Below are 67,951 nucleotides of genomic sequence, written 5' to 3'. Positions count from 1 at the left end.
AAAAGCGTTTGATAAAGTTTGGCATGCTGGTCTTCTCCATAAGCTTTCTTCTTATGGTGTATCCGGCAACATCTTTAAGATCATTGAATCTTTCCTTTCCAATCGTAGCATAAAAGTTGTCCTCGATGGACAACACTCTTCTTCTTATTCTGTAACTTCAGGGGTTCCTCAAGGTTCTATCCTTGGCCCTATACTCTTTTTAATTTACATTAACGATCTTCCAGATATTCTCACATCTAAGGTGGCATTGTTTGCTGATGATACTACCATTTATTCTTGTCGTGATAAGAAACCAACACCTTCTGATTGCTTGGAGGGGGCATTTGAGCTTGAAAAGGAACTCACTTCTGCTACAGCATGGGGCTCACAGTGGCTGGTGAACTTTAATTCAGATAAACTCAATTTTTTTCAGCCAATCGTTATCGCAATAATTTAGATCTTCCTATATTTATGAACGGTGATGTACTCGATGAGTCACCTACTCTTCATCTTCTTGGATTAACTCTTACTTCGAATCTTTCTTGGAAACCATATATCGAATCGGTTGCAAAATTAGCATCTGCTAAGGTTGCATCTCTTTATCGAGCTCGCCACTTTTTTACTCTGGATTCTATTCTCTATCTCTATAAATCCCAAATCCGGCCTTGTATGGAATACTGTTGCCATATCTGGGGCGGATCTTCTAATGATGCCCTTTTTCTTTTAGACAAGGTGCAAAAATGCATTGTAAACATAGTTGGACCTGCTCTTGCAGCCAACCTCCAACCATTATCACATCGTCGTAATGTTGCTTCTCTTTCTCTTTTCTACAAATGCTATAATGGGCACTGCTCTAAAGAGCTAGCGTCTCTTGTGCCATCTACTAAAATTCATTCTCGTGTTACTCGTCATTCAATTAAGTGTCATCCTTTTTCTGTGACTGTTCCTAATTGCTCCAAAAACGCTTATTCGTCTAGTTTTTTTCCTCGAACATCAGTTCTTTGGAATTCGCTTCCTTCATCTTGCTTTCCTGATTCATATAATTTGCAATCTTTTAAATCGTCCGTCAATCGTTATCTTGCTCTACAATCTTCATCTTTTCTCTTACAGCAACTTCCAACTTTAATTAGTGGCTGCTTGCAGCCTTGTTGGAAGCGAAGATGTTTAAAAAAAAAAAAAAAAAAAACATTGTGATACCATATGTTAAAACAGTTTGCAAAGAAACATTTAACATTTCTACATACTCTAGCTGATTAATTTGGAATTGGATATAGTTGTAGTTTTATTTAATAATGCACAAACTATTTATTTAAATACAAACTATTTATTTAAATACAATAGTTACATTACATAATTTGTTTACTACTAATACAATACCTATATTACTAATATACTACATTTTTTAATATTTAAAATATATATCTTGTGGCAATTAGTTCAAATAGAAAGTAATATTGTTACAATTTTTTGTTACAGCTTTAGTCTCTTCATTCAGCCAGTTCCATTTTACGTTGCTGGAATGTTTTCATCCTTCTCTGACATAAATACACAAACATTGGTATCCAATTTTTTGTTGGCACATATGGTTCCTCGTCTAGATTGCTACTATTTTATTGAAGGGCATTGCGTGGTAATGAATTTTAAGTACCTCACAAACCTTCTGGTCGAACTTTTTAGTATCAATTTTGGAGTTCTGCAACTGTCCCAGTCAATTCGTAATGTGTAATGTCTTTAGTATGTGACTACTGCAGACTGTTCTGTTCTATTTCTCTTGTACTGTGTTTGAGTTGCTATTTTTTGCCAAAATCACACTATTAGGTCAGAATTGTTGAATGCCTTATTTTATGGGCAGCTGTATATTAACTTATTATTAAAAACTCAATTTCAAACAGCTGTCTATTCCCATAGAATTATATATTAATATTTCTTGACAACTTTAGTGGTTTTCAAATCTATAATATATGTATTAATTTAGGGCTTGGTAACAACAACTTGTTTTCATGGGAAGTTGATCAACTTGCTATCATTATTATATGGATATGTTTTGATACATTGAAAATTTTAATATTTGTCCTGGCATGACTTTATGTTATGTCATGGCAGATGAATTTTCATGAATTCATGTGTTAACGACTTAATGTGAAGTTAATTTTATTAATTAACGACTTAATGTGAAGTTAATTTTACAGCAAAAAATGATGAAGAAAAAGTTTCTTAAAAAAGCAAAAAGGTTAGTTTTTTATCAATACTTTATAAATAGCAGTTCAAATTTGCTTGTTATACTTTACTTGTTAAAATTTACTTGTAATAAATTACTTGTTACTTTAAAAGAAAAATTTCTTCACAGATCTAATCAAATACAATTACAACATCCCACACAAAACCTGCACTTATGTAACCAAAGTTTTATTGTGAAGATTTTTATCTTGTTTTTAAACCAAAAGTATAACTTTTAAGTTAACTTGTAAGCTGGTATTTAATGGCATTTAATATATAAAAGATATTTAATTATATTTAATTAATTGTATAAAATACGGTTTATATAATCATGTTTTCAATTTTGCATTGCATGGTCAGTGGCATATTCAGAACGATTTTGACAACAATACAGCAGTTTGGATGCCTTAATTCCAGTACTTATTAATTCATAACATTTTCAAATAAGTGTTTTATTATATAAAAAAAGATAAATCGTAAAGATAATCCTATATTTAATATACTCCCTTGTTGATAAATTAGCTTAAAATTGTAGTTATTAATTGTGGCAGCCATATGAAGGTAAGCAAAAGATAGTATGGCTCAAATTGAGGTTTTGAGAGAAAAAAAGCGCAGAGCCGACATCATACTGATTTCCAAAAAACATGCAAGAGCTGCTATATTGATTGATTTAGAAATAACATGCAAGAGAGTGCTGTTACACAGGGTTTGGGTTGGGGCATAGATAAATCAGTAGATGTATCATCACTCCATCGCATGTTTTTCCTAAATCAGTATCATATCTGGTCTTTTTTTTTTTTGAAAACTCAGAACCCTATTCATTTATATCTGAACAGCTTTTATTAATTAAATTTTGTGGCAAGTAATTGGATAAAAATTTTTTTTTTCTTAAAACTAGTTTCAGTTTAAAATTTAAAAAATTAAGTATAAAAATAATGTTAATGTAATCATTATGTATTTAGTTTGTATTTAATTTATTTATAATGTATATTAATATATAGTGTATGTATAATTAATTTAATTTGTATAATGTATTTAATTTTAATTTATTAAAAGACAACACAAATTATATAATTCAAAATTAAAAAAGCTTAAGATATTTCGAAATCAACAACAGATCATATAATGATAATGGTAGCAAAAAGATAATAAAAATTGGGTATCATACTTGTTTCCATTTCGATTACAATCATTTCATTACAAGCATTAAAAAGGCTATTTCATTACAAGCATTAAAAAGGCTATTTCGTTACAAGCATTAAAAAGGCCATTTCATTACAAGCATTAAAAAGGCTTCTTAAAGAGTAATCCTTATTCATTATTGTTTTGGTTTAAATTTAAAGCCAATATTAAAAAAAAAACATTTCACTAAAGGATTATTATTAAAACAAGTAATTAAAGAATCATTATTCAACCTTAGTTGAAGATTACCGGCTGACAGTTTTAATGAAGTTATGCATCATCATTCAACATGTAACTTCATTTGCAAAGATAAGCTCATTACATTATGTTTATATAATTAACAAAAAGGAGCAGCAATTCACTTCTTATTTCTAAAGAAAGCATGGAGATTGTCATGCTTTGCATAGCTTCCAAACCATGGGAATCCCCATGCTTTGCATACTTTGCAAAACAAAGTTTCAGCCAAAACACTCAGTCAATGTTTAATGTGTGTATACTAAATATACAACATAAATGCAATTATATATCGCTTTTATATACTTATTCAAACCAAAAAAATATTTTTCTATTTGTGGGGAACTTTACGAAGACTATTTAGTTCTAGAAGTTATATAATAATAAAATAAGAAGTAGCAAGAAGATTTATATACAATATATATATATATATATATATATATATATATATATATATATATATATATATATATATATATATTATCAACAAATTTAAAATTCTAAATTAATTAATCCTTGGAATTATGGTCAGTATTCAGCTATTTAATATTTTCAAATGACAATATTAAATGAATACATAAATATAACGTCAATGTAACATTTGAATATTAAATAAAAATATATAATAAAAATTATCTTTTAATGTTTGCAATCTTTTACTTTTCACAATGCTGAAAAAGTTTTGCATTATATATTTTAACTGAAATTAGACTAAAATGGCTTTTTACAAGATAGTAAACCCAATTAATTTAAAGTTTTCCTAGTTAATACCACACTATTTTCTATAGAAACGATTAAAGAAAAAAAATAACCAACCTTTTTTTATAGAATAAACATTTCAGAAGTAATCTTTTTTTTTTATCAGCTCATGTTGATATAGCAGGTTGCGAGCATTTCATGAATTCAAGAAAATTTATCTATCATGGCATATCATAAAGGCATGCCATGACAAATTAACAAAAATTTTCAAAGTATCATGATATTATCAGTATAATAATTGTTGACAAGTTGACAAGCTTCCAACGAAAACACCATGCAGCTTGCACAATCTAAATTAAGACATAATAGATAACAAGCGGTCAAATATAATTAATTCACTAATACAAAGAGCTAATGACAGGTAGTAAACATGTGTAGCTAATATTTGCCTGGGGTTGGCTTTGATAAAACATACCTGACATAATGACAAGGTCTTTAAAATTATTGATATTATTTTAGACAGCGCCGTTTAAATTTAAAATCAAGAAACTTTTTTTTTCTAATGGAAAACATTTCAGAATTTCTCAGGAAAACATCATAACAGTCCAGGAGGAACTACCGCCCAAACTGTTTAGACTGCTGAAACTTAAAAAGTTGAACTTTGCAATCTGTATGTATATATATATATATATATATATATATATATATATATATATATATATATATATATATATATATATATATCAGGCAACCAAAAAAGTTTGTGTGGTTTTGCAGATCCATAAATAAATACACATAAAAACAGTTTTAATAAAGTTTATTCTGAAAAATAGCCTCCTTCAGCAAGAATAACTTTCTCCCATCGTGAAACAAGCTGGTATATTCCATTTTTAAGTCTTGAGTTTGGTAGCTAAAAAATTGAATTAACTCATTTTCGAGATCTTCTCTATTTCCAAACTGTCGATTCCTCATGATTATCCAGGGCCAAAAACAGGTGATAGTCGCTTGGCGCAAGGTCTGGTGAATACGGAGGGTGAGGTAGAATCTCCCATTGTAAAGAATATGAGTGCTAGAGTTTCCCGTGTGATTTTTGCAGTGTGCGGTCTGGTGTTGTCCTGGTGGAATACAACACCTTTTCTGTTTGCCAAAGCTGCTTATTTTTGGTGAAGAGCAACCAAAACTCTGTCCAAATGGGCTGAGTATATCTCAGCAGTAATGGTTTGTCCACTTGGTAGCAACTCATAGTGAACGATACCTGCTGTAGTCCACCATACACACAGTAAAACCTTTTGTTGGTGAATGCTTGGTTTAGGAGTCATTGGTACTAGATCGTTACTGGCTAGCCAATAATATGTTCGTTTTTTGTTGCAGTACATAATCCATTTTTTGTCGCACGTGAACATCCGGTCAAAAAATGGCACTAAATTGTGGCGGGAAAACAACAAAGAACAAATGGTTAAGCGCTGTAGCTTGTTTGTTTCACTCAACTCATAAGGTACCCATTTGCTCAACTTCCAATGTTTTCCAAGTTGGTGCAAATGTAAACGAATAGTTTCATCACTCACATTAAATCTTAAGGCAAGGTCCTGACATGTTTGACTGGAGTCCTGCTCGATTGCCAGCTTGATATCCTCGTTGTTTACGATGGATAATCTTCCAGATCTTGGTTCATCTTCAAGGTTTTCATTTCCAGAAGAAAACTTTTTAAACCACTTTTGACCCGTCCGTTCTGCTATGGTACCTTCCCCAAAAGCAGCGCATATCTTACAACAAGCTTCTGCAGCTTTGGTTGAAGTTTGAACTCATAAAGTAAACAGGCGCGAATTATCGCATCTGACACAGCCATACTCCACTTAAGACTTTTAAATTTAAAATGCACTAATAAAACTTATGAAACACACTGATTGATTCTCCTTAAAACAAGCTTTAATTTATAGGGTTTGACTACGAAAGTACCATATATCTCAGCATTATGTGGGCAACAATTTAAAAATTACACTAAAGTTTTCTTGTTTTTCTTTAATGAAAAATCTTTTTATTACATGTTATTTTGTAAGGTTTTAGAAATTTTTTTTTGTAGTTTTTAGGTAGAACGTCACCCTTTCTAAAAATGATCAAATAATTATTTGATCAAGAATAAATTCCACACTAACCCTTTTATTCCCACGCAGTCTTCTCTGTTTAGCCTGCGCTTTCACACACAAGTCTTTTGCGCTCGCCTAAACGCCCGCAAAAACATTGGCAAGCGCATAAAAAAGTGCTTGCCAAAAAATAAAAGCATTTCATTTTAAATCGGAACAAAATTTTTTTTTGTTCATTTGTTCAACTTTTATGAAAAATAGCTTTTTTTAACCTTTTTTTAAATTATTTTATATATGTATTTATTTAAGTGTTCTTTTTTTTTATTTTTATTTAAATTTAAATAGCAAAAAAACAAAGAATTTTTTAAATGGCGCAGGCTAACTTAAAAATGACCATCCTGTCAGCGCTTATTCAGGCGCTGGCATTAAATTTCAAATGGAAAAGACTGCCCACCCCTCTTTGTATGAAGCACCAAAGAGTACATGTTTAATGTCAAATCAAATTCACTCCTATTACTATAAAATCACATCATTCTTTCTGTTAATTTGCAAATAATAAATTTTTGTACATATAATCTTGTAATATAACGATTAGAAATATAAAAACAAAAAATATCAAAATCAACAAAAACAGCAACTTCATTAATTATATTAAAAACGCTGTTAAAAACATAGAAAGCTTAAGTATGACTATTTTTTAAATCTTTCTTAATATATATATATATATATATATATATATATATATATATATATATATATATATATATATATATATATATATATATATATATATATATATATATATATATATATATATATACATACTTTGTTCTTGTATCTTTTTAATCATTTTTTTGTGTTTTTTTAAATTTTATATCTTTAATTTTCTTTTTTTTTAACTATATATACAGATTTTTTTAATTTCCTTTATTATTACTATCATTTAATATATTATAACATTTGTCACAAAACCATTCCTTTTTTAATTTTTTTTAAAATGCAAACACATTTGAAATGATACCACTCTAAACAGCTTTCACATTCAATGCTTTCACTGGAAGCTGTATTTAAATTACAAAATGGACAATTCCATATCGCCAGTTGCTTTTGTTGCAGAATTGCTTTCTTTAGGCTATTCCAGGCCAAACTGGTTAAATATGGTTTTAAAATATGTATTGATGCAGCCTCATTTAGAAATGCAGAAGGAAGATTGCCAGGCTTTAATTCTAAATCACCAACATCTGCTTGCATTGCATGAGTAACATCTTCAACTTTTCCCTTTATGAGAATACCACCCAGAAGAACTAGATAGCAACAGATTGCAAATATATACAAAATAATGTATCATTTAATTGTGGATAAATTTTTTCGAATTTTCATTATTTAATTCATAAAAACTAACCATTTATTTTTCCTGCCACACTTCTATCAATATAAGATAAACACTTTTTTTTCCATCTACATGCACCCATTGCAGTTTTTTTCTCTGTAACTTTAGGCCTTCCTCGCGACTTTATCTTTGGAGGAAACTTAAGATCTTTTATATTGATAGAGTGAATATTCAAAGAATCATTTTTGCTTGCCTAAAAAATTTATTTATGTTTTAAATTTTCATGCTTTGAATTTTTTAAAGCTAAGTTTAATTATTCTTTATAATGATATAAAAATACATATTCAAATGAAATGGAACGGTGTGCATCAGATTGGTACAAATTTTTATAAGAATCAAGAATCGTTCAAGCTCATTTAAAAAGTAAATAATAGTAATTTTTCTGATTCCTTTAGAATTGATGGTATTGGAATCATACCACATCTAACTTTAACCTTTTCTTTTTTTAAATCTCAAGACTAAAATAAAAGGATTTCAAAACTAAATGAAAAATAATTCAATACCTCTACTGCATCACAAGTTTTCAGATTTTCTCTAACTATTGTATTAGAATTTTCAAGAGTGGGGCTTTCATGAAGAGACAAGCTTTGATCAATAGTTAACTCATTTCTATCATTGTTCAAATGAAGATCAGGTGAAGAGTAAATCATTTGTTCTTGCAAGTGTAATTTATACTCAAATTCAGTGGAACTATTTGATAAATAATCTGTTTTCGTAACAGACTGGGGTATTGAAATCTTTGAAAAACAGCTATTAACAAGTTGATTTGACAAGTCAGTTGATTTTGAGTCATTTAAAATAAGGGAATTGCAAACACCCATATGGTTTATTTTTATTGGATTAAAGATTTCATTAGATTTGAAGTCCACATCAATACTATTTGGTGAGTTTTGAGGATAGAAAGTTTTTATACCATCACATAACATCTCTTTACCAATATCATCATATAATATCTCCTTACCTATTTCAGCAGGGTGATTCAAATTAGTTTCTATTAAAAAATCCACAAGTGATTCCAAGATTGACACATCTATGTTTTTATTTTCCTCCCAAACTTTAGCTAAATTTTGGAGGACATTTAACCTGATTTCAAATTCATTATTGCTACTTTCTGAGACTAGCTGGGCTAAACGCTGCGAAAGACGATATGCTTTTTTAAATTTTTTAGATTGTGTCAATGATCTTTCCTTAACAACACCTAATCCCAGATGACTAAGGTTTTCATTTTGGTGTTGAAAAAGTCTATGGTTTTCAATAGCATGAGCCTTAAGCCATCTCACACCAATGCCATCATATGAAAATAGTGGCAAATGTTTCACTTGCCTTGCAACAAACATGTGTTTACATGGTAATGCCATTGATTTAAAGAATATGCATTGACACCTATGCTCGCTTATCAACACCTGATGACCTAATATTTCTAAGGTTGGATGTTCATTTTCTTCAACAGGGTTTAAACCTAGTGCTTCTTCGAATTGTCTTGCTACAAAGGTTTGTGCATAAGGTGTTAATATTTGAGAAAATTCTTTTAGAACATCATTTTGTAAAACAGCATGCACAGAGATACGCTCACCAGCAGTGATAAATGTATGATCTCTTTCTTTTCGCATGCAATCAATTACAGTAATAAGGTCTTTGAAAAAAAGAGGAAGAGGGTTAAGTAAATTTAGGACAGCTTTAAATCTTCGGTTCACAGACTCTAATCTATTTGTAGTTCGCTGTCCAAAAGTTAAATTCTGCTGTTGCCAACAATACACCCATTCAGTTACGCAATTGTTCCAGTTATTTTCAAAATAACGAACTACACTCTGTGGCATTTTGGCTATAAAATCATGTCTCTGTTTTTCAAAGTCTATTTCAGATGAGGCATAAGCCATTTTTTGAAGGGATTTTAATGCATGTATTCGCTGGCATTCTGAAATTCCCATTTTCAAAACAGTAACTTCTCGACTCATTGCTCGTAGAACATGAAATAAACATAGTAATAAAACTGCATTTGGAAAAGATTTTCTCATAGAGTCTCTTTCTGCCATGTCCTTATCTGTGAAAATTGCGACAATTTCATTCCATTTTTCATTTCTAGATTTAAATGTATCTAGCACTTCACTGAGTGTAATTGAATCCTCGGATGCAGTAACAAAAATTGTTACTATTTCACTTTCTCCATTTGGTCCTACAGCCAGCATAATATATAATGGCATACGTAAATTTGTTAACTTGTAAGTTGCATCCATCAAAATTAGTTCTGGATACAATGAAAAAAATCTTTTCATTTCTGCGTCTTGAAAAAATATTGACTGAATAATTCCACTTTCATTACATTTTATGTCTACATCTGCACCTACACAAAATATGTCTGACTAGAGTGAAGCAATTTAAGCAATGCAATATAATATCAAATTATAATCTAAAATAAACCAATATAATATATATTATTATTATAAGTTGTTATATTACATGAATTATTACATGGTGGTTATATAAATCAAGTTTAATATAAATAATATTGTGTGTTAGTGGAGTTGTAGTGTTAGTAGTAAACAAATAGTGTAAAACAAACATTTACAAATATCTGCAAAACAAGACCAATTGAAAATAGAGTAGCTAGTAATGGTGATAAGTGTTTCATATTCAGTTTATTCTTTCTTTTTTTTTTTTTGCAGTTGTACGTCACTTACCATAATCTTGTTTCTGAAAATGTTATAAAATACTAGTATTGATAACTAATTTTTTTAAACTATTTAATAAAATAATTAATTTTCGTAAAAATATTAACGTAATTTATTAAACAGCAGCATTAATCAGCAAAAAAAAACTAACCATCACAATTTTTAAAAACTGCAAGTAAAGATTCTATATCTGTGGAACCTTTCTCCTTAGATGCTAAGTTATGAAGATCTTTTAATGTTATTTTCTTTCCTATTAGTGATAAATGAGATTAATCAATACATAGTAAATTGAACGAAACATGCACACACAGATCTATCTATCTATCTATCTATCTATCTATCTATCTATCTATATATATATATATATATATATATATATATATATATATATATATATATATAATATGTATATATATATATAAATATATATATATATATATATATATAATATGTATATATATATATAAATATATATATATATATATATATATAATATGTATATATATATATATATATATATATATATATATATATATATATATATATATATATATATATATATATATATATATATATATATGTATATATATATGTGTGTGTGTATATATATATGCGGTAGTGGTGTAGTGGTAGAGCTCTCGTTTCATAAGCGAGAGGTTCTGAGTTCGATTCCCACCACGTCCCTGGTAGTACCGCGCTTAACTTGTTTCTCCGCAAAGCGGCCTTGTTTGTCAAGGTTCGTGTTTCGGAGTTATAGAGTTGGGAGAGGGTTACAACCACAAGTAGCCTCCTCATCTGTAGTGGCCTTCTTGGCCTTGGGGAGCTGAATTACAAAAAATATATTTATATGCCTTGGCGGGGAGCAAGAACTTAAGCTTTAGCTCCCCGCCAAGGAGTAAAAAATAATTCAAATAAAAAAAGGCAGAGTTAAAGCTTCAGATTTTGCGATTGGTTTTCTTTTTTTTGATATATATAAATATATGATAAATATAAGTTATTTTGCAACAATTTTATTTTTAGTAGAGCAGAACTTTAGTAAAATGTGAATAAAAAAATCACACAAAGTTAAAATAGAAATAGAAAAATGAAGAACTTTTTTTTCAAACACAGATACACAGTTCAGAGAAATTTATTTTCCTAAAATCCTTGGTTACAGTGAAATATAACTATAACGTTAATGCCAATATGATCAAGTTGGCAAAGTTATTTATAAAAGAAAAGCATTATTGTTGTAACTAAGATAAAAAATGCAAACTTCTGCATTCTATTCCAATATAAAAATGTAAGACTTTATAGGTCTTTGTCAAATTTTATATTACAAAATTTATTAAATAAGTTACGTTGTTAATGTTAACTCATGTCAAGGCCTGTATACATACATACATATATATATATATATATATATATATATATATATATATATATATATATATATATATATATATATATATATATATATATATATATATATATATATATATATATATACATACATACAATACATACATATAAAATTGTTTGATACAAACCTTTGTATCAAACAATTTTTGCCGTCCTTAAAAAGATTGAGGTCAGTAAAGTTTTACCAACCTCATTTTACCTAATTCCAAAAATTGCATGACAGATTGCAAATTTACTAAATTTTTTTATTACCTACATACATTCATATATATATATATATATATATATATATATATATATATATATATATATATATATATATATATATATATATATATATATATATATATATATATATATATATATATATATATATATATATATATATATATGTATATATATATATATATAATTTACAGTTATAATGTTTAATTTAATTGCTACTAGACTCCAAATACAATTAGGATTTCAGACTTACATTGCCCATATTTTAATAAACGTCACCTGTTTCATTTTGAACATGCTCATGAATAAGCCATTTATTGCCATGTATCTTTAACATTTGTTTCACATCTTTCTCTTGATCCTCATTTAGTTTCCTAATTTTGGGAAGTCTTTCAATTATTTCCTAGGTAATAAATAATTTGAAAAAATTAATAATTTTATCATTTTAAGGATTTATAAAAAAAAATTTATAACTTATTTATAAGCAGCAATTCAGGTCAATATAGACAAAGTTAAAACAAAGTGTTATCTACAACGGAAAACAACAGTTAAAATGAATATTTAATTTGCATGCACTTTCAAATAGAATATCATTTACAATTGCATTATTTTTACTTTTTCTTTTATTTGATAGCAATATGGAACTTAAGAAAATGGTGCTTCATGACATAACTATAAAAACTAACTTTAAATACGACAATAAGTCATAACGAAAAACAATTTTATATTAGAACTTGAGTGGGAAATGTTATTTATTTAACTGCCTATTTACTTAGTTAAAAAAACAAAACAATGACTAAACCAGATCCTACAAACAAAAACATTTTTTTATTATATATTTTAAAATAATCAAACACAAATTGAGTCAATGTAAGGGGTGTAAGTCATAAGTTTAAGTTTATTAATTCAGTAATCTATCATATAAAAATATTAAAATAACAAAAGCAAAAATAAAATTAACAATAAGATCAATAAAGATCGCAGCATTTTGGCTTTTACAATAATGCAGCAGATAAAACAGCTATAGTTAAGAAACAAAGCTTCCATTTCTATATCTATTTATGCTTTATTTCTATCAAATATGTTGAAAGTATAAAATAACTATTAATTAATAAAATTTATAGAAAAATATAACAACAGAATAATATAACATTTTAAAATATAATTAAAAACTAAGAACCTTTTTTTGTTGAACCCCTGTTTAGTTGTTTACCTGTCAAATGCATTTATGAAAACTATGAGAAAACTAAATACATATCTTTCAGTTTTTAAACTTTTTAACCTCTGATGTTATGTAATATTGCTGCTGTTATAAAAACATAGTATTTCATCAATAGAAATATTTCTTGACAATCTATTCAGGGTGGCCAGCCACTTTGTACAATCAAATTCCCTGACTTTTCCCTGACTCTGATAATTAAAAATCTGGAATTTCATAAAGAAAAAATGATAGTAATTACTTTTTAAACTAATATTTATTGTTTGTAAATGTCTTTCAGCCTAATAGCAAAGATTTAATTAGGGAAAAGAAAACTATATAAAAAATGCTATCATTTAATTTAAACCAATTAAGCTAAATTTTGGAAATTTCACTGACTTTTGAGGGGAAAATAGCAAAATACTAGACTTTTCCTAGATTCCCCTAACCCCCTAACTCAAAACATTTCCTGGACTTTTCAATAATTTCCCTTATTTCATGTATACTGGCCACCCTGCTATTCAGCAAAAAACTAATACCTTTATGTAAGAAAAAAAAAACAGATTTACTTTGTCAATTGCATGGTTGTGCTCATTAATAACTTTTGTCACACAGAAATTTTCACCATCTTCAGTAACACCAATGCAAATTGTAAATGGACATTGGATTTTATAGGTACTATGTATAAATAATAAGACTACAGATAGCAGCTTTAGTGAAACAAAATCTTCAGTTTACAAAAAATTTTTGTTGAAAAAAGTTATGATTTTACTGACTAACTTTAATTATTATTTACAAATACTTTTGGTTTGGACGAAGCCCTTTTGATCTCGATTTAAATTGACGCCCACCATGATAGCAACAGTATGTTAAATAATAATATTTTAATTCTTTTTTAATATATCGTTGCAAGCCTTTTTTAATTGCTAAATCAATTGTTCGACTATCTCGAACATAAAGAGATACAAATCTTGATTTTTGATATTCTTTAATTGCTAGCTTAAGCTCATTAAAATTATTATAAATATCCCCAACGTTCATTCTACTAACAATCAGAGCGGATAATACTAACGATTAAGACGTTTATTTGTAAGTTTTATGAAATCAGAAGCCGGTTTTAAATCATGAAAGGCTAAGAAACCGGCTGCTGGTTTTCTAATTGTTATTGTTACGTAATGAATATAAGTTATGTCATCGGTAAATTAGCTAGAACCCAGACCAGCCGGTACTCTAGCTGCTAGAGCTAAAGATCCAGCAGCCGGTACCGTAGCCACTGCGTATATATATATATATATATATATATATATATATATATATATATATATATATATATATATATATATATATATATATATATATATATATATATATTTCGTTACTATTTATGATATAAGATAGTTTTGTGTTTGTAAAAGTTGTAGTTATTGATGATTAAATAATACCAATTTACTTAATGTTTTTCTAATATTTTTCCGTGACATTTTCTCAGTGGCTTGTTTTCCCAGATCATAAAGTCTGACTTTGCAATAGCATTGAGAAATTATTTTGATTAATTTAAAAACATGGTTTTCATTAATACCAGTATCAAACATATGTTCATGCAAGTCTCTAAATATAACAGATCCTAAACTTGGCGATATGTTTTTATACTTGGCGTATATGTTTTTATACGATTCTTAATCAAGATAAAATTCTCTATCATATTCAGCAATAAAAAAAAGGGGTGGAGAAACTGCAGTAGCGCCCTAAACTTTCTAAAACTGAAATAGATATAACTTCTGGGATATTTTTGGACTGTGGTAGTTTTCCAGGAATTGTTGCCATTTTAACGACAAAGCCAGATATATAAGAAATTGCTGCTTTTTTATACTCAGTTAGCAATGAAATATTAGTAAAAAAAGAATAATCATGATCAGTAGTCTTAGATGTTCTTTCAGATAAGTCGTATTTTCTGATTATGTTTACTGATGTAATATCCAAACTGCTGTTATTTATCATAACTGAATCATCTAAGACATTTAAAATATTTTCTGCTTGTAATTTTTCACAATTCCCTGATCCTCCTTCAATATGGCTCCGAAGTAAAAGTCGTTTATATGCTGCAGTGAATTGTTGCGCTGTTGGGTTATTGTTAAATCATCCTGATCCTCGTATTAAACCGAAAAACAACACCAGATGGTCTTGACTTAACTTATATGTTAGAAGATATTTCAAAGGTGCTTCAGGAATTTCAACAAGGTTATAAAACATCTAAATATATATATACATATATATATATATATATATATATATATATATATATATATATATATATATATATATATATATATATATATATATATATATATATATATATATATATATATATATATATATATATATATATATATACAGGCCCTATCAGAGGGGGGGGGGCCACACAGGCCATTTGGCCTAGGCCTCGACCTAAATAGGGGCCTCCAAATTTTATCGGAAATTTAATATATTTTTATTAAATTGTGATAACATGAGCAATTACATAAAATTTTAATCAATGTTGAGACAATATTTTAATATACTTAATTAGTTGATTATTAATACACATAATTATTACTTTAATTAAATTATTTGTGTTGTATTAAGTTTGTTCTGATATTTATTTTAATTCAGTCATTAATAATTGTTGTTTGCAGCAAGATCGAAAACTTTTAAAACTAATGTCATTGCTAAATTTAAACATGAAGAGAAAATTTGAAAGTGGTGCATCCACTAAAGTCAATAACATCATTTCTAAGACCACTGGAAAATCAAGCCAACCCAACACACGGTAAATCAGATATTGAAATATCCGGAACTACATCTTCTGAAAAATCAATGTTACAACAAAACAAAAATCCCCAGATAGATACAAATGTGCAAGACATCTCAAATACAACTTGTGTCTCTGAATCTGGAATTACAGATTTAGAAAGCTTGGAATCAAATTGTGAAAATTCATTGATTCACCAAAGCAACAGTCAGCAGAGGGAAACAAATTTGCAAGCCATCTCAAATGATAATTGCATCTCTGATTCTGAAATTTCATATTCAGAAAGTTTGGACCAAAAATGTGAATCAGATTGTTCTAATATATCAAAATTGATTGTGTCTGACATTGGCACTGTTGACAAACGAAATATTACTCAAATGCAAGAAAGTTTCCAAACAAACTTTTTAATTCCAAACAATATTCCACGAGATTCTTATAATCACGCCTTTCCTACTCGTCTGAGATCAAAAATTCTTCCCAATGGTGAGATATGCACAAGAGATTGGCTTTGCTGGAGTGATGTGCAGCAGTCATTCTATTGTGCACCCTGCTTTCTTTTGAACAAAAGTGATTCCAAGGTATCCACCTTTTCAGAACAGTTAGGTTGGAATATAACCAGGGGTTGGAGAAAGTTGAAAGACCGAATACCAGCACATGAAATGTCTGTATTACACAAACAAAACTATGTCAAATGGAAATCAGCCAGTAGAGCAGCCATCAGAAAAAGTTCTATTGATAATTTACTAATAACAGAATTGTCAACTGAAACCAGTAATTGGACAAAACTTCTTGAGCGCCTTTTGAACGTCATTCTTTTTCTTTCTGAACGTGGGCTTGCTTTATTTGGTTCCAGTCAACACATTTATGACCCTGAAAATGGAAACTTTCTCGGAATAATTGAGCTCCTCAGCAAATATGATCCAATTTTATCAGAGCATGTGAAAAAGGTCCATGAATCTCAACTGAACAAAAAGCGCTTACAAGTTCATTATCTGTCCACCCGGATTCAAAATGAATTTATTGAACTCTGTGGATCTTTTGTTCAAACCAAAATTATTGAAGAGATTCAAAACACCAAATATTTTTCAATTGTTGTTGATGCAACACCAGACTGCTCTCACAAGGAGCAAACAACTTTCATTATCCGTTATATAAAAACTGATGGATCTAAATTTTCCATTGAAGAACGGTTTCTCTATTTTGACGATTACTCAAAAAAAACTGGAAAAGAAATTGCAGCAAGGATTCTTCACGTTCTAACTTTGTTGAACATAGATTTTAAACTGTGTACTGGTCAGGCATACGACAATGGTCCAAACATGGCTGGAAAATACAAAGGTGTGCAAGCAGTTTTGCTAGAAGAAAACCCAAACTGTATGTTTGCCAGCTGTGGAAATCACACTTTAAACCTTGTTGGTGTTGACTGTGCTGAATCATGCAAAGAAGCAATTCTTTACTTTGGAATTGTGCAGCAAATGTACAATTTCTTCAGCAGTAGTCCACAAAGGTGGGAAATTCTCAAGCAACATGTACCTGCTTCACTACATGGTATTTCCAAGACCCGATGGTCAGCAAGGATTGAAGCAGTAAAACCAGTTGCCCATCACTTGAATTCACTGAGAACAGCTTTAAAAGAGCTGCAATCTCTCAATCTCACAGTATCAGCTCAGTCAGAACTTCAGTCCATTCAAAAGTATTTGTCAAAATTTGAATGCATTGTAATGTCATCTTTATGGATGAAGCTCCTCACAATGATTCACCAAACCAATCTTATAATTGAGGCAAGAAATGCAACTCTAGATGTTGAAATGGAAAACATTAAAAATCTCATGGACAGCATTCAACAGATTCGTGAAAAATGGGATGCTGTTCTGAGTGAGTCAAAATTAATTACAATGAATATTGACATTTCACCAGAATTTTCTACCACTCGAAAGTTGAAAACACAATTTGATTCAGAACAGCACTATAAAATCAATGTATTTTATGTAATAATCGGCTCTATTCTAGCAGGTCTTAAACGTCGATTTGAGTCACAACAACAAATTTGTAGTATTTTTGGATTTCTTTGGCACTTCAACAAGATGAGCAATGAAGAACTACTCAGTGCCACAACAAACTTTCAAAAAAAGTACCACAAGGAAATACTGTCTGATATTTCTGATGAGATAATCTTTCTGAAACAAATTTACTCCACAAACTTTACATCAGATTGCAAACCAAAAGAATTGTTTCAAGAAATATTAGATCTTGGACTGTCTGGTGTTTTTCCTAACATATCAATTGCTTTGCGAATTTTTATCAGTTTGCCTGTCTCAGTGGCTTCAGGAGAAAGGTCTTTCAATGTGTTGAAACAAGTAAAGAACTATCATCGTTTAACCATGGGACAAGAACGCTTGAATGGACTTGCAATGTTGAATATTAACTGTGATATTGCAAGAAAACTCGATTTTTCAACAGTTGTCAGTGCATTTGCAAAAGCAAAAGCAAGAAAAGCATTTTTAAAATAAAAATTATTACTAATTTGCTGTTTTTTTATTTATTATGCAATGGCAGTTATTTTATGGTAAGGGCCTCAAAATTTGTAAATGGCCCGGGCCTCACTCAGTCTCTGAAAGGGCCTGTATATATATATATATATATATATATATATATATATATATATATATATATATATATATATATATATTTATACAATACATATAATATATATAACTTCACAATTTTCAGATATAAATATAACTTTACAAAATATTTTAACCTGCTTAATACTTTTTATAGCTATTAAAAATCCAATGAACCCAGTTTTCTTGTCGTATGCAACAATCTATGAGATGAGTCTTGTAAGTTTGAAATATAATCATATGCTTCATCAAGAAATTTATCCCATATATGCTTATTACTCATTTTTAGTGCGGATTTATAACCTTTAGCAAAGGGATTTCTTGAGTTTAAAATGTCAAACAATCTATCAAATATTCTAATAAATTTAACTGTTGCATCACTTCCTTGAAACTGCATTAATTTAAGGTCTTTGCAACAGAACTCTATTGCATTAGCTACACTTAAACTAATTGCCTGAGCAAGATTTACTTTCAATTTTTGTTGCCTCCAATTAATATGCGCTAGTCTTAATTTATTTTGAAGGCGTAATTCTTCATCTTCTTGCGGTTTTTGAAGATAAACTATGTATTTCCATGATATTGCATTGTTTTCGCTATCAAACAAAACATCACTATCTGCAAAGCAATTCCGAATTAGCTTAAGCATTAGCTTAACCCATCTATAAAAAAATATCCACATGGAACTTTCCATGAACTGTTTATACTGACAGCCATGAGAACTAGGGCATCTTTTGCAACTGGGGATGAATCATCTTGAATGCCGTTCCCAAGATCAACATACCCCTTAAATGCTTTTCCATCCCATGATATGTGTTTTTTAATAGCCATTTCATCTAACATAAGTGAGCAAATGACTTTAGATCCTAACTTTTCAGCTTCTATAACCTTGTATTTAAGTGCTGCAAATGCTGGCTTTGTAAAACCTGGTTCTGCTGAAACTTTTCCATACCATTTCCTAATTTGTGCTTGATGTGGTAAATTAAATTTAAATATTTTTCGCACATAATCATAAGCTTTACTTGAATAAAACTGCAGGGTAAGTGCAAACCATTTGATTTCTTCTGAATATTTAAATCCTTTACCATGATTTTTACGCATAATCATTCTTCTGGTTAGAGCATGAGGAACTTCTGAAAATGTTTTTAATAGCATTTCTTCACAATTTGATGATTTTTTTTTGTTTTTGACTTGATATTTTTACAACTGATTTAAGAGATGTTATCTTTTTTTTCATTCTTCGAGATTTTCGCTGTTCTGCTTTTACCTTCTTTTTTAAAGACACAATTATCTTGTTTCTACGATCTGTTTTTTTTTTTTTTCTGGAGTTAAACTGCAATTATATATTTTTTTTGGGGAGCCAACTTTCATGCAGATAGGTATAACACTAGTTTCAAAATCACTTTTTTCAGAATTTTCAAAAGTTGATCTATTAACAGGAACTTTTCTCTCTTTCATTTTCTAATATTGAAAAAAAAAAAAATTATATATATATATACATATATATATATATATATATATATATATATATATATATATATATATATATATATATATATATATATATATATATATATATATATATAGTTATAAAATTTTCAAATTTGATATCAAACTAGAAGGAACCACTAAGTTGTGTTTACTCACAGAGCTTAGCTAATAGTTCACTGCATAGGGTAACTAAGAATTAAATGGTACATATTGAACAAACCTGTACAATACATAAAAACATAATTGATTATATACCTTTTTTAAGTGGTCTGGAAATTTTTTAAATCTTTTAGGAAAAATATTTTCCCTTAACCTAACAGTTGTCCAGTTCCGTCGATATCTTTTTCTAAAAAATGATCAGAACATATCAAACTGCTATTACTTAGACTCCATTCTTGACGGTGTATTTTGATGGTCCATTTTTTTTTTTCAGTGTTTGAAGGAAATCTGTATAAAATTAGTAGGAAAAACAACGTTTGATATTTTACTAAGTTTGTTCTACTTTTTGCACAACTGATATTATTTAAATCCATTTGTCCACATTCTAAGCAAACTAACAGAGGTCAATAAACTTTAAAATGTTTTTATTTCTAAAAATAATTAAGAAAGTCCCCTATGAAATGTTCTAGCAAACTTTTGTTTTAAAGATGATTCATCATCAGAAACTCCATCGCTATCACTTCTTTTACTGTCACTATGTTTTCTTTTATTGCAACCAAATGCACACACTGAGACCTTCGCTTTTTGAAATTTTATCCAGACATTTATAGAATCAATATTGTAATTATTTTACTGAAAAATAATAATCATTACTTGAAAAAAATAAAAATAATTTTCCATACATTCTACCTATGTTAAATATAAAAAAACATAAAGTTAAACCACCAGTATAAAGAAGTAATATTCCTCCGTGGGTCCTCCCAATATGGCGCTGGCAAAAATATTTCGGCTTCAAAAATTACGCTATTTTCTTAGGAGATGCGCTATCCAGTTATAATATAGATCAGTGGTCATAATACCATATTTTTAGATTATTACGAACGTCTATGTTTAAAGTCTTATTTGCGTCTATGTTTAAAGATTAAGCATTTAAGTACAGTCTTGATTATTATCATTGTCTTGTTATTTAAAGGAACCATTTTTTAAATAATGTTATTAAAATGCAGATTATCCTTCTAAATTAAAAGCTTAAAAAAACTGTAAGTAAGAATGAATATATTACTCAATAGAACCTTATTTTAATGTTTAAAATTAGTGATGATCACTAGGCAGGGGATAGTATGCACCCTTGATCATAAAATCCACTGCGCTTGAAGTTAATAAACACCCTTGATGCGCGCTTGAAGTTAATAAACTCCTAAAATAATAGTTATTAAAAAACTAATATTGAATATAAAAACATCTTTCTAAAAGTAAATTCATAAATAACGATAAAACTGTTTCTATAAACCGTTTTTATAATTTTGTCTTTCATATTTTTTTTAACTGTCTTTTTTTTTTCCCTTGATTTTAGGATCAAGGGTGCATACTCTCCCCTACCCTAAAAGCAAGTTAGGTTCAACAGATTGCTAATTCTATGTTTAAATTCACACAAAAATAGTGGTTAGTGTTCACCACTATTTATACACTTAATATGAGCAACTATTGTCATAAATCCCTCTTTAAAGTTTTTTTGACATAAAAATACATACGATTTTAACTTCTTTTCACGATATAACAATATTTTCATTTTTTTGTTACGTTCGTCCTCAGTTCGTCAGTTTAGTTCGTAGAAAACCAGAAAACGAATTTAATTCATCGTTTTTAACATTTTAGTTGTACATTCTCAGGCTTATATTGGCAAAGCACGGGCCTAAAATTACTCCACACAGACTGATCGAGTATACCTACCAGAAAGCTTAACTGTTTACGTGTCACATATAAAAAAGTTAGATAGTTTTATTACAAAAACGCGCATTATTTATCGAAGCGAACGGACGTGTTTTTTACAGCGTGTATTTAAACACGCTGTTTTTAATTGAAATTTCCATATTTGTATAATAATTTAATATTATACAAATATGGAAACTTCAATTAAAAACATAGAAAAATTAATTAGCAACAAATTTGAAGAACAAAAAAAATCTATTTTAAAAGAAACAGAGAAGTTGTTAAAAGAACAAGAAAAAAGTTTTGCATCGGTTATGAGTGCAAACTTAAAAATATTAACGGACAGAATTGAAAAGCTAGAAATTTATGTAAACAACAACAAATCTGATCATAGTCATAAAAAGAATTCTTTTTATGACTATGATCTAATGTGATGAATATTCAAAAAGACATAAGTGACCTTAAAACAACTCTAAAATTCCAAGAAACAAACCTAATGGAAAAGATTGTACAAATTAAAAAGTGTTGTGATAAGGATTTAAATACTTTACACAAAAAAACAATCGATTTAGAAAACAGATCTCGTCGAAATAATCTACGAATAGATGGAATTGAAGAAAAACCTAACAAAACATGGAGTGACTGTGAAAATACAGTAAAAAATATTTTCAAAAAACAACTTAAAATTGACAGCGAAGTGGTTGTGGAAAGAGCGCATTGAGTGAGCAAATCAAGAGAAAGTAAACTACCAAGAACAATAGTTTTGAAGCTATTAAAAACAAAATTCTAAACGCCGTGAAAAACTTGCGTGGAACCATAGTCATAGTATTTAAATAGTCTGGAAACGCGTCGTCTGGGTCGTCTTCTATGGATTTCGTTAAATAACTTGAACATTTAAGGGTGACCGGACTGAGAGTGCATCAAATAATTTTAAAATGACTTTTTCTGCCGCAGTTTCTAATAATTTAGATGAATTTGATGCTGTTTTAGCTGCTATTGATAAAGATTTGTTGGAGACTGATCCTAATTTTAGTTCAACTGTTGAGTTAGCTGTTGGAAATATTCCTAACGCAAATGAAGAGCGTGTACTTTTGTGTTTATATTGCGAAAAAAGATGTTTATCACAAGGTGGTTTAACTCGTCACCTCAATGCCAAGCACAAGGACAAGCTTATTGATAAACAGTTTAGTAAAGAGAAAAAAATAGCAGAGCTTATTCTTCATTCTAATTGCTTTCAAAATTACTTGATTCAGAGTGCAGAAAAGCTTGCCATAGATGAATGCTACCCTACTAAAATAAGAACTGAATTTAAGAATTTTAAATTGACATGTATAGAGGAGGTCAATACAGCTTATTCTTTAATAAAAAGTATTATTGAATCATTTGATGGAAATGCTGAAAATTTTTACCCAGCTTTCTACAAAATATTTTCTGAAGCACCAAGTCCTTTTAAAAATCTTAGCCAAAACTGCACTCTTCTTTTAAGTTTTGAAGTTGCTAATCTTGTCTTGGCTCATCTGACTGGCGCCTTCTTTAATAATGATGTTTTAACATTTAAACATGAATCTTATCAGTTTACTGAAAAAGAAAAATCTATTATCGCTTATCTTAGTGGTTATGTTTTTGGTACCTTTTATCGTAGAATTAGATTTAGTTCTAACATGTCTAGTTTGTATCATAAACAGTGTTTATCATTTTTGCTTGCTGGTAAATGTACAGGAGAAACGATTTCTTTGCCAGAGCATAAACATGTTAATTTGCATGATAGGGGTGGTTTATGGAAAGTAAGTAAAGAGGTTATTTGTATCTTTACTACTGCAGAGTACCATTTTATTTCTATGGCAAAAAAGTCATCTCATACTATCAATTGCAAAGAAATAGTGGATACGTTAATTAAAGACTCTTTTGTGCTTGTTAACTTTTCAAAAATTATACATAGTTCAACTGATAAAGTTCAAAAAGAAATAGCACTTAATTTATTAGAAGATCTTCTAACTCTGTATATACGTGTTCGTACATTTTCTTATGTGAAAGATAAGTTGCAAGCTTTCAAGATTTCTAAAAGTCAAACTAAATCAAATGCATTAAGAACAGCAATTAAAAAAAAAGTCTCAACTTTGGAACAGGGACATTAAAGACTTGGCATGACTTGGACTTATGAAAACGGCTATTTTCATAGCCACATATCTTTTAAAAATATTAATGGCATATTACTAACTACTCCTGAAGTAGTAAAATGAATGCTTAATGACTTACTTTTATGATGTATAAGTTTATGATATATTTCATATTGATATTATATAAATCAACTTTGATATATACAATATCAATAACAAAATTAATATAATTGTTTTTTCAATTTTAAATCAGCAATAACACATCTAATACTTCATAGTGTTACCATTTTTTTAAATTGTAAGATAAATTTTGATATAGACAGATCTTTAAAATTGATTATTTTTGACCAATACATTTATACCAAAAAATATTTTTAAAATAGTGTACTACATTTTTAAAAAAGAAAATAAGTCGAAATCTATATATGTTAAATTTTAAGTGAAAAATATTAATAATTGAACTCATCAAAAAATATTATCTTATGTTTAATACAGTTTTTACTTGGTTTAAATTTTTTTTTAACACGATTTAATACTATCACTCGTATTATCTGTATAGCTAATTACATTTCCAGTTACAGGAAGAAATACTTTCTGATTTCTTATCATGTTATCATTGTAACCAAAGTCATTAACAGATGGATTATCTTTTCGTGATCCAAGTGATCGTTGGCGTCCAAAATAATTTTCAATTGGATCCTGACAAAAGCGTTCAGTTAAAACATATTTTGCATTTTGCTGCAGTAAAAACTGAACAGATTCTATAATTGAATGAACTGTAATCTTCAAACCTTCATATGTTTGATGGGCAATGAACATCTTTGATTTTGAAATTTTTGAAATATCTCCAGAATGCTCTTCAATAGATTTTAACCAATCTTTAAAATATTGCAAAAAAACACTTTGTAACCAAAAAAACCTATCATCATTTAATGATGAGAATGGAGCTAGATTTGGTTTTAGATCAAATTTATGACCATTTAAACTTCTTATATTCATTACATCAAAGAAGCTATCCATTAAGGCACAAAACTTAGCAGTTCCTTCAGCTTCAGGTGGTCTGTAATGTAATAAAACTTTTGATACAGTAGAACTTAGCACTTGAGCAGCAAGTTTAACATTCATTATTGAATATGGCGTCAATTTTATATGTTCAAAAGTGAGTTTAGGCAAAATATGTAAGCCACATTCTCTGTCCTCATAAAATATATCAGCAATATGATTCCACAATATAAACATACCACCATTCCACATATATCTTGTTCCTTCTGCATTTTTTGAGTTAGATAAACAGTTACGAACTGTCTTAATTAAATGTGGTGGGTCAGATATAAAATAAATAAATCGTTTTTCTAAACTAAAATAGTTAAGGGTTCTATATGTGACATCAACATGCGGATTCATATCATCATTACGTGTCATGGTAAAATGCATTTTAAACAACTTGCGATTTGCAGAAGCTCCATCACAAGTTACAGCAATAACTTTTAAGGAATTTAATTCACAAATTCCAATTGCTTTCCAAAGCAATGGAAAAATTTGACAAGCGGTGGCTCCAGTTGTTGCAAAGTTAGCTAAACTAAATTTAAAAGGATTGAAAATACTACGAACAAGAAATACTAAAACATGGGTAGCAAAATCATCTACTTTTGGCAAAGTTGCTATGTTAACATCAGCATCACCAAGATCAACATAACCCACAATCTCCCCAGTGTGCTTGTCCCAAACTAAGTTTTCCTGAATTTTCATTTCATCCATTAGAATGACAATAAATTTTTCTTGCTCAGAAAAATCTTTGGTTTTTTCTTTTAATTCATCAATTATTTCCTTATTAAATCCACGTTTAGGTTTAATGTAATTTTTATAATCACGTAAGCGACGACGACTTGGAAGGACAAGAAAACCTGTTCCTGATTTATCATTGTAACGTATATCATCATACATTGCAGCAGACTTTGATGCCAGTGAAAGACAGTATCGAATTATTATAGGATGATATCTTACATTAGTTGGAGATAGCCTCAAATATTTTTGCTGCTCCTCCCAAAATAGCTTCATAAAAGGTGAGATTTTGTTTTGATCTGCATTTGACATAATTGATATTAAATCATCACTTAAACTTGAACTGATAGTCATGGCAGATTTTGAAATTGAATTTTGTAAATCAATGATTTTTTCTTTCAAATCCTTATTTTCAATTCTATAGTTTTGAATTGTTAACTTTAGGCGATCTGGAGAAGTCAATGATATTGGTGCATTAAGTTTAGCAGGCTTTTTCGCTACACTGTGCTTTCTTTTTGATGATTTGGAAGACTTAGAAATAAAAGTTTTTTCATTTATAATACAGTTATCACAACATTTCAGTTTGCTCAAAACTGAACATGTACTTGATCGGAAATACTCAGTTTGATAAGTACCATGAAAGTTAAATTCTGTTAAATTATATATTTTAGGGACACAATGTTTGATGGCAGACTTTTTTGCTTCATCGAGTGAGACTCCTAGACAAATACTATAACTTGAAATAACTTTGATCAAGTTTGACAAAGTGATATTTTTCATTGAACTGTCATAACTTTTATAAACTTCATGGGTTGATGGTAAATGCCAGGCATAAATGCGAAGTATAAATGTTAAAGAAGCATCAATAAATATGTCTGTTTTTGTAACTTCATGAATTTCATCTTTTTCAAAAATATGAACATGAGAAATATTATTATTTATATTCCAACTAGAAGGAAGATTAAGATGTATTATACGCTTAGTAAATTCTTCCATTGATTTGTAAGATTCCTGGATTGAGTTTGGTTGAGTATTTAAATTGGATTTCTTATCAACTATGATTTCTGCAGATTTACGAGATGTTGTGCTTAAAATAAAATTATCAATTCAAGTAGTTTATTTGCAATTATACAACAGTATAAACAAAAAACTATTTTCAAACTTATATATTCTTTATTATTTTTCAAAATAATTTTATTTTACCTTGAAATAGAAAAACTTTTTTGCGGTAAATTTATTTTTAGTATTGATCCAGGAATAAGTGTAGTTTTTAAATCATCTAAAATTATAAAAATGTACCTGAATTTTCTTGTTTCCAGTATAGATACCAACACAATGTTAATACTGATATAATATTTGTCAACTAATCCAGCTAAGTAAACTTTATATAAAATATAAAGTTTATTAGACTCTATTAGCTAACATTTCAAATAAATATATTTTGAAGATAACGTATTATATCTGAAGTCATCCATCTAATTATACAGTCAATGAAATGCTTCCATATATTATAATTATATGGCATATACAAACCAATTTCTTGAAGCAGCAGATATATTGAATATATAAAATATTGCAATTTACTCACGACGAAGAAGTTGATCCTTTGTGTAATGACGTTCACAAATATAAAGATTTCTTTTTTCGATTTGAGCTTTTAATCCTTTGTCAATCACTCTGTCATGTGTAATTACACTTATTAACTTCTGTCTCCAGTTTGCGCTATATTCGTCATCTTTTGTTGGAATACGAAATATAGACAATCCAACATGATTTCTTGATACTGAACAACCAAATATAGCGCAATTGGCTCCTGGCATTTTTAATATTTATCACAGAGTAAATGAAATTAAATAGCAGCTAAGTACTATGTTTACAATTTGATGCACTCTAAAGTAGTCTGAGCACTAGTATTGAAAGGAACTTAAGGCCCGCGTTTCCAGACTATTTAAATACTATGACTATGGTGGAACAGATATATTTACTAATAAAGATTTTGCAAAGGAAGCTATTGAGAGTCGTAAAAAGTTATGGGAGGAAGTAAAAAGACTACGCAGTGAAGGCAAGTATGTTATTAAAAAATATGATAGAATTTTTTGCAGGAAATTTAGAAACCCAAACATTACGTTTTAAAAAGAAATTTTTCTAAAAATAAATGCCCCTTAAAAAGAAAAAAAGCATGGCTTAGTGATTTTGAATTCATAAGTTTCAACTTTTCTAAAGTAAATAATAATGAAAATTTAAAACCCGATATGGATTGCTCATATCACTATCCAAGCGAATTAGAAGGGTTTCTTTTTAAATAAGTTTGCGACAAATTTAAATAAAATTAGAATTCTCCACGTAAACATTCGAAGCCTCAATAACAATTTTGAAAAACTTCTTAATCTGTTAGAGGAAACAAAAAATTGTTTTAATATAATTTGTTTGACTGAAACGTGGATTTCGAATAATTTAAATAATACTTTAAACTTTTATATTCCTCATTTTAAATTAATTTCTCTCCAAAGACAGGTAAATAAACGCGGCGGAGGAGTTGTTACATATGTAAATGAAAACATTGTTTATCATGTTAGGAATAATTTAAGTGTATCTGATGGCGATAAAGAAATTTTAACTATTTGAGCATTTTTTTTGAACAAAGTATTTTTAAAAAAGGTATTAAAAAGAAAAAAAAGATTTTTATTATTGAGGACCTAAATATGAATTGTTTTCTATACAATGAAAATAATAAAATTAAAAAGTTTTACGATTGCTTTTTCGAAACTGGAGCAATACCCTTGACTCGTCCAACAAGAGTTACAAAAAACTCAGTGTCTTTGATTGATAATATTATTACAACAGATATATCCAACAACGATATCCAAACAGGTATCCTAAAATCGGATATATTTGATTATTTTCCAATATTTTTGTTGCTTAAATCAAAACCTGAAAATATAACCAAATAAAATAAAATTAAAATACTTTTTAACGCAACCAATATAAAACAATTTAAAAACCAATTATCACTCCTACACAGGAAGCATATTAACTTTAATGATAATGCAGACAAAATTTACGATAATTTTTTTGAAACATTTTATTCCGTGTATGACGCTAATTTTCCTATCATTGTAAAAACATTAAATCCAAAAAATATAAACAACCCATGGGTGACCAGGGGATTTAAAAAATCATCAAAAATAAAACAGAAGCTTTATATAAAATATCTTAAAACAAAATCATCTGCAAATGAAAAAATATATAAAGAATACATATACCTATTTGAAAAAGTTCGTAAAAACTTGAAAAAAAATTACTACTCAAGACTCATAGATAAATTTAAAAATAACTCAAAACGCACTTGGCAAATAATGAATGAAATTAGTGGTAGACAAAAAAGATGCTCAGGTTCCCTCCCCCAAACAATTATAGTTGATAACAAACATATGCGAATCAAGAGCTATAGCTCATGAATTTAATAAATTCTTTGTTGACATCGGTCCCAAACTAGCAAACAAAATTCCTTATACAAATGCTACATTTAGAGATTTTTTAGTACAAGTGGATAATTGCACTAGTTCCAACGAATTATCTTCTGAACTATCTTTTCAAGAGTTTGAAAAAGCTTTCAAAACTCTTTAAAAAAATAAATCAACCGGAGCAGATGACATAAACGGTAATATTGTCATAGAATGTTTTGAATACTTAAAAGAAATTTAAGTATTCAAACTATTTAAGGTTTATGGAGCATCTATACGCCAAGGAGTTTTTGCTGAACAACTTAAAATTGCTAAGGTTACTCCAATTTTAAAAGAAGGCGATCAAACAAATATCAGTAATAATCGCCTTATCTCTGTCCTCTCCACATTTTCAAAAATACTAGAGCCTATTATGTATAATAGATTATTTTCATTCTAATAATTTTTTATACAACTATCAATTCGGCTTTAAAAGAAATAATTCCACAGAACATGCAGTTATCCAATTTGTACGTGAAATCTCTAATTCTTATGACAGGTCTAAATATACATTAGGTGTTTTCATCGACCTTTCGAAAGCATTCGATACTGTCGATCATGAAATTTTAATACACAAGCTAAAATATTAGAGAATAAATTGCAAAGTTATAAAATGGTTCAAAAGTTATTTATCCAACCGTAAACAATTTGTTTTCAGCAATAATGATCATCCAAATAAATTTCTAAATATTTCATGTGGCGTTCCACAAGGTTCGATTTTGGGAACACTATTGTTCTTGATTTATATAAACGATCTAAATAAAGGTTCGAATTTAATGAGTATCATGTTTGCTGATGAAACTAACTTATTCTTTTCCGATAATAACATTTACAAACTCTTCTATACTATGAATGATGAACTTAAAAGTAGATCAAAATGGTTTAAATGCAACAAACTAACTCTTAACATTAAAAAAACAAATTGGGTTCTTTTCCACCCAGTCTCTAAAAAAGCATATTTAACCCAAAGTTTGCCTAAAATTTTTATTGATGATGTTGAAATAAAAAGACATAATGTAACAAAGTTCTTAGGTGTTTTTCTTGATGAAAACATTACATGGAAAACGCATATCGACTATATTAGTACAAAAATTTCTAAAAATATTGGAATTTTATATAAAACCAGAACATATTTATGTAAAAAAAGTCTAACTCAACTTTACTACTCTTTAATTCATAGTTATTTAAATTATGCTAATGCTGCATGGGGAAGCACTGAAAAAAATAAGTTAAAATGCTTTTATCGCAGTCAGAAACATGCGATCCGTTTAATAAACTTTGCAAACCGATATACTCATACCACTTTTTATTGAAATGAAAGTTCTCAATATTTATGAGCTTAATGTTATTAATGTTTTGTGCTTTATGTAATATGTGGAAAAATGATATATCTTTACCCGTTTTTAAAGATCTCTTTTGTTTGAAACCAATAAATAAATATACACTTAGAAACAATAATTTTATACATAAGCCCTTTTGTCGAACCAAGTTTAATCAGTTTTGTATTGTATTGTTTTTGTAGTCAGGTTTTTTTAACTGTAATTTTTATTTTTTTATAACTTTTATTGTTAATTACGTTTTATTTTTTGTTGATTATGTTTTGATGTAGTTTATATACACATTTAAAATGTAAAAGGTTCTGATGATAAGATCAGTACGATCTTCGCAACATATTGAATCACATTAAAAAAGTTGTTTATCAAAATTAATAAAAAACCTTTAATAAAATTATTTAAATCAGTTATTATAAAAAATAATAGCTGTAACAAAAATATATTTACTTTAAATAATGTATTAGAGAATAAAAAACACTGGGTAGCTCTCTTTAATTTAGCATGGCTAAAACAAGGAGAGTGGCCATTATAATAATTCAACTGTTATCATAATATGTAATAAAGTAAAATACAATATAAATACACAGTATTTAAAAACCAAAACTATTTTTTTAAACGTATATAAGTTTATATATATTTTGAAAAATAATTTTGACTGTAATTTAATATTAACTTTGAAACTAATTTAACATTTATTTGACTAAATTAAATTAATTGAATAATTTTAAACCCAAATTTATATAAGCATCGCTTATCCACCACTTTAGCAGTCTTTATGGCGACTTCTGATTATTAACAGGATGACTTCTGAAAGAATTGTCACCAGTAAATAACTGGATTAATTTTTATACAATTTAATTTAAATCATAATATAAAAACATCAATCAATTTTCTTTGTTGTAAACTGAATATATATTTTTATCATGAAAAATTTATAATTAGATATTTTATTATTAGAGTTTGTTATTCTTTAATCATTAATATATGATGGCCTTTACCACAAGGCCTTATATATATATAAATATATATATATATATATATATATATATATATATATATATATATATATATATATATATATATATAGGTACATATATACATATATATATATATATATATATATATATATATATATATATATATATATATATATATATAAATTTATATACACATATATATTTATATATGTGTATTATATAAATATATATATATATTAAGCAAAATATGTTCTGTATAACACATACTTACATAAAGTACTTTTTATATTTTTTCATACTATAAACTTAATTATACTTTTATTTGCTTGTATGTATTTGCTTTATACTTACACAAAATAACAATAACTTTGAATTTTTGAGCTCAAAAAAATTAAAAAAAAGAACAAATATCAAATTTAAATCATAATTTTATATATATTGTTGGTATATTATATATTTTAGTATATTATAAGGTTTATTCAATAATATATATATTCAGCAATAACATATATTTTTTTAACATAGAAATAACAACAAGAGTGGTGTTAAGAGAGTTATACTTTGACGCTCAAAAAAAATTGAATCCAACGAATCAGAAAAAATAAATAACTGAAGAAGATATTAATCTGAAATAAAAAAAAAAAAATTAAGTTACAACGCTCCAAAATTTTTTAAATCAATTTCAAAAAAGTAAACAAATGAAGCTTTAAACAAATAATCATCACATAGAAACATATATCAATATACTAAGACGTTTTCTATCTTATTTTTTTCATTTTTTTATCAATATTTTTGTCAATCACATTTATAATTTTATTCAAAGATGCAGATATTTATTATTACTTAAAGCGATAAATATATGGTTGTTATTGAAAAGCATTTTCGAATCTTTTTTATTTTATTTTTATTTTTTAGGTGCCCCAAGAAGTCCTAATGGTCTTGTCACAGAGCACCGCGGAAGTGCATTTAACCAGGAAGTTCACGCCTCCTTCCTTACTGTGACGCGAAAATTTGTCCAGAGCTCGTTTCGAACCTGAATCTCCTGCTTACAAAGCAAGCGCTCTAACCATTGCGCCACGGCCGCACAAATCTAAAGTAGACCGTAACCATCATTAAAATCTTAAATTTCTCAAGATTATAAAATCCTACTGCGCCTGTGTATAATAACTTTCCGCTTCTTCTAATATCTAAACGACAAATCTTATCTTATTTATCCTTGTCTTTTTTTGTTCTTGCATATTGTGTCAGACTTATCTCAAATAAAACTACAACTCATCCCCTGTAACGACTTTAAGTAGTTACCATCTCAACTCTATCCTTTTGATTGGTTGATTTGTAAGATATCCAAGGTGATACTCGTTTTGCATCTGCGTTGCACGAAGGTTCTTTTTGATAATAATGTGCAATTGCTCAATAATCTTAAAAATGTTCTTAGCGTTTTTATATATCTCTCCTAATATAATGATGATTAGATGAGATAGTATTTTGATTCCCATTGAAAACACGAGCTAAATATTTTTATAATAGCTTAATTTATTTGGTGAATATTGTGAGCTGCAGTAATTGTTTCTTTTAATAATTGTGTAACTTTATTATTACACACTGTTTTTATACCATTTATTCTTAAATAGTATTCTATTTTAATTCATCAAAATATATCTATCATTATTCTAATCGTAGATCATCAATATTTTTCAATAACTAAAAAACGGTAAGGACTTAGAAGACAAAGTTATGTAACATACTTTATACTAATTATGTTGCAATCTTACCTAGTTTGTAGTATATTTAATTCTCTAAAAAACTTGTTATATTTTAAATTAAATTATTTAAAGTTACAGAGAAAAATGAAAGAAAAACAAGAAGCCCTTCGAGAACGTTTGTACAGCTTTTATTTGAAAAATCGATCTTAAGGAAAAAAGTTTACATTTGATCACTTTCTTGCTGAAAAAATTCCTATTAACACCATCTATACCGTTATTCAACGCTCATTTTAAGACTTAAAAAAATGTTTGACCACAAAGACGGCATATCGCTAACACAAGCAGCTCATAAACTTAAGTGCACCCAAATATATATCAGTAAAACATTAAAAATAAAGTCCTTAATCAGGCCGAAGATGAAGAAGAATATTCCATTAAGAACTTGTGACCAAATAGAGACAGCTCAAACGATGTGCAGTTGGCTGTATCGAATTTCTACCAAAAATAGTTTAATGCTTGACGAGTCGTACTTCACATTTAACCACTCTTCAATTAACAGAAATGATTTTTATTATTTAATTGATTTTTTTCAAACATTATTAAGTGTCAAATTCAATTACACTGCAAAATTACTCGTTTGGATTTACTATTCCGATAAAGGCATATCTTTGCCAACATTCAGAGAAAGTGGTTTTGCAATCAACAATTTACAAAAATTATTGTATCAAGAGCAAACCAATTCCATTTATCAAAAAGCATCATTCTGATAGCAAATACATATTTTCGCCTGATCTGGCATCATATCATTATGCAAAATCTGTACAAAACTACGTGAATGAGAAAAAGATCATTTTTGTCAAAAGAGAAGATAACCCTGCAAACGTGCCTAAATGTCGTCCGATTGAAGATTTTTGGAGTATTCTCAAAGGAAAAGTGTGTGAGAATAATTGGAAAGCTGATAATCTCCAGAAATTGCACAGTAGGATAAAGTAATGCCTTTCTAAAATGGAAAAATCTCTTGTACAGCGCTTTTCTGAGTCGATTCGGCGCCGAATGGGCTATATTAGACGCCATGGTTCAAGTGAAAAAAATTAATATGCAAATAAATTGCTCACCTAAAATGCTATTCTTTTCTTTTTTAAATTAAGTTTTTATCTCATGAAAAACGGAGTTATGCCCCCTTCAAAGTTATTACCGTTTTATAGTTATAACCTGTTATATCATTATTTTACATTCTATAGAGAAAGATTAGATTTGCTGCTTATTCAACTTATTACTAAGTTCTTCAACTTAACTTGAGCCGAATTAAAATATTTTTAGGCCTGGGGATGAAAATATAGGAAGAGGATAATACTGCTCTAATGAGACGGTAAACTTAAAATGCCAAACAGGAACACGACCAAAGTAGGGAGCCTGAGAAGTTTTTAAGTCGTTCTAGTTTTTTAAGTTAGGTATAGCTACACTTCTTTGGCCCAGACACACACACACACACACACACACACACACACACACACACACACACACATACACACATATATATATACACCTATATATGTATATATATAAATCGCTCTTGAATTGTGACTTTTAAAAAAGGAACTGCTAAGCTGTAAGTATATTTACTATCGGGACAGTAGAGCATTTGTATCAGATTGATAATGTGTTCACTCCCAATAAAGAAGAAGATGAAAAAATATTAAAAAATAAATAAAAATAGTAACAATTAAAGCTTTGCTCTATTTATTATCAAACACTATTTTTATTTAAATTCTGTTTATTCTTAGACACTATTTTAAAAATACTAATTTTTTATGTTAAACACTTATTTTCAATATTTATTACTGTGCACTGACAAATTTAAAAGGCATTGTTGTTTTATTATTATTTTTGCATATATTTTCCTGGATATAGATCGTTGGGCAGTGATAGTTTGGCAAACAGAGAAGTGAAGTGCATATATGCCTTTACTGCAGTCTAACATTACAAAAGGTCCAATAAAAAATTTTATCTTATATTGGAATGCGATAGAATTTAGCAATATAAGTAAACATTTTTACTATTGTTGATGGTGTCAAATTATTGAAGCTGAAACTTTTATACATATTTTCTTTTGAAAGTATAAAAATAATAATAATAATAAATAGTAGCGTAATTTATGCTCTATTTAGTTGACCAAATAAACTTAATTAATTTATGCACTATTTAGTTGACCAATTAACTTTAAGATAGTCTTTTATATATTGACTTTTCTGTAGCAAACTGCTTGAGTACTGAAGTCAAAACATTTAAACGAGGTTGTCCCATTATTAATCTAAGTTTACTCTTAACTCTTTTGAGGACAAAAAAAGTTCTTTCTCCGATACAGTTTTTAACCATAAGAGACAAACAAATTCTCAATACAGTGTAAACATTTGCAAAAGTATGTGTCAAAATTTCTAGTTTTTATGTAATCTTTCTAGTTAATTCTTCACTAGAAAAATATACAATTGCAGTTCAACACAATCAATTTCATTAAGTGGTAACAATTTGGTAAACAGAGAAGTAAAAGTAGTAAATTCATCATGACAATTAGCTTCAACAATGTTGAATCAACATCTTCAAAATATGTTTCACTTACAAATAAAACATAATCTCTCATACCATCATTGGACAAAGATTAAACATTTACATTGTATGTAAATGTTTAAGAAATCTTGTGTTAATTGTGTCATATCCATTAGCTCTATGTTTAAAAACTCACATTTAATCAATTATTGGAGAAAAAAAAAAACTTAACTTTAAACATATCTGAAGGTAACAACTCTAGATCTTCTGATTCATTATCCTATCTATGGTTTCTTTTGCACTTTTGCTTTGCCTTTGTACGAATCAGTACCCAGATTTTATCCTTCCTTTTCGATTGCTGTAAATTGACCTTAAAGAGAATAAACAAAATCACCTAAAGAAACAAGCAGTTTTGTAGCAGTGTAGAGATGTCTGACCCTTGTAAGTACTTACTGATTAAATTGAACATATTCAGAATCTTTGACCACATTTAAACTCGGATACTTGTTTCATGGTGATTCATATACTATAATCTTGCCGCTTCAACTTGTGTTTCTGGCTTTTGAGGCATGTCTTGACACATAATATCCAGTGTAGATTTCACTTGTATATAGACAACCTGGAGGGAGTGTAAAGCATTGTAATGCGCTGACCATCTGGTATCAGGTATGCACTTTAATAAAGATAAATGTCAAAAAACGCTCAACTGTTCCTTTAGAAGTCATAAAACGCAATACAATAGAAAGCTGATTTACATGTGAAATATCTGTGAAATGTAGAGTCAAAACTAACGAAAAAAGTATTTTACCTTTTTTGATTTCAGTTAAAATGTGGTCCAAAACGTCCCGGCTTAATACATAAATAAATTCATTACATATTGTTGATGACAGAAATGACACATGATCTCGGTCTTTACTCGCTCTTTACTGAATATGTTCTGCAAGCGATGGGTCAAACTCAGCTAGTAGCTGCCTAAAAACCATCCAACCTAAATGATTGCCATTGTAGACAAAACCAACAGTTTTATTATTGTCACGGTTTGACAACCCACGCGTATGACAACCCACGCTAACATTTTGATTACGGTAAGAATACGTAACAGTATGTCATTCCAGTATTTTTGCTTTTTTTTTCTCTACGCTTTTTTGACTTGATTTCTATGTTTTCGCTTTTTACTTGATTTGAATGTATTTTGGGTGTTAACGATTTCGAAGTCTTTTTTTGTCTTTAACTAAAAATGTCCACCATCTTTATTATTTTTTAAATATTTTTGATATTTTTTTAATTAAAAAACATCACTATAAACGTTTAAAAAGTTCATTTAAATAAATTAAATGTGTTTATCAGTTTTTTTAACATAGTCGTAAGAGTACATATATAAGAATATCTTTCTAAATAAGAATATCTTTCTCATAAATGTTTTTAAGTTATGAAGTTAAAATTCTCGTCAATAATTGTTGTTACTTACTTGCACATAAAAAACACCAAGTTTATAAACACAAGTTTATAAAGTTTTTTCGAACCAATAGTGTGGAGCAAATAGCAAATAGCCAAGAAATTTATAATATTATAATCTTATATTATGGATTATAAAAAACCGAGAAACATACGAAAAGAAAAGTTAGATGTTTACCTTAAAAGAGAAAGAATTTTTACGAAGAGCTTGGGGCTGCAGCCCTATCAGTCTTCACCTTAATGCGGCACTGAACTTAACCTTTCATTATTAGTTGTTTCTATCATTCACACATATGAGCCCAATAGTTGAAATAGTTCATGTAATTTCTTCTCTAGAAACTGGTGCATTTAACAATCCTTAGATGTTCAATATAATCAAACAAATTAAGATATTTTCAAGTCTCTTTATGCTTTTAAATTACATTTATATTAAACATTTACATTAAAGATATAGTTAAACTTTTAAAAATTGTCCTTTGTTAACTTCTCTTTTTAAAATTTATTCTTGGTTTGGTTTAAGCCAGCGTTTTTTTTTTAAATGGTTCAAACCGTAGTTTAAACTATTAGTATAAACACTATAACTTTTTTTAACTTTTGAATATACAACTTTTTTTAAACCTTTTTTTTTAAAATAATTATTTTAGGTGCCCCAAGAAGTCCTTACGGTCTTATAACAGAGCACTGCGAAAGAGCATTTGAAAGGAAGTTCATGTCTCCTTCCTTACCGATGTTATTAAATTTGCCAAGAAGTGACCGTGAATCTCTAGTTTGCTTCTAGTTTTCGTTGAGCCGTGAATCTCTAGTTTCTGAGGCAAGCTCATAAACCTTTTATATAAATAGCGTTTTATAACTTTTTATACATGTATAACATTTTTTAACCTTTTATATATATAACTTTTCTTACAGTTATCCCATGATATTATGAACAAGATTATTAGTAAAAATTAAACTAATATACAAAAATTTTATTTTCAAGATTGATGAAAATTGAATTGAGTATACAGATAAAGAAACTCTCAAAAATTTAATTTAAATTTAAATTTTTTTTTATCCCAGTTTAGCATCACAAATAAACAATTGGAACAAATCATTTAATAACTATTTTACTGATCACATTATTTCACTTTGTGAAAATGATTTAAAGAAGAAAAAAAAACAATTAAAAAAAAAAAGCTCAAGGTATTGATGACGTTTCCAGAAATGTAGTAACAGATAACTTATCCGTTATAAAATATCCTCGTTTTGATATTTTTAACACACTGATTCAAACAGAAGTTGCTCCAGAAAAATTAAAAATAACGAAAGTTTTATTAATATTGTCTCCAGGACTTCAGTTTTAAATATTGGTAAAATCAATTAAAGACCGCAAAGCTCATTTCAGGATACGGATCACTGTTAGGTCACGACCTAACTGTTGCTATCAACAAAGTTATTTTCTGGTGAAAAAAATGGCAGTTAAAAACTGCCAGCAGTAAGTGTTTTACACTTAGATACGCACCTGCTTTATTTTGAAAACGTATAGATTTCAACTGTAAATTAGGAGTTTATAATTTTACTTGGTCTAAAAATCCAAAAGAACTTGATGTGACTATAAACTCTTTTCTAAACTACAAAAACCATATTTTAAATGTTGTCTGTGCAGCAAACATCCGAGCATATTTACTGCTTTAGTGTTTTAAAAGTCGTAATCCACGTGTTCTTGTAAAAACCTTTACTACTTGCTCTCCGGTCTGGTCACTACATTGCACTGAATTAATAGATACAGTCGAAAAAGTCCATCTGCGTCTCGTGTAACAGTTTTCGTTTTTGTCATAGTTGTACTTTGTTTGTTAATTTTGGTCGGTCAGAGTCCTATTTATTTTTTGGACCTGCGTGTCCTTTAAAACATGTATTACTGTTCAAAAAATTTAAATCAATCAAGTATATTTTGTTTATATTATAATGATTTAAAAAAATTGTAATTAATATGTAGTCGTGAAAATATTTAAAAAAAGTTTGGTTACCTGAAAAGAATCAACGATAAACAATAGTACAAACACGCTAAACAATAGTACAATTTTTCAGTTTACATTTAAGCTCAAATCGAGTTTTCTTATTTAAAGAGAATATGCTTACGCAATTTATTCTCTTTTTTTCTTAAATATATTTGTAGCTTAGATGTCTATAAAATTGGTTTATTAAAAATCAGGTGCGGATACGTGCGGTTTCTAAAATTATAGATAAAAAACTCATATCAACCAATTATTTTCATTTAAATTAACCAATTAATTTTATTTAAATTAACTAATTAATTTAATTTATATCACCAGTTAATTTCTCTGATTTAAAGTATGTTTTTAATCGTTCTTTAAGTTTCCTTATATTAATTTAAAGTAAACCCAGTAAACATTGAACAGTTGGTAAGTAGTTGCCCCGATCCTAATAACCAACTATTAGTTAGTTGGGCCAACATTCAGCTATTTAGTTGGTACCGCGAGAAAAACGTAACGTCTTTACCAACACTTAGCCAACTGTTTAAATAACTGTTGGTACCATTAACGGCCCAACAGTAATAAAACAGTTGGCTAACAGTTGGTACCATTACCGACCCAACTATATGATTTTTTTCGCGATTTTTAAATTCGCTTTTGCACTTTAATTGAAAGTGCAAATGTTATAAATGTTTACAAATATCTTAACAACTTGATGTTATGGTGAAAAATGAGTTGCATATTTGAAATCATAATGAGAAATGCTATACAAAAAACAAATTGTTGTTGTATTATTACACAGGTCAACAAAAATTTTATTTTGTTGACCTGTGTAATAATACAGTAATAATCATTGTAATAATAACAGTAGTAATAACATTAACAACTACAATTATAATAATAACAGTAGAAATTTACATCAGTAACAATAATAAAAAAGTAGCAATAAGCAACCCTTAATATGGGTTATGAGTAATTAAATCATTAATAACAAAAATACATTAATAACTTGATATATTATCTAAAAAATTAAATACGAATTTATCTATAAATAATATTTCAACTTTGACTCCTACCAGCAGTGTCATTGCTTATAGTTAACGACATAAAGACCGCATTAACATCAGTTAAGTTCTTTTTAAAATCTGTCACAACACAGGTACCAGAAAAAGAAATTCAAGTAAAGCCTGCAAATACCTAAAAAAAATGAAAAAAAAAATTTACAATTTTTAATTAAAAAAGTATTACTCACATTTTATTGTTTGTAGAATTAAGATAATAATATAGCAGAAAACATATAGAATAAAAAAATAGCTATAACAACCTAGGTCTATCACACAAAACACAGTAACAATAGCGCGCATAGCATAATTAAAAAAGAAAAGATTATAAAAAGGCTAGACAACACAATGTAATTACACTGGCAAATAACACCACGACTTAATAAAATATTTTATCAAGTAATATACTTGGACTAAAAAGATTTTATTTATTACAATATTTGAACAATCGAGGGACAATTATAGTTAAACAATATTAACAGTTATGCCATAAAATAGCAAGCAACTCATAAAATATTTCTTATAAATGGTCATTATCAATTGTGGTATTAAGAAACACATAAGAGCTCAGTAATTACATAAGTTTTATTACACGCAATAAATAGTAGTAACTGGTTTTATTATGTTACCAGTAAACAAAATTATTTTTACCTTGATTTAATTTCCAGAATTTCTTAATTAAGCTCCAGCTTCTCTCTAACAGTTGACTAATGATTAATAGATTAAATTTCACATCATCTTAAATTTACAAAATTAAAACCATGTTTCAACAGTAAGCAAACTGATTACGTGATGACAAAGACAACTAAACTAGTAAATCAAAGAAAAATTCTTTTTTCAAATCCATGCTTTATGCAAGCAGAATTCTATTGGGCCTAGAAATTCTTTTTTTGTTATCTTTTGTAGAAGGAAAAATTACTGTTACGTTTTTAAATTTTTTAAAATTAATTCAGTGTTCTTATGGGGAAATACAAATTAAATTTTTGTTAACTTAATTAACTTTTTTTGGTCAAATTTTTCCATTTCCTTGTATTGTCATCGAAAATGATTAAGTGTGCAAAATTTAAGCAAAATTGGTTGAGAAAAAAGCTTTCAAAAATTGATTTCAAATTTTGTGGCACACAAACATATATATATATAGAAAGTAACCTTATATAAAGCATGGAAAAAAAAAAGAACATAATTATGTTTGAAATTATAAAAAAAATTTAAAATCATTTAAATTTAAAACCTTAATTAATATACTTACTATAAATACTATAAATAGTAAAATGCATACTTTGCTTCGTTCTAAATTGTCGTTCTAAAGTAAAATCAAATTAACAGACATTACCACTGCTTGACACTGAATTCTGGCAAGTAAGTTTTCTACTTGCTGAGCAGCATTTCTTACATTTCAACAACGATTACTTGCCTAGATCTATCTCTTTTACTTGACAACAACTATTTTCAAGTTGCCTATTAGCATTTACATTAATAACTTCTTTGAGCCTAATATTATCCACCTTAATTTCACTATTATCATTAAACATATTACCAGTAATATTACTATTATTACAACTGAATAATAAAAAAATGTAAAAGAATCTTACAAATTGTGATCTTTTCTAATCAAAGACTATTTAAACTTAAGATTTATTGAAATCCATATCTGTTTATGTTTATATAAATGAGTCTTTTTTCATAAATATTAAACAATATTTATTTACATCAATTATTTTTAATTTAACAAAGAATCTTGATTACAATGTACAAAATTATTTAAGTAAGTGATCAACAAATTACTGGCTGTAATTTGTTGGTCACTTTTGAGTCAACAAATTACAGTCAGTTTTCCATGTTAAATACATAAAATATATATTTAATATAAAATAAATCCAATATAAATTAAATTAAAAAAATGGTAAACTTACTCAAATCAGTACCAGTTATACTGTGTGAAGTGACTAAAAAACACTTCAGTTCTTTTTAAATGCACTAAAAAATAGCTTTCAGTTCTTTCCAATTGCACTAAAAAATAAAACAAAACTTGCTTAGCTAAGTTGCCTAGTACTTAAGAATCTGAAAACAAATAAGTAAAAAACCAAGAACAAACAAACATTTTTTTATTAAAACTAATATATTTAAACAAATTAAATTAAACAAAGAACAACATCAATTCTCCTTAAAGGCTAAGAAAAAAATTTCAGCTCAAATTTGCTTGCAGACCTTGCTTGTAAAACCATGTGAATAAGAAACACTTTTAGAAAAGCCTAGAAATTATTTAAAAATGACATTTGCAACATTGAAGTTTAGACGTTGACTGGACTAATTACTAGTAGATGTTTTTAAAAAATTCATAAAAATTTACAATACTTTGTTCTTCTATATTGCATAAATCCATATGATAAATCTGAAACAAAAAAACAAATAAGTAAATACAAAGAAAAACATCATATATGAATTGAAAATTAATGTATCGATAGATTATTGTCAATAACCATAAGGGCATAGAAGTAGTCGTTTAGGGAATTGCTAAAAATAATACCTACATTTACAGATTTAGTCACTCTCAAACACAAAATGCATACATATAAATTATTATATTATAACCTATATATATATATATATATATATATATATATATATATATATATATATATATATATATATATATATATATATATATATATATATATATATATATATATATATATATTATAATATATATATATTATATATATATAAAATATATATATATATAGTATATATGTTACTGTTACCCGCAGTACCAGAAATTAGCTAAATGCTAATGTTTATAATATAATTTAATATTGCAACTTTAATATTGCAAAAAGTTGCAATATTAAATTATATTATAAACATTATATTATTAGCATTTAGCTAATTCCTGGTACTGCGGGTAACATAACATATATACTATATATATATATTTTATATATATATATATAGTATATATGTATATATATATAGCTCTAGTTTATCTATTGAGCACTCTTTTAAGTATACAATATTATACATAATTATATAAAGATATTTTCTTTATTCATATATAATATATATGAATAAAGAAAATATCTTTATATTATATATACAGTTTAATATAAAATATACAGTTACGTATATATATATATATATATATATATATATATATATATATATATATATATATATATATATATATATATATATATATATATATATATATATATATATATATATATATATATATATATATATATATATATATATATATATATATATATATATATATATATATATATATATATATATATATATATATATATATATATATATATTAGGGTGTTTCATATTTTATCAATTTTTGAAATTAAACTCGCGAATCGATTTATAAATTGACCATTTATATGAAAATAAGTTTGAACAAAAAAAAGTATGTTTGTACAATTTTTAGGGTCCCCGCCAGTTCGATTTTGGGCAAAAATGTTGGGTGTTTTAAACGCCTGGCGGGGACCTTAAAATTTATCCTATAAAATTTTTTATTCTTTTAAATAATATATGTTGATTTGGATATTAATTACATAAAAGGAGCATGTTGAAAAAATTAAGATACGCCTCCGAGTTATTAATATTTACAAAAACCTATTTTATAACTCGGTGGCGTATTTTATAATTCGGAGGCGTATTTTTGCTAACTCGGAGGCGTATTTTATAACTCGGATACACGAACTTTGCGTTTTTATAAAAAGGCTATGTTTCACTGCATTTTTTTAGCCCGAATAATTTTTTTTTTTAATTTTTTTTTTTCTCCTAGCGCTTTAGTTTGTCTAAAATTAAAAAAAGTTAAATTTTTTTAAAATTACTTAAGTTTGGATATAAAACTTTGCTTTATAGTTGATGAGCCATATTTTGGTATAAAATGGTACTGCTCTCAATGAAGATAAAACATTAAATTGAGAAAACAACTTTTTCAAACAAGTTTTAAGTTATATGTTTAATTTCTAACCAGTCATATGTCTGCAAACATGTTAAAGGTAGAAAAAAATTAGTTATTTCAAGTTTAAAATCTGTTTTTTCCATTTTATATGAAAGTTTTTATTAATATGAGTGTGAAGAACACACAAATTGACATACGACTAGTTAGACTTTTAAAGTTAAAGCTGTTAAGGTTTATTTAAAAGTCTAAGCTCAAAATTTAAACATTACTGTGATGTGAACCACCCCTATTTTATAATGCCATAAAACTATTTAACTGAAATTCCGGTCTTTAAATTACCATAGATTAATATATATTTTTTATTTGAATATATATATTTTTTATTTTTTTTGTAGAAAATATGTATACATATTTTCTTACTCCATCGCAAAAGATATGTTGAGTCTTAAATAATATATATAGATATTGTTTAAATTTAACATATCTTTTAAAACTTAACATTTATTATTTATAAACAAATGTTGCAGACCGGAAAAAAAATATGTTTGTTATCACCGAGAACAAACAAGACAAAAAAGTTTGATAACTTGCATTAACGGCGTTGAGTACCCGGCTGCCGGGGATGCAGACACGGCGTATATATATATATATATATATATATATATATATATATATATATATATATATATATATATATATATATATATATATATATATATATATATATATATATATATATATATATTTATATATATATATATATATATATATATATATATATGTATAATATATATATATATATATATATATATATATATATATATATATATATATATATATATATATATATATATATATATATATATATATATATATGTATAATATATATATATATATATATATATATATATATATATGTATAATATATATGTATGTATAAAATGCATACATATAAATTATTATATTATAACATTTATATATATATATGTGTGTGTATATATGTGTATATATATATATATGTATCTATATATATATATAAATATATATATAAACATATATATATATATATATATATATATATATATATATATATATACATATATAAACATATATATATATATATATATATATATATATATATATATATATATATATATATATATATATATATATATATATATATATATATACGTTTAATGGTTGGCACGAAATGCCAACAATTAGCTAACTATAGCCAATACTGGCCCGTCAGTTGGGCCAACTAAAGCGTGTTTACTGGGAAGTTTACATATTTCATTTAAGTACTTTATTTAAGAAGTAAAATTGACAACTATGTATCACTTAATTTCATTACTTATGTTACACCTTAATCTTGGTGTTAGAAGTTCATTATTAATTATTATTCCATCCATTATGTTGATATTTTTTGTAAGGATCAAAACAGTAACGGTCTGAGACCAAGACAATAACTCCAAGCTTCAAGAACAAGACAGTTAAATATGAGTCTAAAGATGTCTTGAGACCAGGACTTATATCTCGAGACCTACATCTCTAATTTTAATATATTCAATGTAAGTTCCACCAAGTCTTTTATTTGTTTCAAATTCACATACTTTAAATTTTTTTTTTTTTTCTTAACTCTAAATACAAGCTAAAACACTTTAAAATCAAATGTCATTAGGCCGGGTGAATAAAAATGAGCAATTGCTTTTACTCAGTAATTGGTCAGCTTTACGTGAATAAAAGCTTCAGAAGTTTTGCTCCAATTTTTATTCATATAAAGTTAAGCAATTTACTCAGTAATTGCTCAGCTTTACGCAGGCCTGCCGAGTGCCATAATTTTAGACGGTGCAAGAGATATTTTTGGGCCCTTTACCCATAATTCTAATATTTTAAACTATTACTGTATGCTTTTGCTGAATCAATTGTGGTTTAATTCCACATTGGTTTTTGAAATCGGTAATTGTTCACAATGAGGATGCAATCTTGCATTAGAGTTTTATTTCTAGCTACAATTATTTCATTTACTAAAGAATATTAATTTAAAGAATAATTATTAACCGTTTTGAATTATTGTTTTTTTTTTTTATGTAATTAGTTTTTCTTTCATTATTGGATTAAAGGATATTTCCGAAATAAAAATTCAGACTATTTATTACGTTTTAACCATGTTCAATAATACAATAATCAATCTCAACAAATATACAAGTACTATTAAAAACAGAATTTTAACAAACAGTTTATTCCAAGAATAGTTCATTTACAAAACAAAGGTGATTTTCTTGCTTTTTTTAAAGCGAAATTTCGAATAACTTTGTCAAAATCAATTGACCTAGATATTGAAGATTCGAGACTCAACATTGCCAAATCCACTAACCGTCCTTGTAGCATTGTAGTTCTTAAAAAGTTTTTAATCAGTTTTAGTTTGCTGAATGAGCGTTCGGCGGATGCAACTGTAGCAGGAATTGTTAAGAATATTCTCAAACATACACAAATATTTGGAAATAGGCCATGTAAATTAGTTCGACTAATCGAATTTAGGAGTTCAAAGAGGCTTAATTGATTCAATCCAAAATTTGCATAATGTATAGATTTTAACTGTTTTATTTCCATTACAATATCTTCGCTAACATATGCTGAATACTCTTCACTTAATAATTTTGCTTTCATTTCCAATGTATCCAAATCAATATTGAGATAATTCTACATGAAGCTAAACTTATCTGAAATGCTCTGTGCTGCTTTGAATCTTACAGTAAGGCCACCAATAACACTATCTAATACCATATAGAAAACAAATCTTCTAAAGCATGATTCCTCCATGGTCTTATCTTCATTTAAATCTGTAAACCCTTGATCCTCTAGCTCGCCAACAACTTTAGCTCTTTTGCGATTTGCACCACCACGTCCTCTTGATAGTTTGACTTCTATATCCAAATTCATTGCAACATTCTTTGATTCTGACCAGATATCTTTCCATTTATTCCGAAGCTCAAGAAGTTGTCTCAGTAAGTGGTTTATGTTGTCCACTTCCACATCTAAAGTTACATTTCTTGCTTGAATAACTTTGTTGCAAAAATCAATCGGAACAAGAATTTTGTACCATATTGATGACATTATTATGCAGGAAAATGAATTAATATAATATAAGGCACCTTCTACTTCAGTTCTTGTTTTAGAAGAAGCAAAAGGTTTGACATTTTCAACACGATCTGACCACCTTGTATGTGACATTCCTTTTAGTGAGCAATTGATGTGTTTTGATAATATCTCCCATCGTTTTGGACTTGAGTTGAACAAATTATATACTGTTTGAATCGTTCCAAAAAATGTTACAGCTTCAGGAATACATTCTGCCGCATCATTTTCCACAAGATTAAGTGTGTGACATCCACAAAAGGAAAATAGTGCTAACGGACATAACTGAAGTATTTTGGCTTGCACACCATTGTATTTTCCAGCCATATTTGATCCATTGTCATATGCTTGTGCCCTGCAATCTGAGAGAGGAATGGAGTTATGTTGAAATGTTTCCACTACCATTTGAGATATTTCATCTCCAGTTTTATTGTTGCAATCAACATATGTTAGAAATCGTTCAACAATTTCATATTGTGAATCTTTTAATATTACATATCGTAATATGAATGTTGTTTGCTCTTTATGTGACGAATCTGGTGTTGCATCGACCATTATTGCTAAATACTTAGCAGATCTTCTTTCTTGTAAAATATGCTGTCGCACCAAATCTGAGCATTCTGCAATGAATTCATTTTGAGTATCAGCTGATAGATAATGAACTTGAAGTCTTTTGCCTTTTCGCTGAGATTCTTCCACTGATAATACATGCTCTTTAAGTATAGGGTCCCAATGTGAAAGTAACTCAATAAGATCCAAAAAGTTGCCATTATCTACATCTCCAATTCGCTGGGAGGATCCCCGAAAAGCCAATCCACTTTCACCCAAAAATAGGATAACATCTAATAATCTTTTAAGAATATTGGACCATTTCGTTGATTGCAATTTAATTGAGCTTTCCAAGTAAGTTTCAATACCCTTTCCAAATAAAAAACGTCTTTCTAATTCTCGCCAAGCTAGATAACATTCTCTGTGGACATTACTCCTCTCATGCTCTTGAATCCTGTTACACAACTTTCGCCATTTACCAGTTGCTGCATATCCACCAGGTGAAGCCAATACTGATCGGGAACTTAAATTTCCCTCAGTAACAGAGCTTTTGAAAATATTACCAGAAAATAATCGACATGGAAAGCAAAATAATGCCTGTTTATGTTGACTTCAAACCAGCCAGTCTCTTTTATGAACTTAACCGTTGACATTCTTAAAATTTAAAATTGTCTGAGGAAAAGCCTGATTGTTAATATCTTTGGGTAATATGTTAGGAAAATTGACATGGTCATTTGTGACATACTTTTCTATCTCAGATTGAGAGGGAATTTCACTCAAAAGATTACCAATATCAAGAAGGACCTGACCACAATTAGAAGCAGAAAGGCTTACAGTCTCAATCCTATTTTAATCATCTTCATTATCTTCAAACGTTTCAATTTTTTCCCCATCAAAACAGTCAGTTAAATCATCGCTTATTTTATCTACATCATTTGCTTTAGAAACAATGTCCTCTTGTTCATTATCATTGAGATTTGATGCAGTGATTCCAACGTCAAAAAGCGTCCGCATACCTTTTTTTCCATTCATAATATGTTTTTGTCTTTCTTTCCTTTTTTGACATCCTGACTTGTGAAGAAGCAGCATCGTTTATGATAATTTCTAAAATGAAAATGGTAAAAAAGTCATGCTATTAAATACAAAATATAAAGAAGAATAGAGTATTCCAAAAATATGAAATTAATTATAAGACTTTATAATATTGCTTTTCAGGTTATTTATTAACAGTAAAATAAGTCAATTATAATTATTACCTAATTTAATCAACGTTTTGAATAATTATTATAAATAAAAATCGTTACCGTTAGCAATATCAAAAAGCAGTAACACTACACAATATTGGAAGAAAATAATTATTAGCAAAACTTTGAATGTACTTTTAAATTGAAAAGGAGAAAAGACTAAAATTTATCAGCTGCACATTGAACTTATAGGAACAATAGTAATGTACTTTCAATTAATCTGCATAAAAGAAAATTTGAAAAAGAGAAAAGACCCGACTGAAAAATTCTAAAGAGAGTCTAACTAGAATTCTAAATTCTAAATAGAATAGAATATAATTCTAAATAGAAATTGTAAGTTACAATTAATAATGGGAAAATAACGAGAATAAATAGAGGAAAGTATGGAGACATTTCAACCTAGATTGGAGGTAGATTACTGCAGACAGCGACTAGTTAGTTTCTAGCTGTCAAGCTCTAGTTAGATTCTCTTTAGAATTTTTCAGTGGGACCAAAATATGCCGATCTTTCAAGTGTATGAATATCTTTTTATAAACTAATAAATCGGCCCCAATTGTTCTATGGGCCCTGGAGCAGTGCACCGCCTGTACCCCCCTCTCAGTGGGCCTGGCTTTGCGTGAATAAAAACTTAAGCAAAATTGCTTAAGTTTTTATTCACGTTTTTATAAAGCTGACCAATTAGTAAAAGCGTAAAGTAAAAGCGATTGCTCATTTTTATTCACCCGGCCTATTAGGTCAAAACTTAAAGCGATTGTTTTAGGAAAATACGCAATGTAAATATTCCTTTGAAAATTTTTACACACGCGTCCACAAAACTTATACTTTTTCCACAAAAAAAGAGAGACGGGCGTTGAATTTCATAAAACGATGTATTACTGAATTTTAAATATCGCTTTAAGGAGCAAGAAAATGTATGCGTAGAACTTTTAATTGGCTAATACATATGCTCATAAGAGCGCATTTAAAATTATATTTTGAAATTGTAAATTATAAAAAACCAGTTGTTTTCAAAATAAAAAATAATAGAAAATTTTTATTTTACTGAAGTTAAACTAATCATTATTTGAGATTTTGAAAATTGATTACAATTAAGGTTAAGTTAATTTTTTTTTAATTTTATCGTCATAATTTTTTTATTTTCACATATTTTATGTTAAAATATATATTTTGATATTTGTTGAGGAATTTTTTATGCTGGTTTTATACCCAAAAGAGGTTTACTTTAACATTCTAAGTCTGAATTTATAAAACAAACTTTTTGTGCGTGACTTTTTTGCCGTTTTTAACTCAATCTGCTTCACTTTGCAGTGAAAAAGGAGCTTCACAAGTGAATATCTAATTAGTATAATATCATATCATATGGACCTTGAAAAACCTAAAGGTTATCTTTTAAACAACAAAACTATGACATTTTAACTCCAATTGTTGCTAAGTAGTCATCAAAATTGTTGTTAAGTGGTTATTAAAAGACAATAAAGACCATATTTTAAAATATTTAAAATTTGCACTATAAGGAATTTAGAATCAGAGGAGAAAGCGTAATTAAGATTTAACAAGACAGCCACTTAAAAATAAAATTTCTAGATTAATAACTTAACCGTCAATCACCTTAAAGTTCGTTAATTATTTCTATATTTTAAAATATTTCTAAAAGTGAAAGTGACGGATTAAAGTTATTAAAATCACTTATTTCTCAAAGTAGTTGTTAATCTCACTTTTTGTTTTATTAAATTTAATAAATGATTTTTTTATTAAAATTAATTAAGAATATAATAAGTATATTTTTTATTATATAATACTTTTTATTATATAATACTTTATAATAATATAATAAATATATTTTTAAGCAAAATAAAAGTAAAAAACAAAGTTTTATCCATTATTTACGTAAATATAAAAAGAAAGCCAAAACTATCTTTCAAACATTTCCAGTGGGCAAAACGAAGTTGAAAATTCGCCGGTCGACATCGCAAAAACATCAGGGCTAGCATCAAATCGGCATTGGAGTTACGTTTAAGATAGAAATGCTACTCGATGTCAAAAAATTGACAGCGGGTGACGTCGGGATTCTGATATTAATCTTACGTGTTTTTATTTTTTTTTCAATAAAAAATGTCGAATGTAGAACTCAAACCCTAAATCACTTGAATGTAAATTTTTTACGCTACGTTTATACTGTACAGACGTAATATCTATAGACAACATTTTAGTCTATATCACTATGTTTGGAAGGAATATTTATATGAACGTCAGAACGACGTCGTACGTTGACTGAAGTCGCCGATAAAAACTCAACCTAAATCCAAAGATGGATTGAAATCCATCTGGTACCCACTGGGCTGATAAAAAAATTTCAACTTTTCGAAAAATTTTAATGTTTTTTTATATCTGAAAAAATAGGTTACCAAAACGAATGTAACCATTTCATTTACAAAACGTTAAGAATAAAACAAAATGCTAAAAAAACAAGAATGGAGCTGGGATGTTTCGCATAGTTAAGAAACGTTATCTCAAAAATTAAAAATATGGTGTTAGTTTATTTATTGCTTTATCAAAAGCTGCCTTTTTTTTTAGATAATTTTCAAAAATTTAATTTTTTGAAAAGATTTTTTAAAATCAATTGATGTAGACTACATCATGTAGTACATCAATTGATGTAGATTACATCATGTAGTACATCAATTGATGTAGATTACATCATGTAGTGACCCAACGAGTAAAAATTAAAAGTTTGCGTAATAATGTTGGCGACAGTATAAAAATTAACTAAATTTTTATATTCCGTCAATAAATTTCATAATAAAACAGTTTAATAAATAACTTAAATAATAATAAAAAAAGTCATTTTTATGTGCTTTTTTTATATAATAAGTACATATTGCACCTACGTTTTGATTATCTATTTTAGATTTTGGTTGATAATACTATTATTTTCAATTTCACCTGAAATACGACTAGCAAACAGCTGACATTCCGTTTTTAATTTCATTGTATTAGGATACTTGACATTGATTTTAACAGGTTGAATATTTTCTGACGGTTGATTTTTGATTTTTTCTAGTGTTTTGTAATGCAAAAATAATTCCATTAGTTGTGATTCATCGAATTGTTGATTGTTGTCAGGCATAATACCAACTGCCACTTTTAAGCATTCTTTCACAACATCTAACGTTCCAGTGGAAGTTGATATCAATTTGTTACACGTTTTTTCGGTTAGTGAAACTTCTTTCTCAATTTTACCCAACAACTCTGTAGCTTGATCATCTATTGCAATTCTTATATCCTTTATTATTTTGTCAAGTCGCTGTAACATGTCGTTTCTAACTTTTTGACGTAAGTCTTCAATATCATTTTTAACTTTTTTTGCGTTTTTCAATTTGCTTTCGATTTGATGCAAGTTTTCCATTCCTAAAGCTATGACCTCGTCAAGCGCTTTAATTGTTTGTTGACAATCGTCACCTAGTTTGCATAAATCATGTATGGAATGTTCTTTTGGATCTTGGAAAAATAACCTGCATTGCGAGCACCAGTAAATCGACGCCATTAGAAATTTTTGTAATTGTTTAGTTTATTAATTTTGTTAACTTATATTTAAACAAAGTTTAAAATGAAAAAAATAATGATAATATCTTACTTGTATGCTATATACATGTATATTTCTATATAATAATATCTAAATAATATTATATGTATAACATAAATGATTTTAGCTTTTTTTTTAGACGAATTTCTTTCTGTTAACTTTTATTAAAATATTTTCAACAATTTTTAAAAATGTTTTTACCACAAAAAAAAAGATTGGTGTATGACTTTAGTATGCTATTTTCTTATCAGCATCCGGGTTTTATCAATTTTTGTTAATAACTAATTAATTATTATTAAGTTGATAACGGAAAGCTGGACTTTTTTTGTTTAAAATGGTGTCATGTGATAGAATTAACTTATGATCAAAGAATAATTTCTGATACAAAATTAATATAGCATTAAAAAGTAGTTATACTATTTTTTCCAAAACTATTTAAACTAGGACAAATAAACCTATTCTGAAATATCTGAAATTTTTCTTTTTATATTAAACTTATTTTTTATGTTTAGAGGAGTGATTTGATTGGTCCACGTAGTTTAGAGGGTTTGAAATAAGCAAATTTTAAATTTTAATGTCTAGGTACGATTTAAAACAAAAGTTAAAAACATCTTTTTACCTTTGATTTATATAAAAAAAAATTTTTTTTATGAATGCCTAAAATGCTTCAATTATATGCTTCTAGCTATAAAATATTTGTTCCACTGCTAAACCTTAAATTTTACACACACATAAACATAATCAGAACCTAACAGAGCATAAACTTTTAGGTAGATTACAAGAAAAAAGTTTTTTAATTTTGTAAACAACATGTTGCTATTCCCGTTGCTAAGAATAAAAGGATAAGTGTCACACAAATCCTAATCCTTAAAAAAGTAATGGTGTCACAACTTGAAAATATTTCAATCTATATTATAAACTTTCTTTTTACAAATGTATTAACTGAGTGTATTTTTCAATAATAAAAATGTTCTAAATGGCAAGAATCGAAAAAAAGTTTTCTCCTTAATAATGTGAAAAATATTTATTTACAACTTTTAATATATTTCGGAAGTCGTACAAAAGAACATACAGAGATCGTGTAAATGAACAGGTTATTTTTTGAATTTTAAAGTGCTTCAAAAGTTTTTAATTCAATTATTTCAATCAAATGTTCTAGTTTATCGTGTTTGCTACGTTGCTTGTTTTGATTCAAACACAAACGCATTTTAAAGATTTAACTAATACCATTTGTAACATACAATTGTTTTTTTTTTATGTGTAAAGTCTTTGACTAAGTAAGTAAGGTGGTCACAAAGCAGAGGCGATTCTTCAAATAAAACGAGGAGAGGGAGGGGGTTAAAAAAAAAAAGATAAAAAAAAGTCCTCAAAACTAAAACTTACCCGACTGAATTCGTAAAAAAACCAACTACCTCTTGAAAACCACCTTCTTTGGGATGGAGGATGGAACACTCCTCCCCCTTCCGTAAACTCACCTTTGTCACGAGTTAACAAAATTTAAGTTTTTTAATAAGTGAAAAAAGAAAATGAAAAAAACGATAGATAAAAAAAAAATCGACAAAGAAACGAAATTAAAATTTATTTTAAAAAAACACACCTTAAAAAACTATTTTTTACAAAAAATGAATAAAAGTTGGAATAAAAAGCGAAACTGTCGGAAAATTTTAATTTTTTTATATAGTATTATATTTTTATATATATAGTATTATATTTATATTTATATAGTATTATATTTATATTTATATAGTATTATATTTATATTTATATAGTATTATATTTATATTTATATAGTATTATATTTTTTATATAGTATTATATTTTTAGTAACATTTTCTGATCTTTTATGTTTTTCTAAATTGAATTTTAAATGTATATAAACTAAATTCTTTGTCATATTCTTATCTTCATGTTCAAATTTGAAAAATACAGCCAATTTTATTTATTAAAATTAAATCACATCACGGCAATTTGCGGTTGGAAGTGAAACAATTTTTACCGATTATTCCGCAGATATTTCCAATATATACCGCAAATAATACATGAAATAAAAAAAAATACATGAAATAAAAAAAAAATACATGAAATAAAAAAAAATACATGAAATAAAAAAAACATGTTCGCATGATTTAACAACTTTAGCTGCGCAAAACGTTAAGAAAAAACTTTTTTTTTTTATTTATTGAGATTTGAAACAAAAAAAACAAACACGTTAATATTGGAAGATTTTTTCACCAAAGTTTACTATTCCTATCCATTCCATTCCATTCCATGTTTAAAATAGTTAAAAGAGTCTAAATTTATTTTATTTGCCGTATATTTACTATAAGATTATTAAATAATCCGGGCAGGACTTCAAGAAGATCGTAATGACCTTATAAAGAACTCCTTGACAATATAATCTCTATTTTCTTCTACAATAAAAGCATCTATATATCTTATAAAATAAATATATAACTTAAATATAACCATTAAATAAATCATATATTAAATACTGTCCATACTTCAAAAATAAAACTCACAACAAAACATAATAAGTCAATTACTATTTCATTCCAGAAAAAAGGTCCACAATAAGATATGCAAAATTGAGCATGTTTTTTTTGCAAATTAGTTTTTCTAGAATGCTGTTATTACGTAGATGTTATTTTTTTTGTGGTTTATTTTTGTAAAACATCGGGGGACATAAGTTCTTTACATTTGTTCATAAAGATCAAAGCATTAAGTACATAGTTGATAAATATATAAGACGTCCATTTTTAAAAAAAACGGTTCAGTGTTAGAAAAACGATTTATTTAAATTTATTATACGAGCTACGTGCTTCTGATGCCGATAAAGAGATTTAAGTTTAGTTTTATGTGTACTTCTCCCATATCATATATCATATACTTCCCCATATAATATTTGCATAACTTATATGACAATGATTAGAAGTGTAGTATAATTGTATTAGTTGGTTTTTATTTAAAATACCTCTAATTTTGTATACAATTCTAATGCTTTTTGCAACTATATTAGAAATATTATTTATAAATGGTCTCTAAGGCAGATTTTCTCTAATAAAAACTCCTAAAAATTTTGTCATTTTTTCTCAGGCATGGTTCTGTTTTTTAAAGGCAGTATCTGTTTTTTATAGTTTGGATAGGAAAGTATTCATTTTGTTTTATCAATATTTAAATAGTTTAATATTTAAGAGTTAAAATAACGAAAATATTAACAAACTTTTTTGATTGCAGTTATAATTTTATTACGTTTTTCTCACCTACACCGAAGTATAACACAGAACAGAAGTATGATAGAAAAAAGTTAATTTTTAAAAAAAAAGGAATAAAAATGCAGGTTTAGGTAAAATACATAAATAAATACTTAGAATTATGATCATAACAAAGATTTTTATTCTATCTTAAGTTAAGGAGTTAGATTATATAATTTAAGCTAAAAATTGACAAATACGTTCTAACGTAACATCAAACATAAAGCATAAAAACTAAATATCCCTACGAAATACAAGAATATCCCGACGGAATACACAACTTTGATTCTCTATAACTTGAAGTCAAAATATGATACTGAGATTTTTTTTTCCAGCTACTAAATACATAACTAGTCAAAAAATATAAAACAGAAATAAAAAAAAAAGAAACTGTAAAGAGTTAATCTATTTTTAGTAAGCAGAACAAAATAAAAAGTGCAATAAGGTGGAAATCCACTTCCACTAACAACTGTTAAATACCAGAAAACAAATCGCCATGCATATATCATACCAGGTTTTTTAAAAACAATTGCATTCAATTAAAACATACAATTCAACATATAAAATTTACAGTTGCTAATCAAGGACCTAAGCTGTGAAACACTCTTTTAAATAATAAATTGAATACTAATTCTTCACTAGAACAATTTAAAAAAAAAGTTAAGCATTTATTGATGGTAAATGAAAATGAACTTAACTTTTTCTGAAAATCTTTTTAAATTATTAAGTAATAATAGGTAATTAGTTAATTAATTATTGTTATTTAGGGCCGGAAATGGGGTAGTACATGGTGTGTGTGTAATACTCCCTCCCCCAAACATTAAATCCTAGTCGGCAAAAAATGAGTTGAATTACATTAGTCGGCAATTCAAAATGAGTTCCTTTTTGATATGTTATTTTATACATTATTTTTAGACTTGAGTTTTGGCTATCAATAATAAAAAATGATTTAAAGCCGTTTTAATTATAGAATGTTGGTCAGTACCTAATAACCTTCTACAGATACTTTAGTAAGTAAAATTGTTCAAAAATTGAATAAAAGGACGGTAAGAACAGATGATTGAAATACACTTAAATCTGGTTTGAAGTAAAATATAATTAGATGCGGCTACATTGTCCGTTACTGGTTTTATTTATTAGTTCATACCGCTCTTTTATCGGTTTTCTGAACAATTTTACGAACGTGCAGGTTTATTTTGTTAGAAGTTACAATTAGTATAAATAAAACAAAAATAGAAAAAGAAAAAAATTGGTCGTGTATGTAAAAGTATACTTGACGATGTTTATAAAAGAAAACATATACATATGATATGTATGTTTGATATAAAACGTATAGTAGTGTGTCTGGAAAAGTAAATGGTACACAACAAAAATGATCTGATCTTAATCGCTTAATTCTATTAATACCATGGTCCATAGAACTGATACATTCCTTGAAATACATTCCTTGAACACCGCTGCGATGCTAGTATTATAGATTAGATTAATACTCTGTGTTAAAATGATACATATTTTTTTCTTCCTAAACAAAAAGATATAGACATTTTGAAAAAATGTATCATTGGTTATAACTCTGTAATTTATCTAAAATAAGATGAGCAGTTCAAGCCTAATTAATAAAATCTTTATGGGTTTGATTAGTATCAATTCTAAATACCGATATAGAAATGTCAATTGGTCAATATTTAGATGAAAATACTAGAACTCAAACTTTAGGATAATCTTAAAAAAAATACTAACATTTGAATTCTTAGTATCTTTGTATTTAATGTAAAATATCATTTTCAAAATGAAAATGAACCTAAAGACCTTAACATAATTGATCCTCTTATGTTGCTTAACAGTTCAACTAAGATTTTATACAGTATTAATTGTCAACCTGGCAATGAATAATTTAGTGCAATAAAGTATGCGCTTTGATTAGGTATTAATCCTGAATCTGGTTTTAAGAGAGTTTATAAAAAACTATTGCCAAAAAAACACTGATTCAAATTCGTATTAAAAAAATATATAGATACTCTAGTTTTATTATCTTCTGAGCATTTGAAAAAGTGTAATGCAACTATTAAACCATTGTTAATTTTTTTAAAAAAACCGTTAAATACTTTATATAAATCACTTTGAAAAAATCTATAAAATTATTTCCTCCAAGTTGATTATAATGATTGTGATGGAATTTATTCGAAGTTTTTAGTTTTAATTCATTGTTGTAAAAGCATTTTTTATTTATCAGAAACTTTTAAAGTATCAGAAATGCACAAGAAACTTTTACCTACTAGAAACAAAATATAAGGATTAATGTTAACAGCACCCATAAGTATATCATCCCGGGGTTTCGGATATTTTTTCGGACACCTGCGGGGTCCGAATTTTGTTGATTTTTTAAAGTGTTTTTATTGTTACCTATTAAACGCGTTTTTTTTTATATATAATTATTTTCAAATGTTGCTATAAAACTAAAGTCATAGCCCTTATGGCTTCCTCAGCGCTGGGAGCCGAGTCATCAAAATTTGGCAAATTAAAACTGATCATAAATTATTTCAAATCCACAATGCTCGTTGATTGATAACAAAACTTGATGCTTTTAAATATTAGCAAAGATTTGTTGAACATCATTTGATTTGAAAAGGGTTATTTAAAATTAGGGTCAGGGAAACAACGGAAAATCAATCTTTAATTAAATTATGATCAATTTTCTTTAATTAAATCAAAAATCAATTTTCTGGATCTGATGGAGCAATTTTTAAGTTTTCAATTATGTTCTTGCTCTTTGCTGATTTGACTTTTATATGACATAGTATACCATTGAATTATAACCTTTCGTCGATCTTTTTTGCCATTTTTACATCAAAGTTTCATCCCCGGGAAATACCCTAGTTAATTCTTTAACCGGAGGAAAAAAACAACCTTTTTTTGACATCATAAACAAAAAGTTTAAACTGTGAACATATAATTATTGCATAACTTTATTATATTTAGTTCTTTAGCAATCAACATTACTATATTAGAATGATTAAATTTAATGATGATAAAAAAATTAGTCGACATTTTTTTCTACTCACACCCCCTAAAAAATTACGTGTTCGCGCCGACCCTGCTGTTATTTAACAACTGGTAGCACCTAAATAACTACAAAAATAAAATATATTTATTTTTATTTTAAAAGATAGTCTCATTGTAAGTTTTTGTAAATCGAACTAATTATTAAATGTATTTTTAGTTTATATTTTCTTGTTTTTTTATAAAATTACAAACGAATTCTTAAGTTTTATTCTTTAAAATACTAAATATTAAAAAACTATTGTAAAAGAGACCACAATCAGCATTAGGAATAACAGTGGAAAAATTAGGTTGGGGAAAAAACCTGGGGAAAGGTTTAAATTTGTGATGCCCACTGTAAAGCATCCTGCTGCTGTAATGATGTGGGGAACATTTTCAGCTGGAGGGGATGGATGTATTCGTTTTCTGGAGCCTGATAAGACTTGCAATGCAAGGTGGTAATTGAAAGTGTTAGAGGGTCAGGTAAGTAGGTCAGCCAGACTTCTTTTTGGGGCTCAGGAGTTTTGGCTTCAAGATGATGGTGCACCCTGACATAGGGCTAAGGTGGTTCAAGACTTTATTAAGGGTAAAGGTTGGCAGATTTTGAACTGGGTCCCTCAGTCTGTTGACTTGAACCCAATTAAAAATATCTGGTCAGTATTAAAAAGGAAGGTTTGGACACACAATTTTACAAATACCACTGAAATCAAGGCCAGAATTATAAGAGTTTGGAATCGTGAACTATCACTTAATTAAAAAAAAAAAAAAGCATTGTCAATGACTGATAGGCTTAAAGCTGTTATCAGGGCCTAAGGCTATTCAATAGACTACTAGTTGATGTTTTTTATATACGGACTTTACTTAACTGCATTATTACTGTGTTTTATGTTCAATATTGTGTGCATTAACTAATGAAATCCTTAGATCGGTTACCATTTTTACAAAATTCAAGGGTGTCCACAATTTTTCCGACAGTAGTGTATATATATAAATATATGTATACAACTATATAATTATATATATACAATTATATAAATATATAATTATATAACTATATATATATACTTTTACAATTATATATTTTACTTGATACAATTATATATTGCATATATATAATTATATAACTGTAAATAATTAAAAATTAGTACGTCCTGTAATATACAAACGGAATTTGATTGCGTAGTCTAAATATTTATTGCGCGCGGTTGTAACAACATTTACAGCGCTTCGTTTTTCAATTTCAAAGAGATTTATCGTTTAATAGCTGCATGTTTTACCACGTGAAAGCCTAGTGAATATTCTTAAAGCTTTAACTTTTAATATTCTTAAAGCTTTAACTATGAATTTAACTTGAATATTCTTAAAGCTTTAACTATTTTACACACACAAAAAAAATTCAATCTATTATTTATATATTATTATAACGATTTATTAACTTTATTATTTTCTGGCATTGGAACTAATATTTTTGATTTTAACAAATTTTGAACTAATATTTTTGATTTAAAGTTTTAAACAAATGCTTGTTTCATGGGACACTTAACAACTTGAGGAAAAACATAACTTTATAAATATATATTAAATCACAATTTTTTTGTATAAAAACTTAGAAAATCTTTTCTTAGTTTTCTCCATAGGTGTCCCTCTACTAGTATTTATGCAGAAACTTAAGATTGTTTTAAAAAGTTTGACAAACAGCAAAATAATGCTTCGAACTTATTTAAATTTGAAAAAAGCAGCGTTTTATGTTTCTTTTTTTTTTGATAACCAAATGATCAAATGATACTCAATTTGTTACGTTATTTGGGAATTGATTGAGTTTGTTATATTACGAAGAAAAGAAATAGTTTTTCCACAAACTGTTATGCTTCAACTTGCAAATATTGCAGAAAACAATTATGATTTTTTACTATAGAGTTTATTAGTAAAAAGACATAAATTATTTAATAACTAAAAAGTTTATAATATATAATAAATTTATATATAGTATATTTAACTATATAATATATTATATTTAACATATTTAATTGTTTTTAATGAAATTATACAATCATTTATATTTATAACATATGAATAATATTATATATATATATATATATATATATATATATATATATATATATATATATATATTTATATATATATATATATATATATATACATATCTATATATATATATATATATATATATATATATATATATATATATATATATATATATATATATATATATATATATATATATATATATAAATATACATATCTATATATAAATGTATATATATATATATATATATATATATATATATATATATATATATATATATATATATATATATATATATATATATATATATAAATATATATATATATATATATAAATATATATATATATATATATATATATATATATATATATATATATATATATATATTTTATACGGAGTAAGGAGTAAAGGACTCAGTCACTATCAATATATGGATATCAACAGTATTATAATAACTATTAGCAGTAAACAACTAAGTTTTATTTGAGTAAAAACCAACCACTGCAACTACCTGTCACTACAGTAAGGTTTTATAGTTTGTATAATGATGTCATATAAGGTAATATACTTTACAATTCAAGGAAATGCTGCTGCCTTAGATATTTCTAATATGTTTAAGTTCTACATGACTGGTTTGAAAGATGATAAAATGTTTGAGGTATCTATGCTTGAACCTATGATAAATGTCTGAACAATGAATTAAGTATACTTACTGACATTAGTACTTTTAATTTATATACTATCGATGGATTATTAAAATTAATGCTAAAGTGTTAAATAACTTCTTCAAGTTCTAATCTTAACAGATGAGAACTTAAATAAAGTTATTGTTTTTAATGTGCTATGTAGTTTATAAAAGTCCATTAAGAATAAATGATTTTAAAACAATAGCTGTGATAACAAGTTCATATTTCCCTTAAGCATTTTGTGGTACTTGTGGTTTAAGTTTTTCTAAGAAATCAATAACAGTCTAAATGTATTTCTTGGTATGTAAAGTTCCATCTAATTGCAAATAAGTTTTTCATTTTATAAAGAGAGTATAGAAGTATCTCGAGACATAAACTCTTTTCGTATTATTTTCAAAGTTGATTTCAGTATGATCTCTAGCAACTCAAAATAATGGAGAAGATTATTAATGTTTAAACTGACAAATGTGTAGTCAAATTGTATAAAAGTGCCTTTTGTCTTCATTTGTTGTTTGCTTTCTGATGTGTATTTTTAAATAATTTATGGTTAAATTCTTAAAAAAGTGCGAGCATCTCTTTGACAAACTGTTGATTAAGTTTGTTGCTTACAAGAAGATTGTATTATGAAAAATTTTCTAGGTTTTGTAATATTGTGCTGAAAAAATAAAGCATTTTTATTCTTTAATGAAAATAAGGATTGTTTAGACTACCTTTTGTGGAAATTGAATGTCACTGGTTTGATGTATATCTACAAGTGTCTATACAAATATCTGCAAAAATCTATCTTGCAAATCTACAGCACATTTTAAAAATTATCATCAATTTGTTGCATGGATAAGCTCAAGTTGAAAGAGCCACAAAAGTCTGATCATTTACAATATCTATGATTAAGAATTTAATGACTTTCTCATATAAAATTGCATTCCATGCTAAAAAAAGAAGAGCCTTATGTTTGTACCTTAATTATAGATTTTTTTTTTAATCTTAAAATGCAATGTCACTATTTAGTATTCTTTTTTTTGTTCATAGATAATATCAAAGCTGAGAATTCAAAATCAAATGCTTTAAAACGAGCAGCTAGTAGAAAACTATAGTCTTTTGAGAAGCAATATATTAATAAGAAGCTTGTTTAACAGAATAATAAACTTCTTTACTGATGTTATATATATATATATATATATATATATATATATATATATATATATATATATATATATATATATATATATATATATATATATATAGTTATAAATCAAAATATATCATTTAAGATATATAATATATTTTTTATAAGAAGTTTTGTTTGCTTCATTAGTCTTTTAAGTCTAAATGTTAGTATATATATATATATATATATATATATATATATATATATATATATATATATATATATATATATATATATATATATATATATATATATATGTATATATATATATATATATATATATATATATATATATATATATCAATAAATTGTTCCTTATATTTATTAGTTATATTAGTTATGGGTCGTAAAAGCTGGAGTGAACTAAAAAATACAAAAAAAGGACCTGGTAGAAAAGCAAAGAAGCAAGAACCTCCAGAGCAAAATTTGCCAAAGTATCTTTGTAAGTATTCTTAAATCACCTGCATCATCATCACCATCACCATCATCATCATCATCATCATCATCATCATCATCATCATCATCATCATCATCATCATCATCATCATCATCATCATCATCATCAATCACTATTTAAAATGTTGATTTAAGTCTAGACAACTTATATTTTTGTTTATTAATATATCTTTTAATTAATAATTTTTTTTCTTCCTATAATGAAAGTGCATTTGATTAACTGTTTTTAAGACCATTTCTGGATTAATTATAAAGGCCCGTAGACAAAAATATTTAAGAAATTATATAGACAATAATATATAATATATTATATAAGTATAGAAATTAAACTTTATTTAAAAATACAAAATATTTATAAGTGATTTTTAAGTTTAAAAGTTGTTCTTTAGCACAAGTTTTTCCATTTATATTTATATTTCATTGTTTTAATGACATGAGTCATATTTATAAACATAAGTAATGCTCATTGTTAATCTTATTGTTAATTAATGAAATCTGTAAATTCTTCAAAGTTGTTATTATTAGTTCATTGACTTGGTAGATAAAAAAAATCAGTAATTAAAAGTTAAGAAACGCCAATAAAGAATTATGTTATGAATATGATTGTTTAAGAAATAATTGATAAAGAAATATAACACTTTTGAAATACCAAATTTAAATTTCATTTGTAATTTTTGGTTATAATTATATTGTTTGAATGATTTTTAAATGTTTAAAATTGGGGTTGGTTTAGTATAAGTTGTATCTTTTGTACATTAGTTTGTAATTGTTATTTTTTAAATATATTATCTCTCATATTTAAATATTATCTTATAATTATCTCATTTCGGAGTTATATAGTTAAGAGAGGGTTACCACAAATAAGTATTCTCCTCGTCTGTAGTGGCCTTCTTAACCTTGAGGAGGTGAATTAACAAAAAAACAACAAAAAAAGGGTTTTTAAGTTGATGTTTTCATTCAATTTTTTCATTCAAGTTGTTTTGCAATAAAAGTTAAAGAAAAAAATTTGGTCTAATCGAATTTTTCCTTTATTTTATATTTCCTTAAGTTTAAGTATATGCTTAAATTATTTTTTTAGAAAAAAATTTCTTTGAACATAAGTAAAATAGTTTATTTTGTAAAATAATTCATTTTAAATTATTTTTTAGTTTAATTTTTGGTTTAACGTTTGCAATTATTACTGGTTTATTGTTTGCAATAGATTGTTTTTACTTTTAAAACTATTTTCAAGAAACAAAAAATATAAAATGTTCAAAATGTTTACGAACTAAATAAAACTTTCTTCCTCACTTGCACTAAACGTACTATTACAGACGCTGCAACTAAATTTATAATTATTGAGCATTAAAATTCTTTTAAATTTTTATGATTTTTTAATTTCAAATTTTAATTGCAAAATTATTTGAATAAGAGAATTTTAGAAGACTAAAATTAGGGATGGCAATCCCGGGATCCCGTACAAATTGTTCATCCCGAAATCCTGGGTTTAGTCTCCAAAATTTCCTGGGATTTCGGGATGGTCATAAAAAAAGTAAAAGTTTAAGCCTAATTCATAAAATGTAAATATAGGCTTTGAAATAGTAGCTGTTTGGTCTTGTCGCTGTTTATTATCTTTGCAATATTTTCTTTTTATTCTCTCTCTTTCTGTATTTTATCAAAAATACTAACTAAAAACGTTCTTGCTTTTCTCCAAAATATGTACAATTAAACATATAAAAATGTATATTTAGTATAATACTAAAACTAATATATTATTAAAAATAAATAAAATTTTAGCGCTTTCTGATGAAAAGATCAAGAATAGGAGGAATATATTAATTTTATTTTGGATTTTCTAGTTCATTCTAATTCCAATGTGTGCGTGGTTTTAATTCCATTTTTAAGTCCACTCACTTTAATTACAAATGCGAGCCTGATTTACAAAAGTTTTTTTAACATTGGTTTAATTAATGAAGTTATCAAAATAAAGGTTTATGAAATTACAAAAGTTTACTTTAATTTAATGTTCGTTTAATTAATGAAGTTATTCTTATACATAAGGTTTCTTAAATAAACTTTAGTTATCATTATTTAAAAAAGAAATTATTTTCTAAAGAGGAAGATTACATTCGAGATTCAAATAATTAATTGTTAGTTAATGAAACATCTGATGTTAAAATTTAGCATCAAATTATTGGTCATGTTATAACAAAAGTCAGGAAAAATTGTAAAAATGTTTAAAAGGTCCTTAAACAAAAATAAAAATTATTTACAAAAGCACGTTGAAGTAATTGTGGTAGCACTTTCAACGAGACTCAACTTTAATTTCCTCTGACATTGCATTAAAGTTTATGTTGACAAAAATAAAAGAACAATAATCTAAAATTAAAAATGATTGATATGATACTTTGAGTCATCGAATTAAAGAGAGGAGAACCCGTTAAGGAACTTAGTATATCTTCATGGCCAGATTACTTCATAAAAAATCTCAGAAGTTTTTGAACCAAATACAAGTACCCAAAATAAAAAAAATGATGATAAACCTGATAAAGTGTTTTAACTCTGTAGATATAATTACAGCAGCAACTTGAGTAGTGATAATTGTATTTAGTTGAACTAGGTTGTTTCAAGCCACCAATATGATAATAATGTCAAAGCAATTAGTGAACAATTAAATGAAGTGGTGGAAAAAGGATTGGCAGCAATACGACCACAAACTATAAGGGTAGAAAAATACTTTTTAAAATTCAAAAAGAAATACTGCTCTTTGAAAGTAGTAGCTCAGGATGTGATCACTTTTAAAAAACATGATTATATACTATCTATACGGCTAGCAAGTGTGTTGTCCGAACGAGCATTCTCAGCTATTGGGTTTTTATGTTTAAAAAATCGAATACAATTAAGCGATAAAATAATTGACACGTTGATTTTTTTTAGGGTAGTACTTTTAAAAACAAATATAATGTATATTCATGCATGTTCATTAGGCTTATGACTTTTTTTCAACCGCCTGCTCCTGTACTGTAGTTTGATGAACTTTTACCTAAAAAGCACAAAATGAACTATTATTTGCATATCTTTTGAAAAAGGTTCACCCCGCCATTGAAAAATCGATTTGACATAAGTACTACTATGTAATGCATAGTAATACTTATTTCATAGTAATATATAGTAATACTTATATATACTTATTTCAAAATCAATTTTTCAATGGCGGGGTGAACTTTTTTCAAAAGATATGCAAATAATAGTTCATTTTGTGCTTTTTAGGTAAAAGTTCATCAAACTACAGTACAGGAGCATGGGGTTGAAAAAAGTCATAACCCTAATGTTCATATTTTTAGTTATTATTTATATATATACTGTGTTATCATTTTAAGGTATTGTTTTATAATTTAAATTACTTAGGTTCATTAATGAATGAAGTATTTTATTTATATTATCATTAAATTAATCATTTTTAAGTGTTTGATAAGTACTTAAAACGTTAATTCTTCTTACGCTTCACTTTCTACAAATGCGTTTATTTCTATTCAATCCCAGGATTTCCCGGGGACAAATTTCTTAATTCCAAAATCCCGGTATTGAAAATGTCCAGGATTTTTGCCATCCCTAACTAAAATTCTTTTGTTCAAATAGATTTCTTTTTAAAATTCCTAAAAACAACTTGCATATTTATAGAAAATGTTTAATCTTGGTATCGCTTTAAATAAAATGAAAATATACATTAAATTGTGTTTTTTATATTCCAGGCCTTGTTTTAAAGCGTTACACATAGAGCGGTTTATGTACACCTTAAACAATTTTACGTAAGCAGTAAACGATTTTGGTTAAGCAACTTTTTATCATTTTTTAACTTTTAAATTATTCTATAATTGGTAAGATAAAAGAAGTAATTAATTTTTAAAAAAGCCACTTTAACATTTGAATGACGTTTCTATAAAAATATTTGTTACAAATTTGAATGACAACAATGTTAGATATAAGTGCTATTTACTACTGAATAAAACTCAAATAAAATTAAAAATTTATTCTTATTTTGTTTTTATTTTATTGTTATAACTGATTTTTTCGCTTTAAAAACGCTAATACTTCAAGCTCGAAGCAAAGATCGTCATATAATTTAATTCTGATAAAAAAATATATGACTTAATTTAAAACTAATTTAATAAAAATATATAATTTTATTCAGATATATAAAAAAAAGATATTATTTAGATTTAAAAAATATATTTAAGTTTATTAAAATTAAAGTTAATGCTTGGGTTTAACTTAACTGTCAAATATATTTAAAAATATTACAAAATATTGTTCAATATCTATTTGATCTGTTTTTAAAAAATTTAGCTCATTTTTATCGCAATTGTTTTTTTTGGTTTTCTTTCCTAAACATTTTTATTT

The 67,951-nt window shown here is 27.0% G+C and overlaps 5 protein-coding genes and 1 long non-coding RNA gene across 9 annotated transcripts in view; 2 read left to right on the top strand and 4 right to left on the bottom strand.

The window, feature by feature from the left end:
* Nucleotides 1–16,128: 16,128 nt before the first annotated feature.
* LOC136081475 (zinc finger MYM-type protein 1-like) lies at nucleotides 16,129–18,573 on the top strand. The gene has a single exon (XM_065798790.1). The coding sequence runs from the start codon at nucleotides 16,129–16,131 to the stop codon at nucleotides 18,571–18,573; it is 2,445 nt and encodes an 814-aa protein (XP_065654862.1).
* A 274-nt stretch (nucleotides 18,574–18,847) lies between these two features.
* Nucleotides 18,848–19,333, bottom strand: LOC136081474 (uncharacterized). The gene has a single exon (XM_065798789.1). It carries the CDS (start codon nucleotides 19,331–19,333, stop codon nucleotides 18,848–18,850), a length of 486 nt encoding a protein of 161 aa, XP_065654861.1.
* Nucleotides 19,334–24,579: 5,246 nt separating this feature from the next.
* Nucleotides 24,580–27,763, bottom strand: LOC136081473 (uncharacterized). The gene is made up of 3 exons (XM_065798788.1): nucleotides 27,532–27,763; nucleotides 27,243–27,354; nucleotides 24,580–27,030 (listed from the first exon to the last, which is right to left on the bottom strand). The coding sequence occupies exons 1-3, from the start codon at nucleotides 27,761–27,763 to the stop codon at nucleotides 24,681–24,683; spliced, it is 2,694 nt and encodes an 897-aa protein (XP_065654860.1). The 3' UTR covers nucleotides 24,580–24,680.
* A 12,577-nt stretch (nucleotides 27,764–40,340) lies between these two features.
* LOC136081066 (uncharacterized) lies at nucleotides 40,341–43,078 on the bottom strand. Of its 2 annotated transcripts, none has more exons than XR_010638857.1 (5): nucleotides 42,846–43,078; nucleotides 42,404–42,500; nucleotides 41,740–41,793; nucleotides 41,142–41,300; nucleotides 40,341–40,626 (listed from the first exon to the last, which is right to left on the bottom strand). It is a non-coding gene; the product is annotated as an uncharacterized LOC136081066 (long non-coding RNA). The 2 variants fall into 2 exon arrangements; XR_010638858.1 differs by having other exon boundaries at nucleotides 41,142–41,197.
* A 4,034-nt stretch (nucleotides 43,079–47,112) lies between these two features.
* Nucleotides 47,113–48,749, bottom strand: LOC136081472 (zinc finger MYM-type protein 1-like). The gene is made up of 2 exons (XM_065798787.1): nucleotides 48,715–48,749; nucleotides 47,113–48,643 (listed from the first exon to the last, which is right to left on the bottom strand). The coding sequence occupies exons 1-2, from the start codon at nucleotides 48,747–48,749 to the stop codon at nucleotides 47,113–47,115; spliced, it is 1,566 nt and encodes a 521-aa protein (XP_065654859.1).
* A 14,680-nt stretch (nucleotides 48,750–63,429) lies between these two features.
* Nucleotides 63,430–67,951, top strand: part of LOC100207336 (uncharacterized) — a 59,187-nt gene continuing 54,665 nt past the window's right edge. For all 3 annotated transcript variants that reach the window (XM_065800393.1, XM_065800392.1, XM_065800391.1), the window contains exon 1: nucleotides 63,430–63,557. In XM_065800393.1, the coding sequence (XP_065656465.1) occupies nucleotides 63,455–63,557 (103 nt within the window). In that variant the 5' untranslated portion in view covers nucleotides 63,430–63,454. The remainder of the gene's footprint in view (nucleotides 63,558–67,951) is intronic.

Source organism: Hydra vulgaris, chromosome 06 (assembly GCF_038396675.1).
Source record: "Hydra vulgaris chromosome 06, alternate assembly HydraT2T_AEP".
Taxonomy (NCBI): Eukaryota; Metazoa; Cnidaria; class Hydrozoa; order Anthoathecata; family Hydridae; genus Hydra; species Hydra vulgaris.
Note: the sequence above shows the minus strand (reverse complement) of the source record. Positions and strands in the feature narration are given on the sequence as shown.

What these genes read in the sequence shown, in the direction of transcription:
- LOC136081475 (XM_065798790.1), top strand. Translation starts at nt 16,129, where the DNA reads ATGTTACAACAAAACAAAAATCCCCAGATAGATACAAATGTGCAAGAC.
- LOC136081474 (XM_065798789.1), bottom strand. Translation starts at nt 19,333, where the DNA reads ATGCTTAAGCTAATTCGGAATTGCTTTGCAGATAGTGATGTTTTGTTT.
- LOC136081473 (XM_065798788.1), bottom strand. Translation starts at nt 27,763, where the DNA reads ATGCCAGGAGCCAATTGCGCTATATTTGGTTGTTCAGTATCAAGAAAT. An exon ending in AAAGGATCAACTTCTTCGTC is followed by an intron (nt 27,355 to 27,531) that starts GTGAGTAAATTG and finishes GTTAGCTAATAG; the next exon opens with AGTCTAATAAACTTTATATT. An exon ending in CTGGAAACAAGAAAATTCAG is followed by an intron (nt 27,031 to 27,242) that starts GTACATTTTTAT and finishes TTTTATTTTAAG; the next exon opens with CACAACATCTCGTAAATCTG.
- LOC136081472 (XM_065798787.1), bottom strand. Translation starts at nt 48,749, where the DNA reads ATGTCAACGGTTAAGTTCATAAAAGAGACTGGCTG. An exon ending in TTCATAAAAGAGACTGGCTG is followed by an intron (nt 48,644 to 48,714) that starts GTTTGAAGTCAA and finishes TATTTTCAAAAG; the next exon opens with CTCTGTTACTGAGGGAAATT.